The following is a 72,089-nucleotide window of genomic DNA, read 5'->3' as shown; positions in this document are numbered from 1 at the left end:
GCTTGCAAGGTCAAGCCAATGGATATCATGTAGAATCACAGGGAGTCTAGCCTCAAAGGGAGAAAACCTATGGAATTTTGGGATCTTCAGGTTCAAATGAGATGAGGTAGAGGCACTACCGAGATTATAGGGTTCATTCTACAAAGTATGTGATCTAAAATTGAAAATTGAAGGTTTCTTGAAAAAGTCTGCAAGCTAGTTTATGTCTTGTGGGAAATGTGCCAAAATTGCAAAAGCAAATAAACTTAGTAATTTTAGTTAAGTTTTGAAAATTTAGCCAAAGAAAAATAGACAACATGTAACATGACAAAACAACAATTTGATGATGAAGTTCACCCCTCCTGGGTTACATCTCTAGGTCCAACTTCCAATGTTGGCCCTTTAATTTATATTCTCAAAATGTAAATTAAATCAACATAAAATGCTCGAATCGCAAAAATAATGTTTCCATTGTGTCCAGAACACCCAAAAACCCATTTGTAAGCTCTTCTTGGGCTCGAAAAAGCTAAAAAATGGCCAAGTTATGCTTCCTTAATTTCTCTGCTATATGTCCTATAAAATGGCCAAACTGGAAAAAATGGCAATGAATTCCTCCTTTGGTGTATCTGTCAAGAAAAAATCTGGCGTGGGAATGATAGAAATTGCTCTAAAATCAGTGCAATTTGTCAGACATTTAATTGGGCACCTACGACCCAAGTTTCTGCCCTTTTTGTCTATCATATGGTGCTTAATATCGCAAAAGGGCATGGGCTAGAGGCCACACACTCACTGGCTATGTGCTCTCCATCATATAATATGCCATATGGCCATGGGCTATGCATCATGTGTCAACCCTCCTTCGTAACCCCGCAAGTGATTCTGCTATGTTCGTTGGGACCTGGGGTTGGTGCTTAACTGCCCACCCCCCCCACCTTGGCTCTATTCGCGGGCATATCCACATGGCTTGAGGCTAGGGCCACACACTTGCCTCTCCCCACTCCCCTTCTACAATAGAGATGTGATATAACATATAACTCGGGGCCATGACCAGCCGGGCGAGGTTGCCGGCCCGACCCCCGCCCCCTCCCCCAAACGTCAAACAACATAACGATAAATATAAATGCCCCACTTAATATAACAATCCACATATTGTGGTATAATAGTAATTTGAATGGTTTGCTCGCCAGAGGTCTTGGGGTCGAACCCCATTGGGGTCGGTTGGTCTCCAACAAAATTTTCACAAACCCTGAGGGCCATGTGGCGCCCTCCCATTGGGCCATGTGGCACCTCCTAATATGTCCAACAAATAAAAATCTACCAATATAACATGTACGATCCTACCATGTGTTAGCACGGGATTGGTCTATTTAACACTGTACCTGCATAATCGCCTGATGACATCAAAGCCATGTCATCATACTACATGTCTAGTCAACCGCACAGTCAACCCTGCAAATTGACTGTTTGGTTGTTTTCTAAAAACTTCATAATGTGGTAACAATCACATACAATGTCAGAATAAGGCAATTCAAGCATCATTGGAATTAGAACGATGAGATCTACAATTTGGCACTAGGTTCGAGAGATTTTGAGTACTTTTATGTAGTATACATAGGGGGATATTATGGGGTACAGAAGGAGGTACTCAAGGGAATAATGTAATAATGAGATGGGTCATAGTTAATAAATAAAGTGGTTAACCCGTATCATGTAAGGGACCACAAGTAGTTAGCAATAATGTGATAAGCCCATTGTATTAGATAGATGGTATTGAGGGAACCATGGTAATGACCCATGGTATTGTATGTATGAATCATATATAGAGGCTAGAGACTGCCCCATTGGGATGTCAAGGATTATTGTATTGGCAAGCATATGACTTGTCGAGTGTTCTCCTTCCTTAAGGAGTGATTGTATGGTGTTGCCCTACCTTAAGGGTTTTGATCAATAAAGAAGCATTTCTATCTATTTCTATATTGTTATTTCTGAGTATATTTGTATTCTCGTATATTTTTGGGTCAGATATATAGCAAGTAGTATCAAAGCACTTTCTTGGGCAAAGTGAAGAATTTTTTTATTTTTGTAGGAATTTTTTGGGACAACGAGTTTGCAGATCAGATCTGTAAGTTTTGGTGCAAAATTTATAGACTCTAATTGCACATTTGGTTTCTTTGTAAAAAAATACCCAATTTCAAAACAACAATCGACCGAATCGGAGTCTAGATGAGGGAGATATCATTGATTTAAAAATCAGCTGTGTTGTAGAATTTTTTTTATGAAAATTCATGGACGACGGATCCCCAGTTCATTTTTGTAGTTTTTATGGTGATTTTTTAGAAAATAATTACATATTTGAGATCTCCTTGAAAAATTACTCAATTTCAAAATAAAAATCAATCGAATTGGAGTCTGGATGAGGGAGATATCGTTGATTTAAAATCAGCTCTTTTTCAGAAATTTTTGTGATGGTTGGACAGTTGTAGCACGAATTTGAAATTCTAGTGCCTAGATCAGGATTTGTATCACATGGGAAGATACAGAATGGTCATTCCATTCCGAAAACAGGTCATAATCAAGATTCTGATAAATATTGACCGAACCATGGCCACTTTAAATTTTCGCCAAGTAAGTGATTTTTTTTCAAAACCATCTTCGTGGCTTCTAGCAAGATGTTTTTTTAGGCAAAGATGATGGCCCTACTATTGAAGAATTCATAAGCAATGAAAAGGAAGTATATGGGAAAAGGTGGAAAAATTTAGTATGGCTTGGTTTGGAGGATGAGGCTGCCAAATGGTGTAGATCACTTGCCAATGAGAAGTTGTACAGACTTTCAGATGAAGAGTTTGAAAATATTTTTAGACAAGTGGTCTCATGCTAGAAAACAAGAGAATGAGACATGTAAGGGGTTATTTTATATTGGTCTCGCCTCATTACAAGTTCATGGATGTATTCAGAAGGAGAAGATCATTGTGTCTATTAATCCTAGTTGCAAGTATACTTTTATTAATGTTCATTTGGCTAAAAGATTGCAAGTACTAGCCAGACAAATGGAGCAAACACAGGTTAATAATGAGGAGGTGCAATTTTATAAAGATTTTAAGATTTCTATGGACAAGTATGTATTGAATTCTGATTTTTATGCTTCAGATATGGCTAATGTGGATGTTGTTTTGGGATAAGCTTGGATGGAATCTATTGGTACTATCAATATTAATGTGCAGAAGAAATTCCTGAAGCTCTGGTATAAAAAGAAGAAAATTACATTACATGATATTTCCATCAATAAACAAGTAGAGTCCAAGGAGGATAAAGTAGAGGCTATGGAGGCAGAAGCATAAAGCTCTAATGACACTGAAACATTAGATGGTGAGTCTTTTATGGTCGACAACTAAACACAAACATCAAATCAGGTATCAAAAAAAGCACCAGACACCACTCGTGCACCAATAGTAGAGGAATTCAAGAAATATATTCCATCAGTTAAAGCTTCAACATATCACCATCCACATCACCCAATGAGACAACATCCTACAAGATGGCAACGAATCAGCAACAAGGACAACAACCCCTGCATGACAGATAGAAAGGGGTGACAATCCACGCACAACACACCAACACAGAAGAGTTGCCAAGGTCAACTTCCATATCAAGCGAGCGAGGCACCAGCTAGATCGAGGGTTCACCTTTCTCTTGGATGGCTAGATACACGTGCATGGTACCAGTGGACTACTCTTTTGAGTTTGTGTTCTTCTTATGTTTCAGGGACGAAACATGTTTAAGGGGGGTGGAATGTAGTATACCTAGGGGGGATAGTATGGGGTATAGAGGGAGGTACCCAAGGGAATAATGTAATAATGGAATGGGCCATCATAATAAATAAAGTGGTTAACCCGTATCATGTAAGGGACCACAAGCAATTAGCAATAATGTAATAATCCCATTGTATTAGATAGATGGTATTGAGGGAACCATGGTAATGGCCCATGGTATTGTATGCATGAATCATATATAGAGGCTATAGACTCCCTAATTAAGATGTCAAGGATTATTGTATTGGCAAGCATATGGCTTGTGGAGTGTTCTCCTTCCTTAAGGAGTGATTGTATGGTGTTTCCCTACCTTAAGGGTTTTGATCAATAAAGAAGCATTTCTATATATTTCTATCTTGTTATTGATGGGTATATTTGTATTCTCATATATTTTTGGGTCAAATCTATAATAGTCTCCAACAAAATTTTCACAAACCCTGAGGGCCACATGGCTCCCTCCCATTGGGCCATGTGGCACCTCCTAATACATCCAACTAATCAAACTCTGCTAATCTAACATGTACGATTCTACCATGTGTCAACACAGGATTGGTCTATTTAACCACTGTACCTTCAAAATCCCCTGATGAAATTAATGCCACATCATCATACTACATGTCTAGTCAGCCACCCAGTCAGCCCTACAAATTGACTTTTTAGTTGTTTGCTAAAAACTTCAGAATGTGGTAACTTTCACATACAATGTCACATTAAGGTGATTCAAGCATCATGGGAATTAGAACGATGAGATCTACGATTTGGCACTAGTTCCGAGAGATTTTTAGTACTTTGATTTTTTATCATATTTTTTATCCCCTAGATATTCCTCTCCACTAGAAGCTTTTGGACCACCAAAAGTCTATATTTACTCAAAAAGTAAGGGATCATACAACTCCCTCACTTTCCCAAACTCTATCCACCTTTCTTTACTTGGATTGGTATATTTGAGCCCCACTTGAAGATACTCCACATTGCGTCTGTGTGAAGTCCTAATTTTCCTGTTAAGAATTAAGTTTTCCTACAACTCATTTAAATATTTAGGAGAAAATTATTCTATAGATGGAATCTGCACATTCTCTTCATGATCATCAATCATTGGAGGCTTGAACAATCTCAAGATTTCCACATTCACCACAGAATAAATTTGCATGTGAGGTGGCAAATCTAATTAGAAATCATTGTTACCAATCTTCTCCAAGATTTTGAAAGGACCATATTTGATAGGCTTGCGATTTTTACCTTCACCTTGAAGGATTTCCCTTTTGATATACAACCAAACTTGATCTCCCACATAGAAATCATGATCAACCTTATGCTTGGAATTTCTTGCTTTGTACTTGGCTTTGCTTTTCTATAGTTTCTCTTGTACTCTTTGATGCACTAGCTAAATTTGTTCAATGAAATTCTTGGATTTGTCCACATCACTATATCCATCTATTGCAATAGATTTACCAAATATGAAATGCAAAGTAGACTTAGGAAAATAACCCAAACAAGCTTCAAATGAAGATACTTGCGGAGAATAAACTTGACCAACACTTCCCAACAAATCGAGAATCTCGATCAGAAATAATAGAAGTGGGCAACCCAAAGTGAACCCCTACATTTTGGAAGAACATATTTGTGATCTGTTCATTGGTAACCTATTTTTCACATGGCATCAACACACACATTTTCCAGAAATTATCCACATCAACATATAGATAATCATGACATTTCCTAGACATTGGCAGACCCCCTACCAAATCGATAGAAATATTTTCGCAGGGACGAGAAGGAATAGGAAGTGGAGTGTACAAACCCAATTTCGTATTGCTAGGCTTGCCAGTAGCACACATGGAACATCCCTTTACATATTCTGAAATAGTTTCATTCATGTGGGCCCAATAACAATATGTCTGAAATTGTGCAATTTTTTTTCCTATACCAAAGTGACCAACGATAAGAGAAGTGTGGGCTTCCCTTATGAAATTCTCTTTCACCCCGTGGAACACATAACTTGCGAAGATGATACAACAACTTGTTCTAAACATGATAATCCAACTCTTCAACATGATTTTATTGAATCAAAGTTACATAAACACCTTTAAAATATTCATCTTGAGCATAATGTTCAATATAGATTTCATGCATGATTGAGTTATGCTTAAGAATAATTGATGCATTAACAATAGACCTTGATAACATATCAACATTTTTTTGTATATACGTTTCTTGTACCTGATTACAAAATGAAATTGTTATAGGAATCCCATCCACCTGAAATTTCTAGTTTGTTGTAGCTTGGTTTGCAATTGTAAATATTGCAAAGGGTGATGGTCAGTATGAATAATCATTTCTTTACCTATCAAATAATGCTTTCATTTATTCATACCTTTTACCAAAGCATTCAACTCTTTATCATAAGTTGGATAGTTAATTACTACATTGGTGAAGGTTTCAAAATGATAAAAAATAGGATTACCATGCTGCATCAAAACTATTCCCATAGCATAATCGCTTATATCGGTTTGAATCTCAAATCGCTGCTTAATATTTGGAAGTGTTAGAACTAGTGTTGTGCTGATTTTCTCTTTCAATGTGTCGAAGGATTTATGATGCTTTCCTCCCCACTGAAAGACTTGTTTCACACTTGTCTAAGCATGTAATGCTGCTGCAATGAGAGAAGTTAGCTATAAATTTTCTCCAATATTGGGCTTCTCCCAAAAAGCTCCTAACTTTTGTTACATTGTTGGGCTTAGGCCAATTCACAATGTGTTTGACTTTTGAGGGATCAATGTTTAATTCACCCCCTCCTACAATATGACCCAAATAAACCAAATAGGTTTTCCCAAATTCACATTTAGACATCTTCAAATACAACTTCTCTTTTTTCAAGACATCTAAAATTTGTTTCACATGCTTGACATGCTCTTCACGAGTCTTACTGAAAATCAGAATATCATCTAAGTAGACTAAGACAAAATCATCAAGGAATGGTCTCAACACATCATTCATAACTCTCATGAATGTTGTAGGTGCATTGCAAATCCCAAACGACATAACTAACCATTCAAACAAACCTTGTTTTGTCTTGAAAGCAGTTTTCCAAATATCACCTTCAACAATCCTTATCTGATGATAACCGCTTCTCAAATCTAACTTAGTGAAGTAAACAACATCCTTTAACTGATCTAGCAAATCATCAATGTGAGGAAGAGGATAGTGATTCTTTACTATGATCTTGTTCAAAGCTCTAAAATCCACACACATGCGCCATGTACCATATTTCTTTCGAACCATGACAATAGGAGACCCACAAGGAGATGTGCTAGGACTGATGAACCCTTTTTCAAGCAACTCATGAATTTTATTTTGATTTATGCATTCTCCAAAAATAACACTATATACATGCCAATGTTTGGAATTGGTTCATCTTGCTACAAATGAATCTCATGTTGGATTCTTCTTTTAGGAGGCAAACTTTTAGGTTCCTGAAACATTTTATCATAAGTGTTAACAACTTAAACCAATTAATTCTTTAGTTTAGAATCACATCCTATGAAATCTTTAGATTCAATAGTATCTTTAGCTTTAATCACCAACAACACAAAATTCTTACTAGCATTTACAAGCCTTCTTATTTGACCAAAACTTACAAGAGATAAGTTCATATTCTTATGATGTGCTCTAACAATATACTCAACTCCATCTTTAAAGATGTGATATTCGTTCTCATAAAAATATAATATGTATTTTTGGTCATACAAGTATGGACTCCCTAAAACGATTCCTCATATGTCAAGTGGTACAACAATAAGCTGTACCTCATCTATATAATTTGCAATGATGGTGAATTTGAGTTTACACTTTATTGTCACTTGTAATTTGGCATCATCACATACCCAACACAAAGGGTAATGTATAGTATGAGGTGTATTTTATCGATTTAGTTTCTTGACAATTTCTTCGGAAATAAGATTTACTTAGGATCCATTATCAAACAATGTATCAACTTTTGTATGTTTTTTAATGACCCTGATATGGAAAAGCTCACTTCTTTCTTTATCATTTTGAGACTGAATAGGCTTTCTAGAAGAACTAGTACTTGCATTAGAAGCTTTACCTTTCACTCCCATGGTTATGATTTTGGTTTCATCACCTAAATCATATCCCACATCTTGTTAAGTTGTAGCGGAAGTCTTTTGTTTCCCCTTGCTATTGAACTTCTTTGGTCTCATTTTTGGATGTAGTTTCTAACAATGGTATTCTTTTGAAAAATGCTTACATGTAAGTTTCTCTCCCTCTTTCTTGACTGTAGCATTCTTTTTGCCTTTGCCTTTAAACATCCCCTTTCCTTTGCCTCCATATTTGGAATGTTTCTTGCTAGTCTCTTGAGGAACATTCTTGCCTCTTGATTCTAAATGATTTTCGTGAACACATACTTCATCTAGATTGGTGGGATTAAACATAAGTATAATATGTCTCAAATAACCATGTAATCCACCTATGTATTTAAGGAGAGTGTCTTGTGAAGACAAATCAACACCCAAGATTAAAGATCTTCTTCTAAATTCTTGTGTGTAACTTTTGGACACTCACCTTTAGCTTGTCTAAATTTTTCCAATCCATAATTTCTTTTTGCACATAATATAATGGATACAATTTCCTTCTTAATGCAGCTATAAAATCATTCCAAGAAGAGATAATTTTACTACTTTTCTTCAAATCTTCTTGAGGTTTTGTCTCCCACCAGATGAGGGCCACAATTTTGGAATGAAGAGAAGCAAGCTGGATATTTGTAACAACATCAACAATATTTTGAATCCTACAATAGACTTCAATTTGATGAACCCAATTATCCAACTCTTAAACATTTACTTCCCCATTGTACATAGGCAATTCAAACTTGACATCAAGCTTAAGCAAAGGAAACTTAGCATGTCCTTTTGGATATTTAGGATGAGTATGTCTAGGTGTTGAAGGATGTGAAGAAGGAGGTGAGGATGGAGGTGAATGAGGACGTGGAGATGGAGGCTTGCTCCCATCACCACCATTACCTTTTTGTTAATTAGAACTTTATCCTTGCAACCTTGTTCTCCTATCATTGTAGAACAATTTCACCATCTCTAACATATCATAGAAATCCTTTCTGAAAGATCTCTCATCCTCATACATCAACTAATTTCCTTCTTCATGTGCCATAAGTAGTGGATTTTTTTGAGTTTGTGACCTACTTGAACCAATTTGGTTCTTCATGCACTCTTTCTGCTCTCTTCAATTTAGACCTTGTAATCATTCAAGAAACACTTGTAAAAACTTTCAAACCTTGAACACAACCATGCTCTAATACCAAAATGATATGAATTGAAAATTGAATGTTTCTTGAAAAAATTTGCAAGATACTTTATGTCTTATAGGAAATGGATCAAAATTGAAAAAGTAAATAAACTTAGTAATTTTAGTTAAGTTAATCAGATTTAACCAAAGAAAAATAGACAACATGCAATGTTGGCTTAGTTTGGGCTGACTGAGGTTTAGATTTTACTGTGCACCAAAAAAACCCTTAATCATTAGCCCTCTCAACAACGACATGAAAGCAAATTGTAGTCTCACCTATAGTGATTATGGGAGGATGAAGAAACAGGTTTCTGTAGCCTTGAGGGATGATGTGATGTGGTATTTTTATGTTCTTTTATCCTTAACATACATAGATTACTTCACAGGGTTGGATTATCTACTTAACCATGCCATTAACAACCATAAACAATACTACGCGGAAGTAAAATATAACCAAAATATTGAACAGAAAGCAAAAGATACATAATAATCATACACAAGTTATGTCCATCAAAATTGTACTTCTTATATTAATTCTTTGAAATAGTGTACAATTCCTCAACCTGTGCACCTAGATGTAGGTGTCTGTGCACTCAGCTACAAACTTTAGGCCTCTACGCACTCAGCTACAGAGCCTTTCCTTCAAGGCTCGAAAGAGATTACAGAGATATTTCCTTATGTTTGTATCATTACTGTCATTCCTCTATTATATATTCGACTTACATCCTTTCTCGTATATATACTAATTACATCAATGGGTACACCAAAATACCTTGGTCCAAATACCATGGTCCTCCTAAAAATAATCAACTATTGCCCAAACCCATTACAAAAAGAAGAGACTTCAACCCACTCCGAAGCCTTTGAAACATTGTGTGGTACATAGCTCTGTGGTAACACACACTTCACTCCCTAAAATGCAAAGTTGCTACCAAAACTTGGGCCAAGCTGGGATGAACCCAAAAGGCCCCCAACACTCACTTGTGACTCATCCTAAGTCACTAAGATGCTTTGCCTCGAATCTTTGTCGTGATGTTGTTGTAGGCGACATTGTATTGCTATAGTATCTTTGCTGCCTACTTCTCTTCTCTATGCACTTCTTCCAGTAGTGCCTCTGTCACTGGTCCTGTAATTTTCTAAAACACTACTCCTTCCTTTTGTCGAAGCTCCTGGAGCTTCTCATCCACTTACTACGATAGCTGGATAGCCTCATCCTGCCATGGTTGAGTTCTCTCTGTCAAAATTCTCTTCCCTTCTGAGTTCTTCGATCTATTTCTAAAGTGCCTTGGCTTCACTGATTCTAGTGAGATTCTACAAGACTAGAAAGGTCTTTGTAGTTGCCTGAATCTCCTCTAGTTGCTTCTACTTCTGTTGGATGTCATCTTCTATCTTTTGTATGTTTGGATCTTCCTGCAACGAAGTCCAAATCTGCACGGTCTCGTCCAATAATTTTCCACACTTTGCCACTGTCTTGGATATGCATGTCACTGCAGTCTATAGTTCGATATCTCTCTATTCATGCACTTCTGGTGGCGTGGTTGGATGAAACTTCATTTTCATCTCATTGATCATTATTTCATATTCGAAATACACATCTGCGATCTTCTTCTTTTATTCCTTGACTACAAGGCTAAGCTTCGCGACCTTATCCTCTATTGATTCCTCCTCATAGACATCCATGTCCAAAACTTCCCTACAAGTGGCTGCAACCACCTCTTTCAATATTTGTTGTTGTAGCTCTTCTTGATCTTTATCCTTGAAGGCCTGGTCGAGCTATTTCCTCAGCGTAGTACGCTCTTGTTCTACGTGAATATTTGACTATGAGCTTTGTTGTTTGTTGAAAAGGGTCCCCTGGGTCCAATTTTGACTAAGATATTGTGAAGTCTCCATATTTTGAGGAGTGGAGCATGCAGATCAATAAGTGTCAAGGGGTTTTATGAAGGTTAAAGCCCCTTATTTTTTATTGCTTTGAGCTTTGCCCATGGTTTGCGGACCATGGTATTGTAATAGGAAAAAGTATATAAAGGGGTGTCTTAGCAATCTAAAGAAATCAGGGGAATGATATTTGATATATTTTGAGTCTGTTGCGATATTTCTGTATTTTGGGCAAAGGGGAAGGCTCTTGCTACTATGTGCGCAGAGACCTTGGTAAGTCTGCACCTGAGTGCACGGGCCCCTGCAACTGTGTGTGCAGGATCTGGAAAGTTTGTATATTGAATATCTGACATAATAAAAAGTATTTGAAGCCATTCTGAGTCCAATTTATATACTTATGTGTTTTCTGTATTTACGCTCAATTGAATTCCATTTATTTGTATTATTGTCGTAATTGCTATGTCAAGATCTAGATCTACTGTTATACGTTATTTTATGTATGACTAGATGCTTACACGAAGTTCATAATTTTGTTTAGCTAATAATCACTTTAAGTTTGGAGATTTCGGGGATAAGGGTTCACGAAGGTCAAATCATGCCTAAAACTAAAGAAACACACTAATTCCTCATCACATAGCCTTCTAGATGTAGAAACCTAGTTCTAGCATCCCCCAATACTACCTCAGGTGAGATTACAGACTGCGCTAAGTGGGTTGTTGCTGAAAGAGACGGTAGTGTAGGGTTTTGTTGGTCAGCACAACTAACTTTGAACCTGGGTCCATGCCCCCTCAAGGAAACAATTGGTTCCATTTCTGGGACCGAGATCTATTTGAGGGATGTGTGATGTGGATTAAGTGGATACCAACTAAGAAATAAATAGAGAAGTGGATAGATCGAAAGCTACAAGAGTTTCCATCTTAGGATAATCAGAATCCATGCTTGTTAAAACAAAAGTGGTTACAGAGGTATCTCTACATAGAAGTATACAATTTTTTTTCAATTTTCCCTTGCGAATTACGCGATTGGCTATCCAAATTAGCATAGCGAACCTACTTGGAAGCACAATGATCCTATTGTGTGGACTCCATAATTAGTCAAACATCTTGAAGGGTCTGATTATAAGGTTGCAAGGGTTGTTGATTATTGGATTGATAGTATCTTGGGTGGTTTCATCACTGAATTTGGAATCGATACATTTGTGTCTTATAGCGAAGCTGAATGCCGATTCTTCAAAGGTCTGAGAGGTAAGTACCCGAAATAACTAAAGACCTGGATTAAAATGCTATTGTACGAAAAAGGGATTATGCCTTTACATTAATGTTTATGAGAGGTTAGACTGGGTCTACGCAAAGTGGAAAGTGATTCAGAGTAGATCTAGACAAATTCGTCGAAAGTGAATACAATCCCTTATTGGTAGAGTCTAAAGGTGACAAAGAAAGAAGTAGCCCTAATATGCCCAAGGGTGTGACATAGTCAGTAGATCAGGTACTTTTGGGAGTCCACATCCATCCACTCCACCTTTGCCTTCACCTCTGCCTCATACACGTATATCTCGACTTCCACCTCCACTTCTGCTATTTAGTATGGTGAATATAGTAAAAATGCATGTTTTCAAGGGTAAGGGATTAGACGATCCCAATCAGTTTTGGTTCATCGCAAAAGCTGTGTGGAAAGTGCAATAGGTCAATGATGATGACATGAAGAAAGTGCAACTGTTTACAACGCTACAAGACAGAGCGCTTACCTGGTACATCAGATACAATACAACTCATCCGGCTACTTTGTTAGCTAACAAGAAGGATGTGTTGATTGTAGAGATAAGGAAGTTGAAGTCGCAAGCTCAGTGTGTGAACGAAATCAAGGAGATGAAGCATAGGGTTAATGAGTCTATGTGGGATATAGATTAGCGACTACAGTTCTTACTGTGCCAAGCCAATCTTCATATTTCATGTGAACGAGATAGGGATTGGTACATAGCTTCGCTATTACCTCACTTAATATTGTCGTTATCTCAATAGAATATTGGGTCTTAGGCCGAGGCATTGGAGATTGTGATGAACCTATAAACTTTGTTGATCCAAGACACGAATATAGGAGTTAGCAAGCCTGCATATGGAGTTGCAGGATCTGAAGAAGGGAAAGGAGGTTAAGTCAAAAACACATTCTAAAGTTTGGTGCACAAAGTGCAAGGATGAAGGTCGTCATAAATATTAGTGCCCTATATTCTAGGATTATATAGATGTGGGAGGTCCTAACCCACTGAAGCCAAAATCTTCCGCTGGATCAAGCACTGGTGCAAGTGCCTAGTATAGAATCTACCAAGTATCAGGACATCATATGACAAATAATTGTTCTCTATTACAAAAGTTTATACTGTCTCCAAAGAAACTTTTTTGTAACTTTTGTAAATCGTTTGGTCATGATGAAAGGAATTTTTGAAGCTATGAATTAATGATGGACATGAATTTGTTGTATAGAATGGAGGATGAAAACTGAACACAGAATGATTAATGCTCACCTAAATCTCGTGGAAGATTCCAAGGACGGGGAAGAGGAGCAGGAGGAGGAGATGAAAGAGGTCGGGGCCTGATTATTTGTTACAACTGCGGAGAACCAAGACACTTTGCGCACGACTGTCAGAATCCAACACACCCTTCTTGTTAGTACTGTCGTCAATTTGATCATGTTATAGAAGATTTCCTACTATTAATGGCGAAGATGTAGGGGAAGAAGAACCAACATTTGACGTAGAATATTCATATGACGAGATCTAAGCCGTGTCAAGATGATCCCAATATCAAAAGAGTCACACGAAGCGGTGTAGCCACTAGTGGAGACAAGGTCGAAGGCAAACAACCATAATCGAATCTATGGTTTCAAAAATCTAGTGATAAGAATGTGGGATTTGATCTACATAGAGAAAAAGAAACATTCATGGAGGAACGCAAATGTTTTATGGATACAGGTGCTTCTACGTCTAAGAATCAGATACTGCTAGTTCCAAAAAAGGAGAAACTTGAAGAAGCTACTGTGACGTAGGATTCAAATCCCACGATGTTAAAATCATTTGTATAAACTTGAATGAAGCTATTACAGGATTAGAAGGTAGTAGAAGGACTACAAGAGCTAATAGATAACTGCACCAACAAGGATAATCCATTACTAGAACAACTCACAGTCAATAAGGTGAACCAAAGTTAGAAGAGAACTGGTAGGGAAATGTGCTTGACAGCGTAGATTGGTGATTTCAAAATGGACCAGGTAATTATAGACTTGGGCTTTGATGCTAACGTACTGCCAAAAAAATCTTGGGAATGTATGGGAAAGCCTACATTACAGTGTTCTCCAATTCAACTGTGCATGGTGAATCAGCAGAAGATAAGTCCCATAGGTCGCCTACATGGGGTGACTGTAGATATTGAAGGCGAAAGAGCATTGGAATATTTCAAAGTTATTGAGATAGTCGATGAAAGTAATCCATACCCAACATTGCTCGAGATTGATTGGGCCTTGACATGAATGAAATCATTAATTTAAAGAAGCAAAGCATGGTATTTGAAAAGAACGAGCTTCAAGTGATTGTCCCATTGGATCTAGCTGAAGGTGTGTGATACACAAAACCAAACCGTGATTATTATGAAGATGAAGACATTGAGAACATATCTAAGTAACTGCGTGAAATGAAGATTGGATCAATCTTACTATGGATGGAAGGATCATATGGGAGAAGGACAATTCATGCCATTCAGATTCAGACGAAGAGTTAGAAAATTGGCAGAATCAATTGCATGAGGTCTCTACACTGCGATGTAATCGGATTACAAAGTCACTACATTGTATATCTACTGAGGTATGTAAGATACCCTATTATGATGGTTTGGATGATGTCAATATGTTTCTTGACCATTTTGAAAGGGACGTATTAGAGGAACATTGGTTCCAGGCCTTAGATCTAGCGTTGAGAGCTACGCCTGCAAGATGGTGGGGTATGCACAAGGATAATTTTGTTGACTGGAAGGAATATTGTAGAATGATGCGATTAATATTTGGCTACGCAAACACCTGACTCACTGAAAAGTACACATGAAAGGATGATCTGCGCAAACATCTAGCTCGATGGACTAAGGCATGGGGTGAGGTACCTCAACCAGAGTGGGTGCATATCTTTATTCATACATTGGATGTTATCCCAAAGAAATGGTATTTAGAGATAGAGATGTGACATGGAACTATTGATTGGGATGAAATGAAGGATGTTTCTTGTTGACATTCAGTTTTGAAGATGGGTTCAAATGCATTGATGAAGCGCTTCAGGAAGCAATCATCTGAACACCCATAGAGCCTTTCACTTGGGTACATCCTGACTGGAGTACGCAACTACAACATGCTTTATAATGTTACAATGTTACTACGGAAGAAGGTGATGAGGATTTGTGGAATATTCCCTAAGTCAGAAGAACTGCGCGAAGTTGGTGGACCTAATACAGAGAGCCCTGATATCCCACAACTGGTGTGCAAAAAAGGGGTAAATGTTGGCTTAGAAGTAGAACCAAAATTCACAAAAATTGGTGACCATTGAGATGAAGACACAGTGGATAAGGTTGTTGAATTATTACATGAATACTAGATTTATTTCCAACTAAGTTCTCTAACTTGAAAGTGATAGTAGGAGGATTGGGTATGATGAAGATGAATCTAAAACTAGATGTGAAGCTGATCTAGCAGTGCCCCTATCGCTTGAATCCCAAATACAAGGAAAAGGTAAGAGAGGAACTCGATAAGATGCTCGTGGTAGGAATAATTGAGCTCGTAGAAGAATCTGAATGGGTCAGTCCTATGGTGGTCTGGGAGAAGAAAACAAAGGGTGATATGAGGATCTGTGGAAATTAAACAATACATGTGTACATGATCCATTCCCTACGTCATTTACCAATTATCTTTTCACTCATTCATTCGATCATGATTCTGATTTATCTGCTATTGATCTTTCTAAGCCACCACTATTTGATGATGCATCTTCTAATGAAGTTGAAAATCCTCAAGTTGTCGATGCACTTCAGCCGAGTTGATGGTTATGTAAAGTTCTCGTAGCCTTAAGGATAGTTTTGCTTCTGATCAATAATCTATTGAATCTCTTGAGGCTCCTCATTACTCTCTTGTTTACACTGAAAATCAATCCATTTCACATTTTTTGCATCCTCCACCAGAATCACACAATCCCATTTCTCATGCATTGGAGGAGTCATACATAGTAAGAATTATTGTGAAATGGAAGCTTTCTTCTTTCTTCATGTTTTATCATTTGCCACCCTTGAAGGTGTGTACATGATTTTCTTCCACGCACAATGTGACAGGACACCATGACACATCCGTAGATTTCCTTTCATGTGATTTCAATTTCTTCTTTTCTGTGGATGCATTGAAGCTTCGAACAATTTTGTTTGCATTGTTTTATATTTCTTGTCTGTTGGTTTGCTTGAATATCTTTCTTGTCAATCATGTTTTTGCCTACATGGATCAAGGGTCACACTTCCTTTCCCCCTCCATTTGTTAGAACCCCCATGCATCGCACTTGATTTGCTGCAAGGTCACACACTTTCTTCATCCCAAATTTATCATACTTATCTCTGTGCACTACCACAGTCAAGGCGTTACATTACCACCCACTACTGGGACTCCTAATCCAAATGGTTCTAGGTCTAGTTGGGACATATTATCGGGGAGATCCCCTAAATTTTGGTGGGTCCAACACCATCAACATTCTGAAATGGAAGCCGAGTTCCCTGACGTAGCTGCAACTAAGAAAAGAAGGAGGCTAAAATAGTTTTGAATTTTTTTGGGTCTAGTTTAGAGTTGTGATGTTTGTAGGTGAAGGAATCATTGAATATGAGACTTGGCCATGGAGGTTAAGGATTTTTCTAGACACAAATAACCAAAAAATTCTCCTTGTAGTAGTTTGTGTACCTTTGTGTGAAAACAGGTGGGAAGGAGGGCATATTTAGGGAGGCTAAGTAGTCTAATAGGCTCCCTAAACAAGGCCACAACTATCTCTAGCTAAAACATAGCAAGGAGAAGGATTGTAGGTAGGAGAAAGGGTGGTTTTGTGCAGGGATAGGTTCCCTAACTAGGGTCTAGTTCTTTGGAGAAGATAATTCATATTTCAAGGGAATTGGAAGAGCAGTTTGTGGATTTCTTCAAGGAGGAGAGGTGCAGGTTAGAGTTCCTAAGTATAGGACAATTTTGAGCTAATGTATGGTGTGATTTTGTCTCAAAATTATGGGCAACGAATCCATATTGTCATTGCAGAGAGGAAAAAAGTTGTAGTGGCTATTTGGAGGAGCCAAAACCATTAGATACTTGTCCCCAAGTGGAAGAAAAGGGAAAAACTTACAATGAGAAGCAAACTGCAATTGTAGAGGAGGTCTAGAGGCAAGTATTTAGGGCTAATGTGGATTGATATTAGACCTAACTATATTGCATACTTTACAGCAGTGGCACATAAGCTCATGGGGTGGATGTAGTCCTAGAAGAGGACATTTGTATTCGACGCTCGTGGTTTGTTAGAGGGCAATGTGGGAGTGGACAAAGTGTGGACAATGGATTAAGCATTTGGTTTGTTGGAGGACAATATGATAGTTTCCAAATTAGAGACAACAACATTTTGATGGATTAAGGTGGTTGCTAGTCTGGTAGAATATGAGCTCAAGGGTCTGATCAACTAGGAGTAGTTTTGAGTAGTCCAAGACTTGTTGTGGAGAAGTACATCCATAGCATAAGAGGGTAGATCCTCAATTCCCTAAGTTCATTGTTAATAATTGACGTTCAAAATTTATAGTGGGAATCCCTCCAGCCCTATGTTAGTCTTCATTGGAGCAGGGCATGAATATTATAGTGGTCATAAGTCCTTAAGTAGTTGAGAAGCATCATTGGGTAGATGAGAGTTGTTCACAAATGAAGTTGTGAACAATTCGACAGGAGTCTCGATGTGTTGATCCATTGATGAAAAAATGATAAAAGAGAGAGAATATTCGATAGTTGAGGTTCAGTTTCCAGATGGACTTGGATCATTGATAAAGGTAGTGTTGCAGATCGGGAAGGACCAAGAAGGTACAAGGTACGAGCGAGAGGAGCTGTGATTGCATGTTACATTAGCCAGATGGTCAGAGTATCTTTTTGAGGGTATATTGGTTATCAATGGACTAACACCAAGCCCAAATTTTATATCTTGTATCAGTGGATGTATGAGGGCCATTATCCCTCATATGAGAGCCATAGACTGTTGTATTATTCAGGTTGATTAATATAACGAAGTTGTGTTATTATACAAAATTGTGTAAAAAGTTGTGTATATTTTTTACCCTAGTAGATTTACTATTGTTTATATTCTGGTGTACAAAGTAGCTTCATTGTGATTATTGGTTTAGGATCTTCAATTATTTAAGATTCTATCCTAGACACCAGGATTGTGGAAAACAACGAAAGATTGTTGGGTGTGATAGTTCAATGACTTGAAAGACCACAAGAAATGATGACAAAATGGCTCAATTTTTTTTCTTTTTTGTTGAATATATTTTGTTCATATGATTCTATAGATGTATGGTTGGGTAGTCCTCTTCAAGGCCTATCCAATGGTATATCACACTTGGCTAAACTCTTCAAAAAATGAAAAGATATGTCAATTTAAAAGTTCACATTGGAGAAAAGGGTGAAAATGGGTCAAAACCCAAATTTATTAAATGTCACGCAAGTTACAGAGTGGATCTATGTTTCCTTGGGGAAATTGACAGTGGTTGGCGCCAAAATTGCGCGATGTTTAATAGGTTAAGATCTACACAACTTTGGGTAGATGTGGTTGTCGTAGATGATCTATGGCTTGAAATGTGATATATCATATGCATACTTACATGATTTATAACATAGGTCAAAACCACCTAACCACATGGATGGAACACACATGAATGTATGTGTACCAATTGTACAGTGACACATGGTCGCATAACATTGATGATGGCATGGCAACATGACAAGGTGCCACATGGCATGCTGATTGGAAATTTTGGTTGGAAAATAGGGAAAATTTTGGGTTACACAAGACACCACTCAAAGTGTGCCACGTGGTGGTGGTGATGCCATACTGACATCAACATTAGTTGACTATGGACTCTAGATCCCGGTCACTCAGTATGGTCACATGGGGGTTTAGGCGCCAAAAATTAAACTTGTGTCGGCCCAAAGTTTAAAATTTGTGTTAGCCCAAGGAGGCATCCACACATATATGTGTGTTTTCATGGTTGAAAATTATAGCTTGTTTGATCATTGATCATTTGTAAGAAGTGGAGAGACTCAAAGGTGGCCAAGTTTGGTTGAATTGTGAAGGATTACCAAAGGCACTATTTGGTACAGTTGTTTGGGGGATCAAAGGTTTTGTGGAATTAAGTGACATTTGAGGTACAAAGGCACTATTGGCATATCTATTATGTGGATTGATTGCATTGTTGGTTCATGAATCTTAAAGGAATTGAGGCCTGGAAGACGTTGTTTGTCATATTTGTTTTGTGAAGTCACTTTCAATTCATGAGGCATGAGGGCAGGAGGCCCAAAGGTGTTGTAAAGCATATCTATTGCATTGATGGTCTGTGAGGCCTAAAGGTACTATTGGATATAAGTCCCAAAAGTGTTATTTGGAACATCTGTTGTGTGGCTCAATGACTCTATTGTTTCTAAGGCCTGAAGGCATTGTTTGATATATCTCTTGTGTGGCTTGAAGGCTCTATTGGTTATGCGGCCCAAAGGAATTGTTTGACATGTTCGTTGTGTGGGCTAAAGGCATTGTTGGTTCTAAGGCCTGAAGGCATTATTTGATGTAGGCATTGTTGGTTCTGAGCCCCAAAGGTGTTGTTGGGTGAAGGCACTATTGGTTTGTTAGGTCAAAAGGTGTTATTTGGCACATATATTGCGTGGCCCAAAGGCTCTATTGGTTTTGAGGCCCAAATCTATTGTTTGACATATATGTTGCATAGGCTGAAGGAAATGTTGGGTCAGAGGCCCGAAGGCATTGTTGGCATATTTGTTGAGTTGGATCCTAAAGGAACTATTGGTATATCGGTTTGGAGGCCCGAAGGCATAGTTGTCTTATTGGTTATGTTGGTTACATTAAAGTCCTGAAGGCAAGGTTGTCATATTGGTTATGTTGAGTCCCAAAGGTGCTGTTGGTATATTGGTTTGAAGGCCCGAAGGCATAGTTGTCATATTGTTTATGTTGAAGGCCCAAAGGAATAGGGGGCATATTGGTTACGTTAAAGGTCCAAAGGCACAATTGTCATATTGGTTAAGTCAAATGCCCAAAGGCATTATTGGAATATTTCTTACATCTGAGGCCCAAAGGCACTATTGGCATATTGGTTATGAGGTCGAGTCTAGCCCAAGACAAATGTGATTAAGGTTGAAGTATTACTATTTTGACATTATCAACTTAACATTGTTGGATGTTGATAAAAGGGCATTGGATTCATTATTTGTCACGACACATCACATAGGCAATTGATGGTTTGGTTTTGTTAATGTTACGGAGGTCACGAGGTTGAGTCCTCTCAGATTGACCAAAATTTTGATTTTTTTGTGAGGTTATAGGCGCATCAGAAGGTGCATTTTGTCGCACCCATAAAAATGCAATTTGTAGAACCAAAATGATGCATTTCGTAGAAAGCGCCCTGAAAAGTGTATTTTCTCATTTGATTATTTTTATTATATTTTGGGGTTTTTTTTTATTTTCAAATTTAATTCTATAAAATGGGAAATGGATGGAATGATTTTGTGATCTAATAGGGTGACATGAAGAGTTATGAGGACATATTTTTGATGTCAAAAGGTTATATTTCTCTTGTATTGTCTTATGGACTTATGAGTGTTTTTTTATCTAGATGATCAAAATGAGAATTGAAGATGTTTTTATGGTTGCATATTGGTGAATAAATAGTGATGGTAATGATATGAACATATTTATCCAGGGTAGTATTGATGCTTGTGGATTTAGTTTAAAATATTGTGAAAAGTGGTCCACAACAATTTAAGGAAGGAGGTGGATTCCTCCATTGAGGTTTGTGCCTCAACCAGATTGGAGTCTATTACAATTCAGTGCTTTCATTTCATCAAGGTTAGTTGCCTCAATCAGGTTGTAGCCTACAATATGTTGGTACCTAAAAATATATTTTGGGGGTTGGTTCCTCCTTTAGGTTGGTGTCTGCAAATTGATGTAATTGAAGATTGAAGAAGATGAGAAGATTAGTGGGTTTCTCCTGCAAGAGTTTCCATGTATATCTAGTGTTCATGTCTATTGATTTGATGATTGATTGCACTATTATGCTTTTAATTATAATGAATTCTAAAATTATTTAAATTGATTAAATTGACCATTACACTGATTCAACTCCCTTCTTAGGGTGATCAATATTATAACAATTGGTATCAAAGTAGGTTCCTTGAAGAAAAAATAATCACTACAAAGGTTGATCAAGGAAGATGATCATTGTTAGATCTTCAAGAAAGCCTCATCAATTTGATGAACCAACTATGATTCTGGAAGATAAGAATATAAATATACATCATGTCCTTGGGTACTGATCTTTAGGTAGCTATTGAGATAATGGGGGCTTCACTCAATGAACCTATGACATATCACGTGTATTCGTGGCATACTAAACAATACCCTTAAGTTGAATTATATTGGAAAATACCTATAAAAATCACATTATTTAACCCCCTACCAATATGAACCTAATACACCTTCCCAATTTAAAAAACCCCTACTTTTAAAAGGTAAGCTTCCATTTAATTTTTTTGAATGTGGAAGAATAGGACATTATGCTTATAAATGTCCTTATGAAAAAAAGAATGATAGTGATGATGAAGTGAAGTTCAAATCTAATGATTATAAGAGAAGATAAAAAGACAAAAAGAAAAGCATATACTCTAAAGAAGTCAGCGATTACAAAAGCAATGGAAGCATGAATGATGATGAAAGAGGAGAAATATTGTTCATAGTTTAAGAGGAAGAAATGGAAGTAGAATTTGAACCTAAAGGAGAACTCCTTAGCGCCTTGAAGAAATAAAATCTCTAAGAAATACAATAGTTTGTCTAGAAAAATAACTGCAAGAATATGAAGATAGAAATTGTGATGCAGATTCTATTGCTTCTCTCAAAATTGAACTAGAAAAAACTAAGAAGATAAATGAGTTTTTGTCATAACCACTAAACAAAAAGGACAAACTTTGTGAAAATTTGGAAGAAGAAATTATGTTTTTGAGAGGAGTGCTAGATCATCTCAATTGAAACTTGAATCTCCTTAAAGTTTTTGAGTATTTAGATCACATCCTTAGCATTTAAATATCTCCCCTTATCAAAAAAGGTATTGGTTATCAGGAAGATTGTGGGACATACAAATACGAAGATCCCTCAAGGATACCAAATGGAGAACAAATTAAGAGCTATTGGCATACATTCATTGCATCCAACATCAACACAATTAAAGATTCCAAGCAAGTGATTGATCAACCCAAGAACATTCACTTCAACATCTTATATGATGGTAAGAAAGACACTAGGAATCAACAAGTTACCACTATCTCAAGTAAGGAAAGAAACCAAGATATAAGGACCATTATGATATAAAATTTTCTCAAGGGATTTACAACTAGTAGTGGAATAGGAGTCAAATATTAGCATAAAGATGAATATTTTCCAAAGAACAACCTCATAAGAAATGCTTCAACCAGACAATTCCTTCCAACCATGTATCAAAATGCATTTTTTGGTCATTATTTCCAATGTACAAGACTCGGACATAAATAAAGGGATTGAAATACCTATGACTATATTATAAATAAGGGATATTATAAAGCTTCCAGGAACAAGTATACAGAAATCAAATCAAAATTTATAGCAAAATGTCATATGGGCTATTCCTGCCAATGTTCAAGCACAATATAGAATGTTTCAAATGCCACAGTGAAGGACATATATCATGTGATTGCAAGATAAAATTGAGATAAAACAAGGGAGAAGGTCTCTCTGTTGATCCAAGAATAAACACCAAGTCATGGAGAAAGGAAAAGGAAGAACCTAGGATAGATCTTATCACTCATGTTAGGTCCCTATAATACTAGTGATTCCCCCACTACTATTGTAATTGTAGCCATTATTGTTATTGTTGTGCCCCTATTATCCCCATATTGTTATTATTGTCCCGCATAGAGGCCCACTATTATTATTGTTGTGCCCTTATATTATTATTGTTATGTCGGCTTTGATTAAATTGTGACCACTTAGACTCCTATATATAGAAAGGAGGTTTTGTCATTTGTATCATCCAAGAATTGTTCATTTGTGTAATGTAAAGGAGGTTTCCCCCTCAAAGAGGCTAATTTTGAAGTCCTTTATCTATCTTTTCTTCTATTTTGTGATCTAGTTACATAACATTTGGTATCAGAGCCTTTGGATTCTAGGGTTCTTCTGCTCCAAATAGGTCATCGTGGAATTTTTGCTATACATTTTTTCTATGACATTTCAGAAGCTGAAGTTAAAACACATTTTAAACGTAATCTCAATGAACCTCGGGTCCAAATTTCAAATCTTTTCTTGCTATATTTTCAAAGATATTATCCAAGGAAGTTAGGGTTATGCAAGCTCTTGAATTATATCTCAAACATGTGACCTGGGGAAAATCGCCATAACTTTCTCTTTGAGTATCAGATTGTAATTTTGTAAAAATTTATAGAAAGAGGATGACCTGTAGTTTTCTTTGTATCAGTTTCAGGTCCTAAGGTCAAAACAATGACACGTGGAACTTCGTACAAGTTCGTTCTACTTAACTAGTCTATAATGAGGTCATCATGGGGGATTTGGCATAACTCTTCCTTGGAGAATCCAATCTTGATCAGACTTGCAATTTCAGACCTTGGAGATCCTAAATTACAAAGATACAAAAGATTCAATATCTAGCTCCTACAAAGTGAAAAAAGGTTTGTAGTTTTTTTTTAATTTTGCATAAGTTTGGTTTGAAAAATTAGTTTGAAGGAATTCAAAGGGCGTAGTGAAGCATTATTATCATTAGTTGATTCCCTGAAGAAAGAAAATGGAAACACCTAGTAAGAAACCTGAAATCTCTAGCATGACTCATGAAGAAGAGGAAGAAATGCAACATGATATATCAAAATTATGAGACCAAGTGCAACAAAATTCACTCTCACAAACAGTAACAAAAGCTAAGATGGATGGGTTAAAGAAAGGCGTGGAAGCTAAAATGGATGGTGTGGAAGCTAAGATGGATGGTTTAAACAAAGGCATGGAAGCTAAGATGGATGGTTTAAAGAAAGGCGTGGAAGCTAAGACGAATGACGTGGAAGCTAAGATGGATGGTATGGAAGAAAAACTTAAAGGAAACATGGAAGATTTGAAGACAAATTTGATAAATTTGCTATAAGAAATGTTTACTAATGGAAAAAGGGTAGTAAAGGAAACTCATGATGAGAATAAAAGAAATGTTAATCATGATTTCATAGACTCTAACGTTGGATTGAAGACCCACTATGTTCCAAAGATCAATATGAGGAATTTTGATGGCAAGGATATTGTAACATGGATACTACATATGGGGCAATATTTTGATCTCCATAATGTGCAAAACACACAAAAGGTATGCATTGAAACTTTATATTTGGAACCAAATCATTTTGTATGGTATCAATGGCTTTTCTCTTGTAAACAAATTGTCACCTGGGCAATTTTTACGTAAGAAATGATAACACATTATGATAAATCTCAAACAAAAGGGTTCAATGATGGAGCACATTGAGGACTTCCAAAAATTGAATATAAGAGTAAAACATATTCCAGAGGAACATAGAATTGATGTGTTCATACGGAATTTAAAGGATAACATCCAACATGAGGTTTGCCTTTGGGAACCTGATTCATTGGAGAAGGCATTCAGGTTGGCAAGAAAAATGGAAAGAAAAATTATGGCAACAAGGAATCCTACCACTAACAACTATAAATATGGAAGTGTTGTTACCCTTAGCCTCCCACAACCTACAAGGTTGAAACCACAATAATTAGAATAAAAAAGAGCAAAAGGGCTTTGTTACAGTTGTGATAGAAAATATAATAAAGGTCATAAGTGTGTCGAGAAGAAATTATTTTACATAGATTGTGAACAGGAGGAAGGAAAGGAACAAGAAACATCAAAATAAGAGGATATACACCAGGAATAAAACATAGAGAAAGAAGAAATGAATCTGACCATATCTTGTAATGCATTGGCCAAAATTACCACTCTTCAAACTATCAAGATAGAAGGGAATATCAAGAACAAAAAGGCAATAGTGTTGATTAATTTGGGTAGTACCCATAATTTTATTCATTGCAAGATAGAAAAGGAATTGAATTGCTTCCTATATCCAGCACCATAGTGTCAAGTGATGGTTGCAAGTGGAGGAACCATAAATTCTCTCTCCCCAACTTTGGCTAACCATGAGACACCTCAATCTTCCAAGGAGGAACCTATTATTCCTTTTGTTCCTTGTCCTCCTCCTTTTCTAGTACCAATTTGGGTGGCCCCTAGTGATGATGTTAAAGTGGGGAGATTTGAAAATCAAACTATTGATTTGTCCATTCAGAGTCCATCTAATCCTTATGCTTTAGATCCTCTAGGGGATAAGGTGGAATGGTTTAATAATTGCATGGAACCCAAAGTGAATTGATCCCTCAAGTTTTCAAGAACATATTAATGCACATAAGTTTAATCTTGAATTTGATCCAAATGAAAACTTGATTGTCTCTGGGGATATTCTAAAACTTCTACCACATATGTTTCATGATTCCTTGTTTCATAATCTGTTTGATCAACCTACTTCAACTTGTAACATGCAGAGAAAAAAAGTGTCGAAGGTATTTATTATATTTCCACCCTCTTTTAAGATGATGATCTTGCCTTTTGGGTTGATCTTTTATCTTCTAACATTGATAATCTATCAAATGAATCTGAACCCTCACTCAAGTTGAGACTTTGCATAACCATAACCATGACATCTTTGTTTCCATTAACACATATGGTGGTGAATATCCAAGCACAACGGGGGATATATTTTCTTCTTCATAGGACTTGAATTTGCAAAGTATCGATTTAGAATATGTTTCTCAATCTCCATTTGTGAATTGGTATTCTCTTTCGATTCAGAATGATCCTGAATTCCATCTAATTCAGACATCCTTGGATGACAAATCTAAAGTGGAAAGTTGTCAAGTTTTTGAATTTTTGGAAGATCTTAGTTAATCTAAGTGTAATATTGGTATGCCTATCTTTGACCATTATATTGATGGCAATGATGTTGATCCATTTTTCTTTCAAGTTCAATATGATTTAAATACAATTGTTTCTCCTCCTCTTGACTCATTCAATCCTTCTTCACCTCTAGGACACTCTTCATTATACCCAGATCTGTTTGATAAGTTGGTCACACTAGTAACCCCTTTAAATAATTTCAACCTTTATCCGGTTGATTATGGTTGCAATCAGGTACATGATAGTGTGATACTGCAATCAGAGGATGAAAATTTTGAATCTATTATTCATGATCTATTCAAATATAAATATTTTGTAAGTCAGGATAAAGATGTTCCAACCTTGAATGATTAAGATATTTTCTAATTGATCTATTTCAATTTTCTATCCATTAAGAATCTGATGTGTTTAATATTAAATATGATCAAACTAGTCGCATTAACAATGTTTTCACTGATACATTTGTTGATAGTGGTGCATGTATACCTGTTTATTTTTCCATGCCACCCATATTTGATGATCCACCATCAGAAAGTTCAAAGACCTGTCACAAAGTAGAGGCACTTCAGCTCCTACTAATGGTTATGTCAAGTTCTTGCAATCCTGTTGAAATTTCTGAACTAAGTTGGATCCATATTTTCACACATAATTCTTGTTGATAATTTAAGGGAATTTTGTTCATTACAAATTCTCTTACTTGATTACTACTTGTGTACCTATTCTTCTATTATCTTAGATCCTTATTATTGTGTGTGTTCAGTACATCAAATAGTAACCAAAACAGTAAGACAAAGACACAATGTTTAGGCCTTTTAAGCCATGCCTAAAACCTCTCCTCTTGAGAGGAAAATCCTTTAATCTCTTCTTATAGATGTTTAGTTGACGAATACCAAGATCCTTGACAAAATTAAGACAATATTACCTCCAATATATCTGTCACTATCCTCTGCACTATTTGGCCTGCAATCCATAGCCTTGATATCACTGTCCTCCTTCAGTTCTCAGCCTCCTTGTTTCTTCATTGTCTAGTCATATTCGTCAGCTCCTTCTTACTTCAACTACCACAGATCTTCGCTCAAAAATAAGTTTCTTTATTTATGTTACTGTATTTGAGATAGTCCTTCATGCTCTTTGTTTAATATAATGATGAGACAACCCACCAACGAGGGCTATACTAAATGCAATCACTGTATCTATCTATCAATATATATATATATATATATATAGTCCTTCAATAGTGATGTTCAGACTTCCGAGATTTATCAATTGTATATACCTTCGAGATATACTTACAAGAGCTTGATATTATCCTTGATCACTTCACGAAGATGTCATTGTGTATGCGTACAATCTTCAATGACTGTCATGAATGATCTGAAGACTTGTTCATTGACTCAATGTCACTCCTTATATATATATATATATATATATATATATATATATATATATATCATCTATGATACACTCGACCGACATGAGTGCCTTAAAGGTAGGCCAACATATCATCAAGGAGATCATTGTCTTTTTGTAGAACCGACTTGCATGAGGATAGTGACACTTGTTCTTGGAGCGTAATCTTTTGACCTTATGACTCTTATAATACTTATGATGAGACATAAAATCCTAAATACATCAAGAAGAAGTATTTGACCTATGGTAAACACACCTTGCTTTTGAAACCCATGATGCAAGGAATAATACTTTTTTTTTACATAATATTATAATTACAAGTCATAATGAAAACCGAACCTAGTTACATTTTCTTCAACACTCCCTCCTAACTAGAGAGGTATTCATTAAATGGTACATGGCTATTCTAAATTCTAAAGATATCTCACAAGAAGAGTTGGACTAGTAATCCATCTATATAACATCATTATAACCAACATTGTCACATAGCAAAGCCTTGGCTAACAACTCTATCTCTCAATAGATCAGAGAATAATGTTGGCAAGACCAATGAGTATAGACACCTTTATCATTGTCTCTCAAGGTACATACCCACCCAGGTGTTCATTGGGTATGACCTTCTACGACTATTCTTATCTTGGGTTTAGAACCCTCGAAGAATATCGGTCCTCTTGCCTACTCTTATCTTGGATTCCCTACACATCCTCAAAGATCATCGGATGCCAGATGATTACCCAATCCTCCATTCTTTCTTCCCAAATGAAGACAAGAACTTTGTGTCTATCATGTGTCTACATTTCCATTCATGGCCTTTGCTAAGACTTACGTTTGTTAGTCACGGTCTAGTGCATGACACATGAAGTGAAAAACACATCTATCACTCCCTTTTAATCAAGAGCGACTCAATCCAGGCTCCTCTTAATTATGGATTTTTCACATCTCCCTCTTAATAAGGGACTCTTCTATACATCAACAACTTCTTCTTCATGGGTCCTTCAGCTGCTTGATCAACTTATATCCTTGATGTCATGGAAATTAGTTGAGCTTCTTCCTTGTAGGGCAATAGTCATCAATCCCTTTCCTCCTTAGTTCATCATGTCATTACTTTCCTCATGGAAAGTGGCCTTCTTCATATCTGGAACCTTCATCATATGACTACTTCTTTCTCATCATGCTTCTTCCATTCATCAAATGAATTCTAGTTGTAATTTTAAGTAGCCTGCATGAACTTATCCAAATATTATTCAAGAAATAGAAATATCATTAAATCAAATTGTACCTTACTAGGCGGCTCTTCATCATGGCATCTTTCTGTAGATATCAACATCCTGCATTCATGTTGACACATCTTTCCAAAAATATATGTTGTCAAGGGTTTCTATCTTTTCCAGACTTCCATCAGAGTCTTCATATCTTTTCGGGAGATTTCCTAGTCAACTCTTCTTGGTCTTTGGATGTTGATTGCTTTCATCATGGTTGCATAGCTCATGATCTCTTCCTTTCTCACACATTTCATTCTTCGTGGTTTCTAATCAGATTTTTTAATCGTAGTTAGCCACCTTATTCTTTATATGAGGACATATTATGTTGATTTCATCTAGTATGAGTTATGCCTTTTAGCATCATTTAAGAGGAGAAGATCCTTCTCCCTTGATCATGCTTCTTAATATAGAAGTAACGATCCACATTATCTGTAACCATACAACATGACATTATAAAATTTAAACATAAGTACGCATACGTTATTTTACCATTAGGTCATCTAGGCTCCTTCCAATAGCTTCCTTGATTGAAGTGACTTCAACCCCTTGATTTTCTTCTACTTATTTTCTTATGTCACCATGACATCATCCATGAATTACATGAGTTGGAGTTCTTCATGAAAAACTTGCTTTCTCTCTAGATTAGTGAATCCTTCGATTATGATTCTATCAGAGAATCTTGAGGATCTTGTATATCCTCATCTAGTAGATGTTTCCTTTTGACTTGGTGTATGATGAGACTTGTCCTGGATGACTTCTTTCTTTCCTTCAATGTCTAATGAGGTTTCCAAGTGTTATTTCCTTCATGTTTGACTGTCATGGATTTTTTTCTTCATGATTCCCATGGTGATGCCATGAGCTCTTTCTCATAATGCTTTCATGATGCTACGATGCATCTTAATCTTATGGTCATATCTAAAGATTTAGGAACATATGGTAGGACCCCTTTTGTGAGAGATTTGTTGCTCCCTCTTTCTTTGCCCCTTTTCTTTAGCTTCCTCCATATTTCCAGCGATATGAGCTTCTATCCACATTCTTTCTAAAGCATTGAGTCTTATATTATCTTTCTCTATGTAGCATAGAAACCTCAGATTGTTGAATGAGGTAACCTTCATCTTATCATCTTTCCTATATCTCATGAAGGTATTCCTTTGTTCTTAGATACCATTGCTTTTGTATTGGTCTAAGTGTTGCGACCTTCTTTACTACAATTTTAGAGAATATATCTTCTATCCTTTCATATATCTCTTTATGTTCCTCTTCTAATACATAGGCATGGGAGGACCTTTGAGTGATTTCATATGAATCCTATGAGTCTTTGGATGCTTTCAAGCACTAATTGACTTTCAGAGATATTTCCATAGACATCAATGACTTTTTTTTTCTATGAGGATTATGAAAATCCTCATTCTATGCAAGGACATTTTCCATGAGGACTACGACTTTCCTCCAATATTTTTATTTCCTTGCAAAACAAAGTCATTAAATGAAAAATTAATTAAACATGAAATATACTTACTTGGAATGTGGAGAGGATATTTTCACCTTGATGCTTCCTTTGCTTGAGCTGCTCATCATTAGTATCCTTTTATCAAGTCTTCCTAGGAGACCTTCTAGCACCATGACATTGGCATTACTGAAGCTACTTCATGACCTTGAGATCATTTTGACTCCTAATTCATCTTTAAGGTATTTGAGCATATTGTTGACATGCTAGTGATACTGCTATCCCAAAAATGGAATTTATCACACTCAATATTCCTCGGAGTGCATCAGCAAACACCTTCATCGAGCATTATTTAAACTATCATAGTGATGTAGGGAGACTTATGTTTTGATATGAGCATCATGTTGTTCAAGATTCGAGACTGTGACAAATATATTTTTATGACACTGTACCGAGACAATGATGTCTTTGCGTAGAGATGAACTATATAGAGAGACTAACTACCCGAGTTTCTGAAAGTATAGTTTATGTCGAGGGTACACAGTGAGATCACTGTGTTTAGTTTATCGAGAGAGCACTTGTGAGATCATTTAGATCATCCGTTGTTTTTTCTTCCTGCTCAAATATCCTTATTGTATTACCTATCGAAGAATTGGGATATAGATATTGTATATATTCCGAGGTGTATTTCTCCATCCATGATTATAGTGACTACATTTTCTATGACTCTGTTGAGGACAGTGATCATGAGGAAGCCGAGATTATGATTGATTTGTGATCATAGAAATTCCGAGACAGTGTATTCTCCTCCTTAACCTTGTTAAGTATGCACTAATATATGTCATCCAGTTATACAGGTCTAGATTGTAGTCACGAGGACTATGACTTGATCCGAGAGGGTTGAATGTATTGAGATGATAATGCCACAAGAGGACTGATCCTTACATTAGGTTCCCTAATATCACTGTATTGACTACCCTTGACTAAACCATAGATCTTATACCATGTTGAGAATTTAAGGGAATTTTGTTTATTACAAATTCTCTTAATTGATTGCTACTTGTGTACATCTTCTTCTATTATCTTAGATCCTTATAATTGTGTGTTTTCAGTACATTAAATAGTAACCAAAACAATAAGACATTGACACAATGTTTATGGTTTTTAAGCCAGGGCTAAAACCTCTCCTATTGAGAGGAAAACCCTTCAATCTCTTCTTATATATGTTTAGTTGACGAATACCAACACCCTTGACAAAATTGACACAATATTACCCCCAAGATGTCCGTCACTATCCTCTACACTGTTTGGCCTATAATACATATTCTTGATATCATTTTCCTTCTTCAGTTCTCGATCTCATTTTTTCTTCGTTGTCTAGTCACAATCCTAAGCTCCTTCTTACTTAGGCTGCCACAGATCTTCGCTCAGAAATAAGGTTCTTCATTTATGTTACTACCTTTGAGACAGTCCTTCATTTTCTTTTTTAAGATAATGATGAGACATCCCACCACAGAGGGCTATACCAAACATACTCACTATCTACACACACACACACACACACACACACACACACACATATACACACACACACATATATATACACAGACATATATATATATGTATATGTATATATATATATATATAGTCCTTCAATAGTAATGTTCATAATTTCGAGAGTTATCATTTTACATACCTCTGAGATAGACATCCGAGAGCTTGATATTACCCTTGATCACTTCACCAAGATATCACTGTGTATGCATACAATCTTCATTGACTATGATGAATGATACAAAGACTTGTTCATTGACTCAACGTCACTCCTGAATATATATATATATATATATATATATATATATATATATATATATATATATATATATATATATATATATATATATATGATACATTAGGCTGACATGAGTTTCTTAAAGATAGGTCGACATATCATCAAGGACATCACTGTCTTTTTGTAGAGCCAACTTGCATGAGGATAGTGACACTTGTTCTTGGAGTGTAAACTTTTGACCTTATGAATTTTATAATACTTATGATGAGACATAAAATCCTAAAGACATCAAGAAGAATTATTTGACCTATGGTAAAAACATCTTGCTCATGAAACCAATGATGCAAGGAATAATAATTTTTCTTTTACATAATATTATAATTACAAGTCATAATGAAAATCGAACCTAGTTACATTTTCTTCAACAATTATTACCTTAAAATTCATCCACTAGTTATGAGTTCATTCTTAAAGGACTTCGAATATTTTCAAGAGGATCTTCAAGAAAGAATTTCTAATCAGATGAAAGGTTCTTGTTTTGTTAGTTCCTGTTATGAAACTAGCTCAAGAAAAGATAGAAAAGATAGATCAACGCCTTAGAATTCAGCCTCTTCGAGGGGGAAACCTCCTTTACATTACATAAATGAACAATTCTTGGATGATAAATCACAAAACCTCCTTTCTATATATAGGAGTCTAAGGAGTCACAATATAACCTAGCCGACCTAACAATAATAATATAAAGCCACAAAAATAACAATAGAGGGATTCTATGGGGCACAGTAATAACAATATGGGGATAATAGGGCCACAACAATATTAATAAGGGGTAAGACTACAATAGTAATGGGGTAATTACTAGTATTATAGGGACCCAACATGCCCCTCTCCTTCAAAAAAGTGTTGTCCTTAATGCTTGAGAAGTTCTAGATGCTTCTGCATAAAATTCTCATCCTCCCATGTGGAATCTTCAGCGGATAAATTCTTCCACTTGATAGGATACTCCGAAATTGATCGATTTCGTAGCTGTCGAGTTCTTGTTTCTGTGACTGCTTCCGGTTCCAATATAATTTTTCCTTCCTCATCAAGTTCTGGCAATATTGTTTGAACTGGGAGCTTGTCGCCTATAACCTTCTTTAAACATGAAACATGGAAAACCGGGTGCAATCGAGAAGCTGCAGGAAGCTCCAATTTGTATGCCATAGTACCAATCTTTTGCAACACCTTGTATGGACCATAATACTTTGGTGATAATTTATTATCCTTCTTAGCTTGCTTGAGGGACATTTGCTTATATGGTTGTAGCCGTAGGAATACCCAATCACCTACATCAAAACTTCTTTCGCTGCGATGTTGATCTGCTTGTTGTTTCATTCTATTTTGTGCCAACACGAGGTTATCCTTTAAGAGTTGGAGGACTTGTTGTTGATGTTCGATGTGATGTTCCACTGCTTGAACCTTAGAATTTTCTCTTAAATACGATGTGATGGATGGTGGCTGAAACCCATAAAGTGCCATAAATGGGGTCATTTTTGTTGCTGTATGGAAGGAAGTGTTATACCACCATTCAGCTAGAGGCAACCATTTGACCCATTGTGTCTGTTTATCAGATACAAAGCAACGAAGATATCCTTCCAAACATTTGTTTACTATCTCAGTTTGCCCATCAGATTGAGGATGATAAGATGAGCTATGAGCTAACTGAGTACCAAGACAAGAAAATAATTCTGTCCAAAAATTTCCTGTGAAAATGGGATCTCTGTCACTTACAATAATCTTTGGGTTTCCATGTAGCTTTTGAATTGTTTCCATAAATGCAGTAGAAACTGTATTGGCTTTAAATGGATGTGATAATGCAAAAAAGTGTGCATACTTGGTAAGTCTGTCAACTACCACCATGATGACACTCTTTCCCTTAGACTTCCGTAAACCTGTGATAAAATCCATTGAAACCTCCTCCCAACGTTGGCTTGGAATGGATAAAGGTTGTAATAGACCCGGTGTCTTAATTGTTTCAACTTTATTTTGCTGGCAAACCAAACATTCCACCACAAACTTTTGAATATCTGATTTAAGGCCATCCCAAAAAAATTCCTTCTTAACCCTGTGGTAAGTTCTTAAAAATCCTGAGTGCCCTCCTAAGGGAGAAGTTTGCAATTCCATAAGAATCTTTTGTTTTAGCTGGGAATTCTTATAGAGGTATAAGCAATCTTTGTACCATAATGAATCATTTTTCCAGCTAAATGTATCAAACATACTGGAATCTTGTTGTAACTTTCGAATAAGTGCCCACACTTCTTCGTCATTCTTCCATTCCTCCCTTGCTTTGTTTATCCAATCTAGTTGGATAATAGAAATGGCACACAACAATGCTTCCACATCCTCACCCTTTCTTGAGAGTGCATCTGCCACCACATTTTGCTTCCCTTTTTTGTAGATGATTTCAAAGTCATAACCCAACATCTTTGTGACCCACTTTTGTTGCTCTTCAGAGGATAATCTTTGTTCTAAAAAGTATTTAAGGCTATCATGATCCATTTTTACCTTGAAGTGTCTTCCCATTAGGTAGGGTCACCATTTCTTAAGTGCATGGAGTATTGCCAACATTTCCTTATCATAAATAGCTTTGTGTAAAAACTTTCCCTTGATTGGACGACTTTAAAAAAAAATGGGTCTTTCATCTTGCATTAAAACAACACCAATTCCATTTCCTGAAGCATCACATTCCACAATAAAGGTTTTTGTGAAGTCCGGTGTAGCTACGACCGGTGCTTGGCACATTGCCTCTTTAAGATGTTCGAATGCCTTTGTTGCTTCTGGAGTCCATGAAAATGCATCTTTCTTCAATAATGTTGTTAGAGGTGCTGCTATTCTCCCATAATTCTTAACAAACTTGCAATAATACCCTGTCAACCCGAGAAATCCTCGCAGATGCTTTATGGATGTGGGAATTTTCCATTCCTTAATGGCTTTAATTTTGCTAGGGTCTACCTTAACTCCTTCATGAGATACAATATGACCCAGATATTCCACCTCTTGTACTCCAAAGAAACATTTGCATCTTTTTGCATATAATTGTTTCTTCTCCAATAGTTGTAGCACCCTGTCAACATGTTCAACATGATCCTTCCAAGACTTGCTGTAGATTAGTATATCATCAAAAAATACTAACACAAATTTTCTAAGGAATGGTTTGAAAATTGAATTCATCAAACCTTGAAATGTTGAAGGTGCATTGGTAAGGCCAAAAAGCATGACCAAAAATTCATAATGACCCTCATGAGTTCTAAATGTTGTTTTCGGAATGCCTTCAATCTTCATTCTGATTTGATGATATCCTGAATGAAGATCCAACTTGGTGAAGTAAATTGATCCATGCAATTCATCCAATAATTCATCAATGACAGGAATGGGAAACTTATCTTTAACAGTGAGCTTGTTGAGCTCCCTATAATCTGGACACATGCACCATGATCCATCCTTCTTGTGCACCAATATTACTGGAGCAGAGAAAGAACTTTGACTCGGTTGAATTAAACCAACCTCTAGCATTTCTGCAACCATACGTTCAATTTCACTCTTTTGGGCATATGGATATCTGTATGGCCTGATGTTTGGAGGAACACTTCCTAGAATCAGATGAATAGCATGATCATGATCACGAATAGGTGGGAGACCTTTGGGAGTCTCAAATACCTTGGAATGATTGTCCAAGACTTTTTGGAGATCTGGAGAAATAGATGATTCCAATATGGGAACATCTAGCGAACATAATTGTGCAATTACACCTCTTTGTTCCTTTTTTAGAAGCTTTGTCATACCGTTAGAGTTGATTATCTTTCCCGGTTTCCCTCCAATACCCCTTAATTCCACTACCTTTCCTTCCACAAAAAATTTCATGAAAAGTTCTTGAAAATTAAAAGCTATTGTACCCAAGGATTGTATCCATTGGACTCCTAGTACAACATCAACACCTCCCATTGGAATGGAAAGCATTGGGCTAGTTAATACATATTCTCCCATGGATAGCTTGATATTATGGCACTTTCCGGAGAAATTTATTGCTCCTCCATTTGCAACCATCACTTGACACTCTAGTGCTGGATATAAGAAGCAATTCAATTCTTTTGCTACCTTACAATGAATAAAATTGTGGGTACTTCCTGAATCAATCAACACTATTACCTTTTTCTTCTTGATTTGTCCTTCTATCTTGATGGTTTGAGGAGTGGTAATTCCCGCCAATGCATTACAAGATATGGTTGGACTCATTTCTTCTTTATATAGGCTTTGTTCCTGGAGTATATCCTCTTCTTTTGACCTTTCTTGCTCTTTTTCTTCTTCCTCTTCACAATCTATGTAGAATAATTTCTTCTCAGCACACTTATGACCTTTAGTGTATTTGCTATCACAACTGTAACAAAGCCCTTTTGCTCTTTTATCTTCCAATTTTTCTGGTGTCAACCTTATAGGTTGTGGAAGACTAGGGGCAACAACACTTCCATCTTTATAGTTGTGAGTGGTATGCTTTCTGGTTGCCATAATTTTGCTTTCCATTTTTCTAGCTAACTTGAATGCCTTCTCTAATGAATCAGGTTCCCAAAGGCAAACATCATGTTGGATATTATCCTTTAAAGTCCCTATGAACACATCAATCCTATGCTCCTCTGGAATATTTTTTACCCTTATGTTCAATTTTTGGAACTCCTCAATGTGCTCCATTATTGAACCCTTTTGTTTGAGACTTATCAATTGGCTAAAAAAAGTGTTGCTTTTTGTATCCTCATAATGTGCTGTCAATTCTTCCGTAAAAATTGCCCAATTGATAATTTGTTTACGAGAAAAGCCATTGATACCATACAAATTGATTTGGTTTCAAATATAAAGTTGCAATACATACCTTTTGTGTGTTTTTCACATTATTGAGATCGAAAAATTGCTCCATTTGTAATATCCATGTTGCAGGATCCTTGCCATCAAACTTCCTCATATCGATTTTTAGAATATGGTGGGTCTTCGATCCAACATTAGGGTCTATGGAATCATGATTAACATTTATTTTGTTCTCATCATGAGTTTCCTTTACTACCCTTTCACCATTAGTTACCATTTCTTGTAGCAACTTATTCATATTTATCTTCAATTCATCCATGTCTGTCTTCAAATGTGTCTTCCAATTGTCCATCTTAGCTTCCATGCCATTCATCTTAGCTTCCACACCCTTTATCTTAGATTCCATGCCATTTATCTTAGCCTCTGTTAGCTTTTGTGAGCGTGACATTTGTTGCACTTGTTCTTGTAATTTTGATATATCATGTAGCATTTCTTCCTCTTCTTCATGAGTCATGCTAGGGCTTTCAGGTTCCTTACTAGGTGTTTGCATTTTCTTTCCTCGGGGCATCCGTTACCGATAATAATGTTCTACTATGCCCTTTGAATTCCTTCAAAATAAATTTTCAAACCAATCTTAAGCAAAAATTTAAAAGAATCTACACACCTTTTTTCACTTTGTAGGAGCTCGATATTGCCTCTGATGTATCTCTGTACTTTCAGATCATCTAGTTCTGAAATTGCGACCTGCGGTAGCCCTCTGTGTCCTCTTTCCAATGCTGCCAATCTGATCCAAATTGGATTCTCCAAGGAAGAGTTATGCAAAATCTCCCACAGTGACCTGATTATAGACTAGTTCAGTAGAGCGAACTCGTACGACGTGCCACGAGTCACTTTTTCGACCTTTGGCTTTGAAAAATATATACAAGAAACTACAGTCCGTCCTCTTTCTGTACCTTCTTACTAAATTTCAATCAGATGCTCAGAGAGAAAGTTATGACGATTTTCCCCAGGTCACCTGTTTGGAATGAAATTCAGGAGTCTACAAGAAGACCAACTTCCTCAGATCATATCTCCGGAAATATATCACGAACAGCTCTGAAATTTGGACCCGAGATTCAACATGATTTCATCTCAAATGGGTTTTTTTTTTTAGCTTCTGAAACGTCGTAGAAAAAAAGTTATAGCGAAAATTCCACGATGACCTGTTTGGAGCAGCGAAACCCTAGAATCCAAAGCTCTGATACCAAATGTTATGAAACCAGCTCAAGAAAAGATAGAAAAGATAGATCAATGCCTTAGAATTTAGCCTCTTCGAGGGGGCAACCTCCTTTACATTACATAAATGAACAATACTTGGATGATAAATGAAAAAACCTCCTTTCTATATATATGAGTCTAAGGAGTCATAATATAACCCAGCTGACCTAACAATAATAATATAAAGCCACAAAAATAACAATAGAGGGATTCTATGGGGCACAGTAATAACAATATGGGGATAATAGGGGCACAACAATATTAATAAGGGGTACGACTACAATAGTAATGGGGTAATTACTAGTATTATAGGGACCCAATAGTTCTAATTCATTTCAACCCCTTAAGCTAAACCGAGCATTGAAGAGAACATCTTTCACAGATCTTTACAGTTTCAATGGCTGTCATTTTCATGATCAAGACAGAGTTCATTTTGGGTTGAAGGATTTCTCTATGTTAAAACCTTCTGAATTTGATCATATTATTATTGCTTTTGTGCATAGCATGAAGCTAATAATATCCATGGAACATTTCCTTTTCTGAAGTAATTTCAATTTCTTCAGTCATTCAGCCGACAAAAACCCTTTTGTTATTACTAAGTTTTATTTGACATGTGCTTCTAATCTTTTATCAACTTAGTATCCTGATTGGTTTCATGGATTCACAATGTCAAAAATTGTCTTGAATTCCCTAAGCTTGCTTATTGTTGACGTTTTCGTGTAATTGGATACAAAAGGAACCAATAGAGGATCGAAATCATTATATGTTAATCAGCCAATCTCACCATAATACCAGAGATTCTCATTGTAATTCGAATGCATTAATTGAAGATTCATTTTTCCATAAGTCTCAGGGTCTTCAAATTGGTTGTTTTGAATATCAAGATTCAATCATTGAATGGTTAGAGCAATCCTACTTGGAAATCTCCTATTAAAATAATATTTTTATCCCTTTTTATGCTTGCAAGAACTAGGAGCATAGATGAATGTGTATTCACAAGAAGCCTGCAAGGTTTGTATTATCGACATTTCAAACAACAAGGTAAAGTTCGAAACTGGATCAAACCAGTTAGTATTCTTTTGTTAATAAGAAATACCTTCAGTTAGTTGTGCAAGTTTTCAAAGTTCTTATCTTTTCTATTACATATTGTTTTATATTGCTTTTAATTACTCGTATCTTTGTGGTTGCAGGTCAAGAACGATAATGGTTACATTGGAAACATCATTACACTTAGCCATGCCCTTCTAGCTGATTAGGTTAGGGGTAGGCTTAGTTGCATTTAGTTTCCCTTGCATTATATCTGCCCTCTATCTTTCTCTCCATTGAGTCTCTGCATTTGTTTGTTTCCTTATTGTATATTTTTTATGTTGTTTTACGTTCTGCCTCTATTTTCTTTGTTCTTCATTTTTTTTTGGTCATGTATTTTCCTTTTATTTTATTTAGTAAGAAATTGCAGGAAAGATGCTCCCGTTTGGTTCAAAACACAATGTCGAAAAACTTGAAAAGGACAATTGTGATGACGGACAATGCTTGGCTAATCTATTGCCTCTACTCTATCTTGGGTTTACATAGATTCCAAGCCAATAATGTTTGAATGGAAAATATGATCCAGTAAAATAGAAATACTTTGGTTGAACTATAAAGCTCGTATCTATTTTAGGATCCTCGTTTTTCAACTCATTATTGTAAGTAAATAGTGTTTTTCTTGCTAATCGAGTCAAGTAGAGAAAGGATAAAGGGAAAATTTAAAGTGAGCAAACCAATATAAAAGGTTATATAAATAAAGGGGACTTCTCTCAATAAGTAGGGATCCCTCTTCCACCTGTTGAAAATAATAAGTGTCGAAGCACAATCCTATTAAATAAATAAATAAAGGGTGAAAGAAGGGAAAGGCTTCCTACGCAGGGAGGTGAAGCAAGTGATTTTGTCAGTGTATTGTCCAAGATTATTAGTAGCGAAACAACGCTTGTGCTTCTGTAGTGACTTCATTGGGTTACTTCCTAGGCCTGCTGGCAGTGGAGCAAAACCAAAGATGAAATTCATACTTTGAATATCTTAAACTTGTTGTGGATATTACCCTTTCCTATATCAAAACAATTGTGATTTGGCTAACCTTGATATGTGTTTAACTGAGTAGGGGAAAGGAGGGGACTATATCTCTAACTAGGATAAGTAGGAAAACCAAGGTAATCCATAAGATGAATAAATACTTCTTGAAATATTGAGACCTTGCACGTAGAGAATTAAACCTAAACAGAGAAGATGGAGTTATACAAGTGTGTCACCAAGTATTGTTGTTGCGATCAAAACCCTCCAAAATTTTGCTCACACTTGAATTTTGGAGCCTACTGAGGATCTTACGATTCTTCACTTTATGGTTACTCCATGGTCATTTGATGTTTTCAAAATCGTTAAAGTCTTCTTCCTCATTTCAAATTGTCAAGTCACTTACACACACATGCTCGATCTCCAATGGGTTCATTAATGCATTTTCTTTATGAAAGCTTGAATAGGCATAGAATTTTCCATCAAGGCAGTTCTTGTGACATGTTCGACTCAAGAAAATAGTTAGTTCACATTTTCGTCGACAATCTCCCTCATTTTGGTTGCATTTGTACTTTTATTATAGAGAGTTTTCTCAACTTTCGCTTTTGTGCACTTTCACTTTCACAAGTGTCATTATCATGTTTTCAGTTGTCAATTTTGCTTGTTTTCAAATTAATAAGTGGATTTTTCATGTTATCTTCACTCTTCCATGTGTCACTTTCAAGGTCATTCACATTTTTCAAGTTTCATATTATGTTTTCCTCATGTCACACATGTTGTTGTTGTGATTTTCACTTCTACATGTGTTACACCTTTGTGTATCACTGAAGTTAGTTCTCGCACACTTTCCAAATTAGATGGTACTACATATTATTATAATATGTGTTAGAAACGTTCGTACATATTGGCTTACCTTTTGGCCACAGTCGTCACAATTGTCGTAACTTGTGTTCTAAGTGTTGTAATGTGTTGTTTCAACTGTCGCACTTAGAAATAGGTGTCATTTTGTTGTTGTTTTAAGGTGTGAATGTTTTTCATGAGTCCTATGCATTCTGTTAAATTTTATTTATGGAATTTATGTGTGTGATCCAAATTTTATTCATGTTAGGATGCATTTCTTTCTCGTACTTTGTTGATCCCACACTCAGCTATTTTGAGAGCTCTTCTTCGTCCTTCATCCCAATGCAAGTTCTAAAGGAATTTACCTCTTACTAAGTGATGAACGTAACTTATTCATGAGCCTCATTGACATATTTTTACTCCCATAATTGTGCACTAAGTCTTTTCTAAGGTCTCCTCTCCCTCATAGTGCATTATAATTTATTACTTCCTAAGATAGTCACCTAACCTTGTGCTTGCCCCCTTAGTGAAAAGAGCATTCCATAAAAACAAGTAGCCATTGTTAGAGAGAACTATGCCCTCCCAAGCCTAAGTATGACTTCAAAACAATGAATCACACTTCAAAAATACAAAGCACACTTTAAGCACTCAGTGAAAAAATGAAATTTAGAACAACAAGGATCCCTTAAGCCCACTTCGAAACAACGAAGCACACTTCAGAGCAACGAAGGATCCTCTGCCTCTTAAAAAGTGTATGGCATACACATGAAGCCTGGAGCCTTTGAGCGCATGGCACACTCTTGAAACATGAAGCCTTTGAGTACATGGTGCACTCCTGAAGCTTGAAGCTTTTGAGCACATGGCGCACTCACGAAGCACAAAGCCTTAAGGCACATGGTGCATTCTTAAAGCATGAAGCTTTCATCCTTCTCTTAAAGAGAGCATGATGCAATCACGAAGCCTAAAGCCTTAATTTGAGTGCACTCCTTTGAATATAAGAATTGTGCTCTCCTATTTCCTCTTGAGTACACAAGCACACTGTGAAGGCTCAAAGCCTAATCCCTTTATCCCTTCAATGTGCACCTTTATGCCCTCCTTTGTTCTTTGAGCGCATGAGCACAGCCTGAGCCAAAAAAATTTTTCTCCTTCATGTTTCAATTGTGCACCCTGTTCCATCCTTATTTTTCTCTTTAGAACATGAGTGCACTTGGAAGGCTTTAATCATGACCCCTTCACCCCTTCAGTGTGTTCCCTTGCACCCTTTTTAGCTTCCTCAAGTGCATGAGTTCATCTTGAACCAACTAATGATTCGCCTTCGTGCTTTGAACCTATGCCCTACACCTTTGATCTTTCTCTCTCTCTTGCTTGACCACACAGGCACACCTTGAAGGCCTCTTGTGAGGCTTTATGAGTTTGACTACACCCTCCTAATCAAGCCTTCTTCCTTTTACCCTCTCACAAGCCTATCATGAGTAGATCATTCCTTGAGAACGGTAGTGATAGAATAGATATTTTTAAACTTATTTTTCCTACTCATGAATGATTTTCATTGGTAGGAGTACCACCCTAGCATTAAAATGTGATGCTAAAGAGCTTATAGCAATGATAAAGCATAAAGAAACACCTCCAGAGAAGAAGAACAAAATAAAAATATCATGGAGACATAAAGCGGATCATGGACTAAGATAGAAAGAAGATATTGCATGATGACGTAGCATATTCCAATATTGAACAAAGACTCTTTGAAGGGTGAAGATGAATAAAAAAGTGTATATTTCATGAAGATGAAGCATAGATCAGATTTATCATCAAGAATGCAAGACGAAGCAACAAGGAACAAATCTTGGCATTGCCACCTCATCATGAAGTCAATGTCATCATTGTCAAGTTGTAACTTGTACAAGTGTCATCATAATGATCAATATGTGCCCATGTGTCATGTCACATTTTGTGGAATGTGATGATGTATTCTCAAGAAGGGACAAAATTTAATGTGTGGAAGTCCAAGGGTCACATGTGGAATATGAAAAGTCACATAGTCATATATGGACAAAATGTCTTTAGGAAAAGTCCAAAGTCATTACAAGTTCAAGAGTTGTTTAGAAGTCCAAAGGACACATTAGAAGTTCAAGAGTTGTTTAGAATTCCAAAGGACACATTAGAAATCCAAGTCATGGAGATATTAAAGGTCATTTCCCTTTATTATAAAGAAACTTCATAACTCAAGCAAAAGGATTTTGGAGCCTAAAGCTTTGGAGAGCTAGTCTTGGATTCTTTACTTGGCATAGGAGATAAAACTATTATTTGGAGAAGCAATAAGTGACTTAATGTTCCACTATTAGAACTAGTGCCTCACTGTTGTAATTGTGTACTTGGATCTTTCACTTTATAATTGAAGCTCGATGAGCCAACACATTTGCATGCATGTATTTTGAATGTCTTAGGACTATTCTTTAGATGCTTGATATACATGTTTCATTCATGTCTATTAGGGAAATTGAACTATTTCAGTGATCTTGGTACTTATCTTGTTAATGGCGTGTTGTATGTGGTTTAATGATTTTTGTGTCTATGTGAACTATTTTGCTAGATAACTAAAAAATATTTATTTTCTCATCTGTCTCTCTTAGGTTAGTACTATTTCTTCCTTCTAGAGGCTCACTTTTGTCTCCCCCCTGTTGAAAGTATCATTTTATACATTACAATCAGTGTCTCACAATGTCAACTTACTTTCTTATTCAAGAGTTATGTATATAATCACTTATATTATCCATTGAAACCAAGATGAACCTTTGTTTTATGGTGGTTGGGTCGATACTCTAGAGTGGGGCTCCTACTCCAAACGATGTGAGGTCTAATTGGGACTACACATCAGGGAGACCCCCTATATGTTGGCATTATATATCACCATCAACAGTTCATTAAGCCTAAAGGAATTGAAGCCTGAAAGGCATTTTTTTCCATATCTATTGCATGAAGTAATTCTTGATTCATGAGGCTTGACGGCACTCAAGCCCTAAGGTTTTGTTTGAAATATTTTTTGCACTGTTGGCTCATGAGGCCTAAAGGAATTGTTGGCTTTAAGGCCCGACGACGTTCTTTGGCACATATTTTGTGTGGGACAAAGGCTATGTTAGATATGAGGCCCAAAGTTTTTGCTTGAAATGTATTTTGTGTGGCCCAAAGGCTTTGTTGGTTATGAGGCCCGAAGGTGTTGTTTGACATATATGTTGCATGGCCTACATGCATTGTTGGTTCTGAGGCCCAAAGGTGTTATTTTACACAATTTGGTGAAGGAACCGATGTTTATTAAGGCTCGAAAGAACTAAGGTCTAAAGGTGTTTTTTGAAACATTTTTTCTATGGCCCAAAGGCACTATTTGACATATCTATTATGTGGCCTGAAGGAACTATTGGTTCTAAGGCCTGAAGGAACTATTAGCATATCTATTAAGTTGATGCTTGAAGGCACTATTGGTTCTACAGCTTGAAGGAATTGTTGGCATATCTATTAAGTTGATGCCTAAAGGGACTATTGGTTCTAAGGCTTGAAGGAACTATTGGCATATCTATTAAGTTGATGCCTAAAGGCACTATTGGTTCTAAGGCTTGAAGGAACTGTTGGCATATCTATTAAGTTGATGCCTGAAGGAACTATTAGTATATTGGTTTGGAGGCCTAAAGGCACAATCTTCATCATGATAATGTTGGTTATATCAAAGGCCCGAAGGCACAATATTTGTTATGATAATGTTGGTTACACCAAAGGCCCTAAGGTACAATCGCCATATTGGTTATGTTGAGTCTTGAAGGCATTATTGGTATTTTGGTTTAGAGGCCTGAAGGCATTGTTGTCATATTTTTTATATCGAAGGACTGAAGGCATAGTAGGAATATTGGTTATATCGAAGGCTTAAAGGAACAATTTTCATATTGGTTGTGTCGAAAGCCTAAAGGAAATATTGGCATATTGGTTACATCTAAGGCCCAAAGGCACTATTGGAATATTAGTTACGAGGTCAATTCCAACCCAAGACAAATATGATTAAGCCCAAATGATTATTGTTTTGACATTACCAACCATCATTGGATGATGATAAAATGGCATTAGATTAATCATTTTTCATGACACATCACATAGGCAGAGTAGTGGTTTGGTTTTGTTAGTGTTGTGGAATTCACAAACTTGAGTCCTATCAAACTAACCAATTTTTTTTTTTTTGTGAGGTTATAGGCATGCCAAAAGGTGCATTTTGTCGCACCCATAGAAATGTAATTTGTAGAACCAAAACAATGCATTTTGTATAATGCACCCTGAAAAGTACAATTTGTCATCTGATTCATTTTTATTATGATTTTGGGTGTTGTTAATGTCCAAATTTAATTCTAAAAAAAGGGAAATGGAAAAAATTCTTTTGTGATCTAATAGGGTGACATGAAGAGCTATGAGGATGAATTTTTAATGCCAAAAAATTATATTTCTGTTGTTGTTATGTTATGGGCTTATGAGCAGTTTTTTACCTAGATGATTAGAACATGAATTGAAGAAGTTGTTATGGTTGCAGGTTGGTGAAAAAATAATGATGGTACTAATATGAACATATTTAAGGCAGGTTATTATTGATGCTTGTGGATCTAGTTTCAAATATTGTGAAAATTGGTCTACTACAGGTTGAAGAAAGAGGTGGGTACTTCCATCAAGGTTGGAACCTCAATCATTTTGGAGCTTATTTCAAGTTGGTTCTTTCATATCCTCAAGGTTGGTGCCTCAATCAGGTTGTATCCTATAGTAGGTTGGTGCCTGCAAATCTATTTCAGGGGTTGGTGCCTCAATCAGGTTGTAGCTTACAATAGGTCGACACCTCCAACAGGTTGGTGCATGCAAATATATTTGTGGGGTTGCTGCCTCCTATAAGTTGGTGTCTACAAATTGATGTAATCAAAGGTTGAAGCAAATAAAATGATTTATGGTTTTCTCCTGGAAGGGTTTCCACATACATCCTGTTTTTACATGTGTTGATGTGATGATGATTTCTATTAATTATCTATTATGTTTTTAGTTATGATCAAATTTTAAATTTGTTTAATTTGGTGTAATTGGTTGATACATGATTCATCCCACCACCCCCTCCCCCCCCACCCTCCCACCCAAAGTGTGGTCCTTATTCCAACATAATCAACTCCTTGAACTTTTCAAAGACTTCGTGTTTCTTCCCAAGGAAATAAATCCATGTATTCCTTGATAATTCATCTATAAATGAGATAACACACATATTTACCCTGTGATGGAACATACACACATTCAGACACATCATTGTGCACCAACTATAATATTATCTTTGACCTTGTAGCACCATAGGAGAATCTTACTTGATTATTCTTCCCATATTAAAAATGTTCATGGAAATCAAAATCCAGAGAGAAATTAAACATACCTTCTACCATAACATTACTGTGTAGTACTCAAAGTCTCTTCTCTTTGATATGTCCCAACTTTTGATACCACAACATAGTATTTTATCTAGAAGTTGTAGGAGTTTTTCTTTTTTTTTTCTCCACTCTCAAGAACAATTTTTTTTTTTGCACCCATCATTGACAGTGTTTCCCAACAACTTATATAGAGTTCCAATCTAAACACCCCTCTACGATACAATTTCTCCTTGAACCATATTGCTTGTATACTTTTCAAACATTGTTTTTACACTTGCATCACTCATCTTTCTTACATAAATCAAATTTATGACTAATCCTGGGATGTGTTATACACCAGAGAGAGTTTTAATCCTTCCACCCATGAGATTTGACTTTAATTTTCCTTGTCCTATCATTATTGTTGTCAATTCATCTTCAAAGAAAACATCACCATCATTGATTCTTTCATTCTTGGAAAACCACTCCTCGTGAGGAGTCATACGAAAGGATGTGCCTTAGTCAACTAGTCATGCCTCATGATATACATGTTTACTTGAAGAATCTAAGTACACATCCCCTCCTTCATGTGAGGAGGTTTTTTCATCTATAAAAGGAGCATCACCAAAATCCCTTCCCTTTCTAAGCAATTCTAGATCTACAACATTTCTTATAATTCCCTTCATTTCCATATCTCCAACATAATTTTATGAACTTTCATGGAGATTCATATCTTCCACTAGATTTAGATCTCGCACTTGAGGGCTATTTTTATTTTTATTCTAGGAGTGACCTCTTATAGGAAAGACATCTCTATTCTGGATTTTTTTGTTTTTCCATCTCATCACCTATGGTAACAAGGATGAGACTATTTCATCAAACCTTAAAGTAGTTTCATTACTACCTATGGAAACAACTAAACTAGCCCACGAGTCTAGTAGATAACATAATAAATTAATGAATGTATCTTATGATTAAGGATTTTTTTTTTCTTGATGATATTCATACCCTAGTTAGCTCCAACACTTGAGAAAGAAGAAAATTCTTCAGGAAAATTAAAGCAAGAAACTTTTGATGAGACAACGCCAAAGGGAATATAAGGAGGTGAATATAGAGCAAGAATTAGAGTGGGATCAATTGTTCATCCTACCATAAACACATTCATTTTCAAAAACAATAATGTTTCTCTACCCTATGGTTGGAAATGATTAAAAAAAAACATATGTAGGAGGTTTCAGTACTGAGGATGGGAATGATCACCATAATTATAAAAGGGAAATTGGACATATTTTTACCTCCATTCCTAGAAGGAAGATATCCTTGAATAAAGACAAAGGGAAGAATCTGAAGAGCCTATTAATTATGCCAATGATACGTAAATTATGAAAATTGAAGAAAATGAGTTCATATCTTAAGAAATATTTTAGCACAAGTTAACCACTTTTGAATACAAATTTATCACATTACACCATACAAGCTATAATAAAGATATTAAACTCCAAATATGGGTTAACGTTAATTCTAGAAACCAAAACATTGTTGTGGATGCCAAAGGGTTAGGATCCATTGGAGCTTGAAAAATGTATGAAATAATGAGAAATTGAAGCAACAAGAAATTCAATGAAATATTATGTGAACAAACCATAACAAGAAAATATATTATTGAAGAAGAGAGTTGATTAACCAAGCGTTTCTTTGAATCTTGAACCCTTGTTGACAATGTCTTACTATGAAAGGATCCTAGGAGAATATTGAAAAACACTTGAGAGATCCTCTAGGGCCAATATAGCTCAAGAATTATTATAAGGGGTCAAGAAGATTATTTCTATCAACATTGAATATGGAATGGATTACTTTTTGTGTTGTGGGTGATGGCTAATAGATCCCTCTATATTCGCTAAAAGGATTTATTCCTTGAACATTTAATTGCAAAAATGACATTAGCCTTAATGAGAGATTTTTGTCCACATTCATTAAAAAAATCACAAATATGCATTAGTATAAGGCTAAAAAAAGATAATCTTCCATCAAACAATAGGGCAAAGAAAATATGATGTCTTGAGATAGTAGATTTGATATATTGCAACAATTAATTTAAATAAGTGATATATTAGAAAAAAGAAGAAGCCAAATACTTTGTAAAGTAGTTGATGCTATGAAAGGATTGGAGGGGCCTCACCTCATGAAAATTGAAAAAAAATTCTATAAAGGAGGAAACTGAAGCAGACTTCAGTGCAAAAAAAATAGTCCTACATTTGGGATTTAATAAACTCACAGAATTCATTGTTCAAAACATGCAACATAATTCCATTGTTGGAGAGTAATTTTTCAAGTTAAGTGGTATTGAGAATTAAATGTTTTCACCACACATTAGAGAGAAAATTATGATGGATACATTGCAAGAAATATCGGGGTATGGTTAAATAAGGAAATGGATAAAATCTTGAAAGTTTTCTAATTGGGATATTTATAGTAATTAGGGTTGGTTGAGAAATTGAGGAATGAAGACATTTTATTTAAGTAAAGTTATTTAAAGGAAAAGAAGTTAATCTCCCAACAATTTTTCCTCTTTTCAATTTTCTAAGTAAGAATGCTCTATGATTTTCCATTCATTTATGTCCATTTTCTAAGTTTTACCTTACAATTTACACAGTGAAAACTAGGAACTTACCAACTTTGAACCTTTTCAGTTTGTAGGAATTCCCTATAATTACAAATTTCCAAGAGCGTCATCATAGCTTTTGAGAGAAAATACATTCAATAACTCCATTAAATCATCATTGAAAGGAGTTTCGTTAAGGCTTTCAAGTCCCATTACTATTGACAATCTTGAGCATTTCACATTTTAGAACATATTGTTTGATTTCATTTCCATCGAGAACTATTGAAGTACCCTTTTTTCTTTTTTTTGTTCTTTGTTTTTTAAATCTTGGTTGATACCAATGGAAATTTGACCAGATGGTATTTTCAATCTTACTTGATTGTTTATGAAGTGGTCTTTTAAAGTTTACATATTACCTTAGCCACATTTGTCTTTTAGTTTCATCTTGTAAAGTCATTGTTCTTTTATGTGTCAATATAATATGAGGGGAAGGAAAAATATGTGTTTTTAGTAAGTCTACCTATCATAAAATATTGATATATCTATTTAATTATAGTTGATAATAATAATTACTTGGTCCTTTCTTAGGCATTAAATTACTCAAAAAAATCTCATTGTCTCAAAGATATTTAGATTATCAATAAAGTTAAAGATAACTTCATGGCTTTTTAACAAATAAATCCCCCTCCTATTTCACTAATATAAAAAATGTGTTAAATAAAAAATAGGAGTACCACTCTTTATAAAATTGGAGGGTGCTTCTTAAGTTCTCCAAGGATTTCAAGCCAAAATCTATTAATGAATCAAGTGGTAAAAAATGCAATGTTCATAGCAACAAAAAGTGGATAGAATGGTAGAAATTTATCTCTAACAAGAGATGTGATGACTATTCTCATTGATAAAGAAAAACTCATAACAAGATAGGTTGAAACTACATTCTATAATAATGTCCAAAATCTTAAGAGGTAAAAACCCTAATATGAAATAACCCTATCCTTAGAATTAAGTCAAGGCCACGTGAGAATAAAGAGACCAAAAAATATGAGTTATCTAAAAAAATGGGAGCCTTATGAAGATCATTTATGAGATAGTTCTACATGTACACCTAGATTAGTGCTCCACCCCTTAGTATTAATGGTTCCCCATTACAGCTAATACCTGTACTAGATAGGGAAACCTATGTTGGATCTAGTTCATGGTAAATAGTTTTCCCTGCTTGACAACATGATAGAGTTGGATGTTTTATTAGTGGGTTCTCTTCAACTTAGTGTGCATGATTTACACAACTTGATATTTCTTGATTTATTTAGGGATAATATTTTTAATGTCGAAGTGTTCTTCCACCTCTTAGGTTTCCAAAAGAGGTGGAAAGTATTGTCAAAGAAAATCTACATTAAATAAAGGGTGGAAATGTTGTAAACTAGATCACTGATGGGGGGGGAGGGGGCTGAATCCGTAGTGTGAGTACTTATAAACTTTTTCTCCAATTATTTAATCATTTAAACATGTATAAACTGAAACAAAAAATCAGAGATTAGTGCATCAAAAATAAACTAGAAACCATTAGAGCAATCACACAACGGACATAGATATTTTTGGTGGAAAACCCTCTCTAGGGAAAAAAACCACCTATTGTTGTTGCACTTCTCAAATTCTATTATGTCAAGCAAATTATTTACATAGAGATATACATGGCTACTATCAAATGGACACTATTTATCAGACGGATCTATAGACTACCATCTGTTGAAGGCCACCACGATCAACAATCCTTGCCCAGTTACTCCTAAATTATCAATCGACTCTACAGACTTTGATTTGCTGGAAGCTACCACGACCAACGAGCCTCGCCCAGTTTCTGCCAAACTATCCATCCACCATTGGATTGAGAAATATACTCACTTATATTTATTTCTTCTAAGTGCTCGAACTCTTCTCCTTTATGTGGTTCTCGTTGCAAAATATTTCATACTGGAACAAAGAACTACTCAACATGAGCACTACAACAACATAGCATCAAAGCACACAATAAAAAATAAACCTCCAGTCTCCAAATACTCCATAAGAAGCAACACAATCTCACCAACACTACTCCAATCCACACATCATCTTCTCACTCACTAAACAAAATTGATGGCTGAAATATACTTCAACAAACTGTTGCAACACCTACAAACTACTTCATAAATTCTGCACTATGATCCTCACATAGCTTGTACACTCTTCTCCACACACACACTCACTCAATACATCACTCATCTAACCAAACTATCATTCAACTTATTCCAGTATATGGATGAACACAAGTGCTCAGCTCAATAATTACAAAGAGCTATTGGGATTCAAAACTTTAATTGTATGCTTGATTTGATTTGGATTAAGCTTATTGACTCTATCAAAGCACTAACTTCACTTAATGAGAGAGATTCTTTACTTTAACCATATTCTAGAAGTTCATTGGCCTTTTCAATCCTTTACATGCAAAAACCCAACAAAGACAAGCCGAAAAAACCATTAATTAACTGAGCAGTGCAAGGAATGCAGGGAAAAGTCACTTCCATAATCCATACACTACTCCTATGAAGGAAACACGCATATGTAAATTGTTACTATGAAGGAAACTAGGATATACCCACTATAATCCCAGTTTCCAACTTGTTTTGGCCACCACTTGGAACATAGTTCCAAGAGGGTATGAGGGACACCATGAAAATCCTCCAAAACCTCTCTAACAAGTATACAACTAATGATATAAGCCAAGAAAATTTACAAAAATTCAATGGAATACAATACCTAATCTGACAACCTCATCACCAAGACCAACACCTCCGACTTCTCAAGCAACAACCACAACCTGTCCAAACACCTCTTGCACCTATAGCAGCATCTCCAACTCCTAAAGAAGCAACATCATGTCATACAACTACCTCCAACACTGATAGAGGAACCTCCAACACAAACAACCACAACTAACACATGTAGCATTAACTTCAATGTCTCCAAGATAAGTAGAGACATATGAAAGACATGTAGCAGCACTCTAACCACATCTAGTAACAACATCTACAACCATCACAACATGTCAACCTCAATCCAAAATCACATGTAGAATCCATCTCCAAATCACCTGCACTAGGTCTAGTAATAAGTATGTTGACATCAATTCCAACTAACAAGACCATCAAGTTGAACACTGCAACAACCAAACACTCATCATACATCATGAGGTACACATAGGCATATGATCAACAACAACAAGACCCTATTGACCTCAATGCCAACTAACAAGACCATCAAGTTGAACACTGCAACAACCAAACACTAATCACACATCATGAGGTAGACATAGGCATACGATGAACAACAACAAGACCCTGTTGACATCAATGCCAACACTACAATGCCAACCAACTCCCCCTTTGGAATTGATGTCAATCTCAATCCAACATCTGAGTTTGATCTCCATACATACTCCAACTCTAAGGCTGCAACTCTAAAACTGATCTTTAATCATCCAAATTCTCCCCCCCTTTGACATTAAAGGAAAAGGACCATACCAACACTTATGACAATGCCAATAATGTGTGGGATGAGAGAAGTATTATCCATGTCATACTCAACACCATGCTAATACAACATTGATCTAGACCAAGAAGCTCAGCTGCAATTCATGTCTCTGCCACTACCATGTCATCTGTGAAACTGAAAATGCTTCCCCTAATCATGTAATGGAGTTACAATCATACACTCTGCTTGTTGCAATAAGCCTCCTTGTAAATTTTAAGATACTACTACTCATGAACTATGACTCTAACTGACTTTGGGAAATGATATCCAATGAAGTACAATACATACAATGCTTCATGGAGCAAATACATGGTTGTGACAAATACATAGGACTAACATATGACTCCTCTACACCTAGCACCAACCATGACTCTAGGACCTAAGTTTACATTATGCACCCAATGTAGTGGGGATACATCAATGATAAACAAAGTAATACATGACTTGGAATTCCATTGACCCATACATAGCTTAAGACAATCAAGACACCATGGGTCTGTCCATGAGAAATATGCCAACATGATAAAATAATACAGGTACATGGATTTTACATCTGCACATAATGGTGCTCTCATATATACATGCCCAAAATATGAAATAACATAATTTCATGGCATCAATATATGCTCCATATAGTAGCAACAATAAAATGCAACATATGATATGTGCCACAAATACAAGTCTTGATCCAAATGGAAAGTGACATGTACCCATGGTATTGATGCACCCATGGTATTTATCTGCCCATGGTATTCATCCACCCATGCTATTGTAAGTGGCATCCACCCATGGTATTTTAAGTGACATCTAGCCATGATATTCATTCACCCATGGTATTTACCCACCCATAGAAGCTACTCGTGGTATTGTAACTAAAAAAAGACTATAAGTAACAAGTCACATTTTGTAAAAGGACAGATGGTCCACCACAATGTAGCATTTACAATTATTATTTATTTTAATAAAAAAAAATATTTGTGGTTTCGTTATTGTGTGTTCTCCTCTTTTCTTCTAGCATTTCAATTTTTCAGATCTTGGAGGCCTCTCCCCCAAGATCCATTTCAATTTTTTAGATCTCGGGGACCTTCACCCAAGATCCGGATCAATGGTATCAGATTCAGGTTACAGATCCATCGAAATAAGAGTATGATGCATATTTCAGTTTCAAATTTTTGCAACAATATTCAACAAACTGCAGGCACGTGCTACGACCTCCATAGAGCACTTTCTTGGGCTAAGCGGGAAGATTTTTTCTTTTTTCATTTTTTTTGCAAGAATTGTTTTTGGGTAGCGCTTTTTTAGATCAAATATGAAATTTTTGGTGAAAAACTTACAAAAACAAATAATAGATCTTGTTTCCTTGAGAAAAATGACCCAAATTAAGAAAAAAAATCGGTCGAATCGGAGTCCAGATAAGGGAGATATCGTTGATTTAAAATCAGATGTTGTGCAGAAATGTTTCTGACGAAAATTCATGAATGACGACTCTCCTATCACGTTTTTCCCTTTTTTGTGTATAATTTTAGAAAAATTATTATATATCTGAGAACCTCTCAAAAAGTCACCCATTTTCAAAAAACAAATTGATCAAATCAGAGTGCATATGAGGGAGATATCGCTGATTTAAAATTAGCTATTTTTTTAGAACTTTTGTGACGACGCAATAGTTGTAGCACGAATATGAGTTTCCAGAGTGTTCAGATAGGGATTTCAAACACAAGGGAAGATGAAGAATGGTTATTCTATTTCTAAAAATAGGTTATAATAAATATTTTGAGTTATATTGACTGAGTTATGTCCATTTTAAATATGGAGCAACAATCAAAGTGGGCTCCCTTTGCAGATGTGCCCTCCCACCCCGCTTTAGTAGGACTGTGCTTCTCATTCATCAGTTTCAACATAGAAGTATCCAATTTGGGTTCTTTGGAGACATTCCCTCCCACCCCACTCTAGTAGGCACCTACTTTTCATTCATTAGTTTCAACATAGTAGTATCTGACTTGGGTTCTTTGGAGACGTGCCCTCCCACCCCAAACTATGTAGGCACCTGCTACTTCATCAATAGTCAACATCATGATTATGGGTCAACTGTACAAAATCCTTGTCATCGAAGTCCCTTTGCTAAGCCGAACAATGTTAATATCACAGTTTTTCACAAGTATTACAGGGTATATATATCCTCATATCTTCGTTTGTCATGTTTATGGGTCATCCATAAACCCACACTTCATCAAAGTCCATTTTCTAGGCTGCACATTGTCGGTATCATAGTTGGTCACAAGAATTATAGAGTGTCTCTATCCTCGGATCTTCATTCATCATGGTTATGGGTTAACCACACAAAACCCTTCTCTTCAGTGGCTTTTCATATTCAATAAAGGCTTCTCACGAGGGAACTTCACGCAATGGGGACCATTGCTTCGTAAAGAGGAAACAATGATCTAAATGGAAAGTGTCATCTACCCATGGTATTCATTCACCCATGGTATTCATCCACCCATGGAATCTACCCATGGTATTGTAAGGGGCATCTACCCATGGTACTGTAAGTGACATCCACCCATGGTATTCATGCACCCATGGTATTTATCCGCCCATGGTATTAATTCACCCATGGTATTGTAAATGGAAACCACCTGTTAGAGTGTCTTCTTTTCAATTATGTACGAAAAGAACCCACTTAAGATTCAGGATGAAAATCGATCTCAACAATAGAAATGACTGCTAATCACTGTAGATCTACAACTATTGATAGAAACAAAACCTACCACAATCCTTATCTATGCTGCAATCATAGTTAAACAATAAAATTAAGAGTAATAACCCCAAAACATCCAATGGAAACCAAATTTGTAAAGAATGATTTGATTATAACACTTATGAAGGGAACAAATATATGTTACCGATCCCCCTCTATGGGATGGGTTCTTCGCAATCCTCAAATGCTTTCAGCTTCTATAGAGTCTCTCTCCTCTATAATGCATAAACCCAACAAAAATATGGTGTGTGACAATGAAAATAATCAGAGTTACAATAGTGAGTGCAACAATAAAAATAGTCAAAAGTGAAAAACCCTCTTATTTATAACAAAATATTGAGTTATCCTCAAATAATGAGCAATAATAAAATATTATTGATCTCATTCTTGGAATTACCACTTGGAATATTTTATTATATTTGTTTAGGAGGTAAAAAGTATTTAAACTTTTATTTAGAAATAATAAATAAATAAATGATTTATTTATTATCTCAATGAATTAGTTAAAGAATAATAAACAAATAATGATTTATTTAATTATTCCTAAGGGATTTAGTCAAATTTAACAAAGAATAGTAATTAATTAATGATTAATTAGTTATTCTTAGAGAAAAATAAGATAAATAATGATTTATCTGTTTATTTTTCATGATTGGGTCAAATTTAACAAGGAATAATAATAAAATAGTGGTTTAATTAATTATTCCAAGAAGAAAATCGAATAAATAGTGATTTATTTAATTGTTCTTCATGGGTTTAACTATAACTTACTTAATAAAGGTGGTTTATTAGGTAATTTCTCACAGTGAAAGCAATTTTATTATGGTAAAATTGGCTTTACATGGTGTACTTTGATCCATTTAGTAAATTAGGCTAGATGATCAATTTTTTGGTGATAACAGATTGCCCCCCAATGTACGAGTGTTAGGAGCAAAACGTATGACCGAAGTATGTTGTAAAGACACAATCACTATGTTAGCGCTCAAATCTGCCTAAGGCTGAAGAAGGAAAAACTCAAGGCAACATCAAACCAAGCTCAGCCTCGTAGCTATCCCTACGAGGACAGGACAGGGCTCTCTCCGGGTCTATCTCGGCAAAATGTCTTCAAAGGGGCTGAGATGACTCAAAATTAATACTGATTTTAGGCTAGTAAAGGGATAGGAAAGTTTGATTTAGATTTTTGAGTTTTTTTGTTGGAGAAACGGGAAAACCAATTTTGGGTCCGAGGATTGAGGTCAGATCTTTGTAGAATTCGAGTTGGGGCGAGGTAGGCAGTAGTATTGATGCTTTTAATCAGGTGTATGGATGGATCAAAACGACGAGGAGCTGAAGAGGGCAAAGGAGAACATGGATCCTTTCCAAACTGACGAAAACATGTAAAACTAAACAAATTTAAAGGAAGAGCACTGCAAACAATGAATTCAACCTAATTTACTCATTCATTTAGTTTCAGAAGCATAAGAGGGAATGGCATACATGTAAACATGAATAAACTTACAATAACTGAGAGATAACACCATCAAGAACTGAAAGCCACAAGAATCCCAACAGGTGCTGCAAAACCTCTGATCTTTCCTTAGCCAAAATATGAAAAATATAGTGTGCCAAAATCTTCCCAAGAGTCCAACTCTCTACCAAAATCCAACCCCTACACTATGAAATTCATAGAATATATACATTTTCTCATCCTTGTACTAAGGGATTGAGCTCAACCATTTTCTTCAAAATAGAATTAGTTACATTAAACTTGGGCCGAATTTCTGAAAATAGGTGCTGAAGATGAACTCGTATCTCCTAAACCATAACACCTGTTGCAAAACTGAAAGAGGTTTTTGTAGATAAGGTAGTGTTGGAGAAAAACCTCTCTCAAATTTGGGAAATTCGTTTCCATTAGCTCGTAATCTGTTCCACAAAATCATCTCTAAAACAGAAAATCATTAAAAATTTAATTCTGTGAAAATGAGCTGTAAAGATCTAGTCACACATCCCAATCCATGACACCTGTGAATAAAATGAAAGCGGTTTTTGTTATATGGCTCGTGCTTAACAAAAACCTCCTTGGGTGTTGCAAAATTACTTTCCATCTGCTGTAAAATGGTCCCGAACTAAAATGACTAAAACAGTAAAAAATATGAAAAATTTGCCTTGTTTTAATATAAGCTCCAAATATCACTATATATCTCCCACATAGTAGCACCTGTGCATAAACTGAAGGAGTTTTTTTTTATTTGGTATGTGATGAACAAAAACCCCTCTCACTTTTAAAAAATTCCTTACCATTCTTTTAGAAACTGATTTGGAACTAAACTTGTCATTGTGTGCAGCAATTGACCTCAAAACATGCATAACCAAGAATCACTCATTCATTTCTTCTAATCCAGGAACCGGTTACGGGAGTGTGATATGCCGTTGAAAATATTTTTATGAGATCCTTCTGATAGAAACACTTGTGACATGTTTTGTGCTGAACATCATGTGCAAAACATATAAAAAAAACCAGACATAGTAAGAGCTCATGTTGATCCCTGGTGACAGGCTGCGAAGACTGGAACTAACACACTAGACAGCACAGGGGAGTCAAGGGGAATGAGAGAGAGACCGATAAAAATGAAGCTAAGAGAGGATAGTGACAGAGGGGGCGAGACGAATGCAAGTCTCCTTTTTCATTGTGTTACCGGACCTCAATGAGGCAGGGGAGGTATACCCATACCCGCCGAGATAACTTAGTACAAAAATAATGGTTCGCCCAGAAACATGAAACTAAGCAATAAATTACATGCTGAATGGTACATGACACGTTGGCATAACAAAGCCAAAAAAGAATACAATGTTTCCCATATACATAATGCACCTGGTAAAAACATGAGCCAAGACTGAATACAATAATAACTGAGTACATGAGATACAAAGCCCCTTCCCTAAAAAATGGGTGGAAGGGAGGGTAGAAAAACCAAATAATCCTTGCTGAACAAGGAAGGGCTTTGCAAAACTGAATGGATCATTTGGAGGAGATGTGCATGCTATGAACACTACAACTGGTAGGAATCGAACCCATCAACTCTGCGGAACTGCATCTAAGGTTATAGCATAGTAGGTATGCATCCAGGCATGTGCGGGGCTACCTGAAGGGCCACCCCCCCATGAGGTCTAAAAACATCTCACACACATACGAGAATCACTAGGACAATTTGGTGCATCACTGGACCATCAAGTGTATGGATCACGAACATGAAATGATCAAGTCAAAGGGAAATAATGAGACCCTCTGCTAGATCAAAGGTGTCAAACAGGAATGGGAGCTGGAACCGAGATACATCGCCCTCTAGGCCATTCTTCTATAATAAATGAGCTGATTTCAACATAATAGGGCCCGCAATAGATGAGGGAATAAGGATCCTCAACAAAAAAATGAGGGAAAATAGTAATGTGACTGATGGACTGACACCATGGATAATGGGAAAATGGTACTGAGGGACAAAAAGATGACTTCCCTTGTCAGAGAATAAAGTGCATGGTTGACTTGGCAACAACTGACTCAACTCTGGAGGGGATAGGGACAATATGACTGGAGGCCAAAATGGGCGAAACAGGATGAACGATATGCAAATATGGATGGAATATTTTGACATGATATGATGGGACATGAAATAGACTCCAAGGATGCAAGGGTGACTCAATGACGTTGCCAACAGACTAGGCCTGGTGGGGACCATGAAAACATGAGTAAATGATGATTACTCATGACACAAATTGACATATGGTACGACAAGTATTAAGAGGAGGTGGATCTCAAAGTACAAGTATCGCTTTATGATGAAATTAGATTTTGAGATGTGACAAAGTGACCTTTCATGGAAAAAAGGCTTCCTAGTGAAGAAGCAAATCATATAAAATTGAGGAAGACCCATTATGGAGCTTGGTGAGAGCTTTCCAATGGTGCTGACAGTTTGTCAAACTGATCTATGAAGATTGTAGTAGATAAACCAACCATCAGAATCAGGATCTACGATGTTTAGGCAAGTGGCCCTACTTGTCTAAAGATGGTCTTAATGATTCTTGGAACGATGGTTCCTGGTGAAGAACTAAGGGAAGAGGAAAATGAGAATGAACTACTAGAGGAGGTCTAGAATCATCCTCACCCACTAAGTCAAACATGGGGACTAGATGGTAAAGGAGTAAAACATTTGAATATATGGTATCAAATGTCTACAATATACGATGTGCATATGGCTCGCCGAAGAGGCCAGTAGGACAAACTATCCAAGGAATGGGAGGATAATCGACCATACCTAGATCCAGTGGGATCTAGGTCGAGACTTATGTTAATATGGCCAAGGGAAAACCATCATGCCCTGAACCATGGGATACTGATCTAGAATGCAAAGGTGGGAATGATGCCCCCTAGTAAGAGGAGTTTGTGGAGCACCATTGTGTTTCAAGTGCTCGAAAAAGGGATTCAAGCATCTCAGCCCAACTTGGCACAAGATCCTCCAGAGGATTATATAGGGGCCTATGTAACCACCCAGTATGTTATGGGTGTACTGGATGTATCTAGAGCTATGGGCTCTAAACACTTATATGATACATAATATCATTATGCATTTTATATGATGATGATGGTTCACCATTTGTTTTGTTATCTTCTGTGGTATACCTGTGATAAATGCCAATCTAGAATGTTTTTTGCAATGGTATCTACATGGTGGTTTTGGGCTCTAGGCACATGACCGAAAGTAATGGTTTCAAATTCATGTACTAATAGCTTCACTTGTAGATATTTTTTAAATAGGACTTGGTTATGCACATGATGCACACCATTCAATTACATGACAAGTAGCAGGGAATCTAAATGAACATGAAGATGAAGGATGTGATGAGCGAGGGCATCGACTAACAAACCTATCACTGCATCATATTCAGTCTGATTATTGGTGGAAGATCCAATGCACATGCCATTTCAAAGGACTAACATATGCAAGGGGGTAAAATGGCCCAATTTGCCGAGGCTAGATTCCCGGAGAAGCGACTCGTAGCAACGGCATGGCCGATATAGGGTGTGGATGATGTATCCATATGAAAGGTGCAAAAGACAATGGATGAGATGATGCAATCTACCTAACTTTATGGCTAAAATAGAGACACACTGTTAAAATTGGAAACTAGGGCCAAACTCCATGTGGGTCACCTTATTCATGGTTGATAATATTTTTCCTAGATTCCTCTAGTCAAGAGGTGTAGGATTGATCTAAATATCATCCAATTCCAATAAATATTTATGGAGATATGAATTTATTTTGATTAAGGAATAATTATCAAGCCAACCAGCAACTCATGTAGGCTCAGAAGCCCAACAGACACGTCTATTCATCATCAACATTTGTATATAAATATAGGTGGTCTTTTCCTCATTTGCACACTCACATATCATCACATCTCTCTCTCTCTCTCCTGTGCAGAAAAGAGGCTCTTCTCCTACTGTGCAGAAAGGGACTCTTCTCTCACACATGTGGAAGGAAGGACGCAAAATTTAGGGCTGCAACTGCAGATCGAAAGTTTGACCAGTGTTTACCATCAGACTCTCTCTCAGAATTATGCTATAGGTGGAACTGACTCTCCTCAGAAGGTCGTACATTTTGGTGAAGGAATCAAGCCGATCCGACAGTCGGTTTGCAAGATATTGTCTACCCTAGTTTAGGGCTGATCTAGGGTTTGCTGCTACTAATGTAAATCAGATTTATGTACTATTTCTCTCTGTTGAATTATTGAAGATAAAAGAAGATTTGATCAAAGGGTTCCCCCATATTGGGGTTTGTCCTTGGCTAGCCTCTACATCTTGTGTCCCTTGTCTTGGCTTGTTTTTTGTCGATCGTTTAATGTTCTATCTTCACTTTACTTTATGTACATGTGATTGCTAATTTGTGGATAATAATAAGAAAAATATATAAACTTCTCTAAGCATAGAACATACCATAACTTAACACACACGAATCAAAGGGATGTGCTATGAGCAATATTTCTGGAGGTAGATCACATTGGGAGAATTAGTAAGGAGATGGCCTTTGAAATCCTCATGAAGAAAGGACCCCTTACTCAAGTGTAGGGGTAATTAGGGATAGACATAGCTTCCATGGTGTCCTCATTAGGCTGGGAGATGGGTGGACGAGAGGAAGGCTGACTACATGATGTGGCGGCATTACCTAGTGCATCAACCTGAGGAATAAGGCTCACATATGCATCGTCTGGAATGGTAGATGATGGACTGGTAGATGGAGGGTCTACTAATGTTGAGACCTTGGATTCTATCGAAAAAGGGTCGATACAAATGTGTGCGAAAACCTTGAGAAGGTTTGTCGGCGAGGAACTCAAGGATGACGACAAGTAAAGAATGGGGCCTGTGGTGTCCGTCATCTTGACATCGGGGGAGGGGATCACAATAGAGGGGCCAGAGTTTCCTTGTTTTGGTTGACTCATGGTACCAGAATCCACAGGTAGAGGAGTAGAGGCTTTACTACGAGTGGCCTCGTATTCACGAATCACCCCAAGGTAATCACAAAACTCGTCGAGATAAGGGAAACAATGGGAATAGTGACTATGAATATCACAAAGGGCACAATGATGGTTTGTGCGAAGCATTTTGAGTTTCTTAGGTGTGACCGGTATGTCAACATGGACTTTCAGAATATTTGACTCAGGGAATGCTTCATGAACCAATGGTTTCAGTTGAGGAAGTTCGGGACAATTATTGGTGGCATGCCTAACGAATTCACACAAAGTGCGCAGCTTTCGGGCCTTAGGGATTGGAGGAGCTTGGGGAGCCTTGTCCTTCGAATCTTTATTTCTGGCTTTGCCCCCCTGGCTAGTTGCTTTCACAACAGGGGTTAGTTCATGTTGAGATTGTGATGGTACTAAAGCAGCGACAGGGGTCATGGGGACCACTTGAATTGGGGTCAAAGCATGATACAGTCTTGGCTAACCAGGTGGAATGTTTGCATGGGGATCGATGTACCATATTGGGACCCGAGATTCATGTTAGGAAGGACCAACAAAGCCATGACAGGTACAGAAAAATCCCCACAAAGGGGAATAAGAAAGGTATCTGGTCGGTAGCATAATGACCTGGCGGAATAGCTCCTAGATCGTTGAGACCTGGAGGAAGAGTTCATAGAGGGAACATAGGAGAGGCACCCACAAGTGGGGGAGGTCCCAGGGGAGTGGTTCCAGAGGGTTCAGCTGGAAGAGAAACAACAAGATGATGAGGAATTGGTTGTTGATCAGGTGTATCAGACTGCTTAAGGATAGCCCATGACACTTATAACATGCAAACACTCATGGAAGTAGGTTCAGAAATGGGAGGGGTAGGAGTAGGTAAGGCACCCAACAATGAGGAATCTTTATATACTCTAAGTGAGACACTAGTAGAAGGAGTGGATGACTGTTTATCAGATACCGACAAGATGATGGACTCGAGGGAGGTCACGGATGCTGGCTTGTAGTAAGTCAACTGATAAATGGTAACGATCTTCCCTTCATGGGGGAAGCACATCTTGCGGAACACGCAGACGTGACAGATGACATGGTGTATGTGTAACTACAACCTAAGAGAATATTGTAATCCAAAGGAGCATTGATGACTTTGATATTGACATGGACTGTCTTGCCCGCAAGGGTCACTGGACAATTGTGGTACATGCCAAGGGGCTGGGAGGAGTGTCCATCCCAAGCACGCGAGGTGATGGTGGAGGGGGACAACTCAGGTGACTTGATTTGTTTCCAAATAGTAGCGAACATCACATAGGTGGATGTGCCTTCGTCAACAATGCATCTGGAGGTGGTGGCATTACAGACTCTAACTGGTACCTGGAAAGAAACATATGAAGGTAATGGGGGGATGTATCAACCAGTAAGACGATCAAGAGATCGTCAGAAGGATCCACTGCACCTAAGGCATTTAGTAGAGCCTTCTTTTGGGAAGGGAGTGATTGGAGGACTTCCAGTGTTGACATGGCAACAGGTGAATCCACCAAGTCATATACTATATGCTATGTATGGGAAGCTCTATTAGAAGCCGCATTACGGTGTAATGGTCCCTTTGGGATCTTGGGAATGGCCTCAACTTTGGGCTGAGGGCCTGTAAAGGACCATTAGGTGTCGTAAGAGGCTCAGTGGACACTTTGGATTTGGACTCGACAGCTAACTAAGTGGAGGGCTTGTCATATTGACGCAAGCGAGTTTCGAGGTTGACATTGGAGGGCTTAACCTCATCAGAGTTCATCATCAGGATCTGGTAGTCACCGGGATCAGAAGGTTGGGGGAGGTGGGTTTCTTGACTTGGCTGGGGTTGAGCAGCAACAAATCCTTGTTGAGGGAAAGGATTTGTGAGCACGGGTGATTGAGGTGGCACAGGATTCTGAGGCGATTGTTGACCTCGAGAAGCTGATTGAGCTTCCCATAAATGGTGCATCTCAGGTAAAAGGGTACACTCATGTGTGTAGTGTCCATATACACCACAACATGCACAAGGCTTATTCATATGAATAGACTTGTTTTTCTTGGCTAGCCGCCCTGTTGCTAGTTTTTGGTGTTAGGCTAATTCCCTTGGGCTTCATTAGGTTGGTTACCTTGGTTACCCTTATTATTTTTCTTTGAATTTTGGGGATTGGTATCACTCTCTTGTGCAAAAACCTAACCCTGAGGGGGTGATGGTTGTTGGGGCTGAGGATGCATGGGAGATTGTGGCGCTAATGCTTGAGGGGCTGGAGTGCCAGGATGTGCATAAGAAGGAGCAACAGTTTGGTAGACAGGTTGGGGACATGGAAACATGTTGCTAGCAGGAGGGGCATAAATGTTGGAGGAACTGGTGCCCCCTTGGGGGTAGCAATAACCCTGCTAAGTGTATGGCAAAAAATGTGAAATGGATCCAATGATATCGTCAGTGGCATGAGATGCCCCCAGTGCATTAACACTACCTAGACAAGGGAGGTCTGGAATAACAGTATAGACATAACTTGATTGAGCATAGATCATATCATATCTCAAAGTTGTCTGGAGAGGTTCTTTTGCAGTCTGAGGAAAATGCGACGTGACATCTTTCTCGATGGGGGATAAAAGGCTCTTGAGAAACTAATCTAAATAAACACGGTCTTCAAAAGGTGGGGCACGACATGTGTGCCTTCTTCGATGCCACTCTTGAACATGGTCAGAAAGACAAGTAGTGGAGGATTGACGGAATGTGGTCAAAACCTCAGTACCAGTGTTGTATTAGAGAGGTAACTATAAATAGGACAAGAATGCTTTAGCAAGTGTCACAAAAATGGAATGAGAGGTGGAGGGCTAGTCTACATACCATTTTGCAGCATCTCTAGTGAGCGTGCGTTGGAAGAGCTAAAGACGAATGGAGTCATTGGTTATGGAGTTGGATGAACACCACACGTGGAAGGATCGAACATGGATGACAGGATCCTCTCTAGCAATACCTCAAACTTTGGGATGTCTGAGGGAAGCTTAGTCGGCATGGAGGGCCAACCAGTATCGTGGTTTATGGGGTCATTTATCAACTGGTTAAGATCCAGTAGACTTAACCCAGCCATAAAAGGGAACATGGGGGCTACAAGAACAGTTCCTGAGACTATTCTACCAAATGTGATCACCGGTATATTACCGAAGTCGCCACCATATTGGGGTCCTACACTAGTTGTGGGTCTAGACCTGGTGATGATATGCAGTGAAGGAGGTTCTAAATCAGATGAGGAATCAAGAGAAGAGTCAAGATGGGTACTTAGAGGGCTATGAACTCTAACCTGACAGGGAGGAGTAATACACCCAAACGGAACTGAGGTTGAAGGCCTAATAGTCTCTGCGACTCATGCCTTACTGGAGCAATGATGGAAAGACACCCAGAACACGGAAATGGTGAAGGGAGATCAATAATATATCTTTTTTCTCTGATACAGTGAGATAAATTTATTATGTTAAGTCTTACCTTGGCAGTGTAAACCAAGCACCCTTCGCTTAAGGTGTGCTTGTGTGTACAGGTGTATTAATTCACTAAGCCTAGATCGTATTTGTAAAAAAGAAAAAAAACACATCTTTCATTAAATTTTGAAGTCTTTTATTACAAGGCGTTCAACAACATTCATTCTTTCGTAAATCGCCATATTAACTTGATTCAACATTAAAATAATTTGCAAGTAAATTCAAACCAATTAGAAATCATGAATAGGTCAAACATGGGGTTGTTAGGTACAATAGTGTCAATACACAATAGGAGTGTGAAATCAAACTCTTAGAAAAAATTGATTTAAGTTAAATCATATTAGTATGTCAAACATCCAATAAAGATAACATACTAGATTCCTCGATGTTTAAATTTTATGTCTAGTAGCTCTAACCCCCTTTCCCCCAACCTACGGGGGATTTGTTGATTGAATGATGGTGATGTGAGGATCTTATTGTAAACGACAAGGATAGGTGTCCCTTGCATTGCATTGAAACTAGTCTACTAAAACCTTAGTAAAATGTTCTTGTGCTCAATTTCCTACAGTCCCTTTGTGCCTTTGTGAAGCACTAATGAGGGGATCATAATTCATCTTCATAGCATGTAGACATCCACTATAAAAGTTATACATTGTTGATATAGGTATTTCAAGAAGGTTAGGCACCATTTATCTATCTCCACTCAAATCCAAGTACATCAAATGAGAGTTCTTAAATGGGTATTCAAGTCATTCCATTATGATCGATAGTGTCACAAATTGAAGTAAACAAGAAATTTAGTGGCGACTTCTTGTAAGTAATTGAGGCAAGGGTTTTCAAATATTAGCACAATTGATGGTAGTGTGGATATTGATATCTCCTTGTCAACATTGTGAAAACCAATAATAGTCCCGATGTAAATTTAGTGTCAACCAATTGTATGGAAAACCATGATTGACCATTACTTTCACTAAGAAGAGAAAATGATAAGCATTTTTAATGGGGAAGAAATAAATGTGAAACATAAGTCATGTATTTTAGTTGAAATTTATATAAGTCCCCGTGTTCTTTAATTATTAAATACTTAATGTAAATACAAATAAATTATCATTAAGATATTGATTTTGAAGATTAAATATGTATTAAAAGGCATTCATCTATGACACTTGATTTGTCATGTAGTCTCAATAAACCACTTGAAGTTGATTATCAATTAATTCTAAATAGTTTTGTATAAGATATATCTTTAATTACATTAATAGCTTTATTTCAAAAATAAATTACATTTATAAACTTATATGAATACATATAACTAAATGAAATTCAATAAATAACTTCTGAGTCTTGTTGGATTCTATGAGATTATTTTAAGTACAAATAGTTTATTTAAGAATTGAAATTTACAAAATGTTAATATTGATGGGAAAAGCATGTCATATGGTGTAAAAAGTTTAAAGGCATCAATTTATGGCCCATCTCTTGAATGAGCTTAAATATTCTACTTAATGCTCATGGTTATTTTATTAATCCATGTTTTATTTGAAAATTCAATTTCTTTACATGGTTTTTTATTCTAGAAATAGAAATTTCACATTTGTACATTCATATTAAACCACATGATAGATAAATAAAAATCAATTAATGCGTTCTTGACTTATTGACTTATATGACATGATTACATATAGGAATAATTGATTTAATAATGCATAGTTAGAAAAAGTTGTCAATTCAAAATAGAATAAACCAGTTAGAACTCATAAATAATTAATTCTAAATTATTAATTTTTAAAAAATATATTTTTACTTACATTGAGATCTTTATTTTAAAAATAAATTCCATTTATACATACATACATTCTAAATATAATTTAATGCATACTTGTCTTGTTGGTTTCTATGAGATTATTTCAATTACAAATAATTTATTTAAGAATTCAAATTTACCAAATGTTAATAAAGGTGGGAAAATCAAATGCCATATGTTGCATAAAGTTTAAATTTATTTATTTATGACCTGTACCTTGAAATAACTTTAACAATCTACTTAACATTCATTACCAATTAATTATTCCATGTGTTGTTAGGAAAAACATTTCATATTACATGGAATTTTATTTTAAAAAAACAAGTGCCACATTTACACACTTAGATTAAACGTCATGATATGAAAATAAAAGTTGATAAATGGCTTTATATAGACCACTTAAAACTCATTATCAATTAATTATAATTTGTTTTGTAATATATATATATATATATATATATATATATATATATATATATATAAAGAGTTACATTTAAAAAATGCATCACATTTATGAACTTCTATCAATGCATATAGCCAAATAGAATTCTTCAAGTCATATTGGATTATATGAAATTATTTAAACCACAAATAAACTATTTAAGAATTGAAAATGACAAAATGCTAATATGGATTGGAAAATCAATGTCTTATGGTGCAAAAAGTTTAAATACAACCATTTTTTACCCATCTCTTTATTGAGTCTAGATGGTCCACTTAACACAATGTTAATTAATTATTCCATGTTTATTAAGAAGAAAATTTTGTTTTTCATAGAGTTTTGTTTCAAAACAATACAATATGAGATTAATACAGTCTTAATAGATTACGTGATAGACAAATAAAAGTCAATAAATGGATTCCTTATTAAATTAAATGAGATGAGATGATTGCATATACAAATAGTTGATTCAAGAATATATGAAGAAAAAAAATATGGGTTAAAAATTGAATGCCCTACAATTTAACGAGTAGTATTCACTTATGAGCCATCACCCGTTAGCCTAAATAGTCCACTTAATACTTATTATCAAGAAATTAAAAGACTTATTTTTCAAAAAAATGCATCATAGTATATGGCTATTATAAATCACATTTATACACTCATATTAATGGACATAACTAAGTACAAGTCAATAATATAATTATAGCTCAAGTGATATGATTTCAGTTTATTTAAAATACAAATTTACAAAAAAATGACTTTAAATAATGAAATTAGATGCCTTATGGTTCAAAAAGTTCAATGACATAATTCATCCATGATAGTATCTAATCAAACCTTGATAATCCACTTATCAATCATTATCATCATATATATGTTTTTTTAAGAAATGCAAAATTATTTACAATATATTTTTATCTCAAAAATTACATATCACATTTATGCACTCATATTAGTGCATTTTATATGTAAACAATGAATAACTGACTTTGTGCCTTGTTGATTTTCAATAAGATATGATTGCAGTTACAACCATTAATTGATTTAAGCATATAAATTTATGAAAACTATCGATTGAGAAATCACATATCTTATGCTTCAAAAAGATCAAATCATTTACCTATGACACATTTCTCATTAGCCTTAATAGTGAATAATGCATTGTGAATAGTGAATAATGCACATAACATTTATCAAGTAAGTTATTATAATTTATTTAGTAAGAATAGCACATTTGTTTGCAAGGAGTTCTATTTCAGAACTTATATTTCACATTTATATTAGATTATTGATACATATAAATAAACATAAGTCATTAAAAATAACATGCCTCGATGGTTCATGCAAGATAATTTGAATGGAAAACAATTCATTTAAGAACACATGCACGCACACACACACATCTTAGAAAAAATATCGATACAACAAAGTCATTGCAAAAACATTTATAAATAATAAGAAATATACATATTAATATAATTGGCAATTCCCATATATTTCGAAAATATAAATCATACAAATTGATTCAACAAAAACTATGTCCAAAATGTATTGAAAAATTGGAATGTACTTTTCAACAAATTTATAAAAGAAATTATCTCCATGAACTACAATGAAGTACATGTTCTATCAAACATTCGAATGTACTCATGTTTTTGTTTGATACGATGAAGTGTCTTAAGAAAGGGGAATAAAACTTGCATAAGCCACGTACCTTGCTCTTTTCCTCTATATGAATTTATCAAGATGTGGTTTGATCGATATCCGACGGATTGAGAAGCATGCTTTTCTGTATCTATTAGCAATACATTTTATTCTTCATAATTATCTCTATATTGGGACCACACATCAATCAACTTTTTCTCATAAAATTGTCTCATTCTCCCTGCTTCCAATTTCGTTTGCAAATGACAATGAGACCTATCCCATGCAAATTTACAGTCCTCTATATCAATATTTGATTTTTCAAGTACTTTTCGGATGTACTTGTCAGTGACATTTAACGTCCATATTGCAACATCATAATTTCTTAAGCAATATTTTAATACTTCTGACTGAAAAGGCCTTAAAAAATAGGACTTATCACCAAATTGCCAATCCAGTTTTCTTTGAATATGAAAATTTTGTTTATCTTTGGTGTATGATTGGAAGAATACTCCTTCCATTTCAAATATCAACAACATATTTTGACTTGTAGTAATTCCCATCTACATCTGCACTGCAACCACATGTATGATATTAACATATCTCCACTTCAACACTTCATTGCTTAAGGACAATAAAACCTATCATTTTAAAAATGATGTTAATATTTATTATGAATTATTTCCATTTGTATGCAAAGGTAATTTTACAATGAGTTCAAAATATCACAAAATACAAATACAATTACCCCATTAAAATGAACAAACAAATAATATGTTTACTTTATACATACAGCCTAATACATTTATTTAATTTTATGGAATAAAAGTCTTATAAGAATGAATTGACCCACCATTAAAATCATTGGTTTTAAGACTTATAATGATTTATTTAATTGCAATTGAAAAATATAATTACAATGCTCTAGTGCAAGTAAACAACCTAATTATATATTAATTGTCACATACAATATAATACAATTTTTAAATTTCAAACCTAATTAATTATATGTTAATTTATAGAGTTTCTACCTTAGTTTTTTTTGGTGCTTCTTTTAGTACAAATTGTATGTTTATTGTCGGTGCTACATACAACTTAATATAGTTTTTCAACCTATATGGAATAAAAAGGGTTATAAGAATGAAATGGGTCATCCTTTACATTATTAATTCCTAAGAGGTATAACGATAACTGAAACCACATTTAAAGCCAATAATTGTAATGATCTAATTAAAACAAATATACTAGTGATCTATTAATTTTACATACAATGTAATCCATTGTAAAAAAAAAAAAATTATAGCATGGGAAATTTTGATATGAAAACATTAAATGACCATTCATCTCACCAAAAGCAAAGAAAAAAAAATATTTTATTTTTAGTAATGAAAAACCAAATCAACAATTCTTTTATTAGTGTAGTGAAATAAAAGTAATAATTCATGATGTCATACATATAAGAGCATGATATAGACATCTGTAATCTTAAGGTACTTGTAAATGTAATTGAACATCCTTCAAAATAGCTCGCACATCTGTAGCCTTGTTGAGTTTATGCAATATTCCCCATAGCTCATTGATCAACCAACTATCCCCTTGATTTGCTCCAATGAATGGAGGGGCAAGAATCACATTTTCTTTTGGACTATCTTTCACGCTCTCAATTAAACAATCAACTATAATAGTATTGGTTTCATCATATTGGGTATGCATTTCCCACACTTTTTTCAATGATTTAGTGTGTATAACTTTCGTTGGATTGTCAATGACCTTATATCCCTTTGGTGGTTTATAGTCTGAAACAGTCCACTTAAACACAAGTTTATCTTGTAATGTTTCTGAAACCAACTTTTTTAGAAATCTTGTTGTGCTTTGTTTCAAAGCCGTCTTCCAAATTGCAATGTCAAGATATTAATTTTTGAAACACATTTCAAAAAATGATTTTGCATGTGGATGAATCCAAAATAATTTTTTCTCTATTGTGTAATCAACTTCAGCTCCCATTTTCTCAATATGAGCTTTGTTTGTTGCTTCATCATCAATGCTATGATAAAAAATGTCCTTTTGTTAAAAAATAACTAGTTTCTTTTCAGTTATCTTGGCTGCAGCACAATGGAAAATAATATAGTCAAACCATTTTATTCATGTTACAAAAATTACTAAAAAAATTGTTGAAACAATACACTTACCTTGAGTGGTTTTTGCACTATTTATAGATGAAACAATAATTTCTTTTATCATCTTGATAGGACTTGGAGTAAACATATTAAACCTTCAATCAAATGCCAATACCAAGAAAAGCATTAGTAATGCAAACTTTAAAAAGAAAAACACACACACACACACCTTTAACATTATTTTGATTGTTAATTTTATCCTTTTTATTTGTTTCTATAATAAAAATATACAACATTATGGTAGTTACAAGCATTAGAGTTTGAAGAATAATAAGATAAACAAGAAGAAAAGTTATAAGTATCTAATATGACATTATCTTCATATTTGTAACGTTGCACCTCATCATCATCTTGGTTACCTTTATTTGTCTCCAAATTAAACATATAAAATATTTTGAATTGTGAAAATGAATAGAATCATTAAATAACAAGGAAAACAAGTGGACAAATTATAAGTACCTGATGTTATATTTTGTTATTTATTAAAGTTTTGTTTAACTTTCAT

The sequence above is a fragment of the Pinus tabuliformis genome, chromosome 7 (assembly GCF_031772625.1).
Source record: "Pinus tabuliformis cultivar Carrire ecotype Pingquan chromosome 7, CPIR1, whole genome shotgun sequence".
Lineage (NCBI taxonomy): Eukaryota > Viridiplantae > Streptophyta > Pinopsida > Pinales > Pinaceae > Pinus > Pinus tabuliformis.
The sequence above is the reverse complement of the archived record's forward strand: the minus strand, read 5'-3'. Positions refer to the sequence as shown.